Source organism: Elephantulus edwardii, unplaced genomic scaffold (genome assembly GCF_000299155.1).
Source record: "Elephantulus edwardii isolate Elephantulus edwardi_28Jun2011 unplaced genomic scaffold, EleEdw1.0 scaffold00266, whole genome shotgun sequence".
Taxonomy (NCBI): domain Eukaryota; kingdom Metazoa; phylum Chordata; class Mammalia; order Macroscelidea; family Macroscelididae; genus Elephantulus; species Elephantulus edwardii.
The window spans coordinates 1,132,466-1,195,772 of NW_006400016.1; the positions used below are offsets into that span (position 1 = coordinate 1,132,466).

At 44.9% G+C, this 63,307-nt stretch overlaps 4 protein-coding genes across 6 annotated transcripts in view; all 4 read right to left on the reverse strand.

Annotated features, from left to right (window-relative positions):
- LOC102863200 (cytochrome c oxidase subunit 6B1-like) overlaps positions 1 to 958 on the reverse strand; it is a 9,524-nt gene extending 8,566 nt beyond the window's left edge. Inside the window, exon 1 of the mRNA XM_006899671.1 lies at positions 853 to 958. Coding sequence (XP_006899733.1) covers positions 853 to 958 — 106 coding nt within the window. The remainder of the gene's footprint in view (positions 1 to 852) is intronic.
- Positions 959 to 5,996: 5,038 nt separating this feature from the next.
- ETV2 (ets variant 2) lies at positions 5,997 to 9,141 on the reverse strand. Its single transcript, XM_006899720.1, is given in 6 exon segments — positions 5,997 to 6,254; positions 6,478 to 6,590; positions 7,886 to 8,356; positions 8,614 to 8,697; positions 8,875 to 8,976; positions 9,075 to 9,141. Coding segments are annotated over 6 exon segments (1,095 nt in total).
- Positions 9,142 to 13,840: 4,699 nt separating this feature from the next.
- Positions 13,841 to 22,353, reverse strand: RBM42 (RNA binding motif protein 42). 3 transcript variants are annotated; one of them, XM_006899672.1, is made up of 10 exons: positions 22,124 to 22,298; positions 21,770 to 21,914; positions 19,184 to 19,268; positions 19,022 to 19,096; positions 17,233 to 17,298; positions 16,980 to 17,155; positions 16,311 to 16,643; positions 15,899 to 16,016; positions 14,173 to 14,367; positions 13,841 to 14,085 (listed from the first exon to the last, which is right to left on the reverse strand). In XM_006899672.1, the coding sequence occupies exons 1-10, from the start codon at positions 22,249 to 22,251 to the stop codon at positions 13,973 to 13,975; spliced, it is 1,434 nt and encodes a 477-aa protein (XP_006899734.1). In that variant the 5' UTR covers positions 22,252 to 22,298; the 3' UTR covers positions 13,841 to 13,972. The 3 variants fall into 3 exon arrangements, with proteins under 3 accessions (XP_006899734.1, XP_006899735.1, XP_006899736.1); XM_006899673.1 differs by lacking the exon at positions 17,233 to 17,298 and having other exon boundaries at positions 16,980 to 17,134; XM_006899674.1 differs by lacking the exon at positions 17,233 to 17,298 and having other exon boundaries at positions 13,842 to 14,085; positions 16,980 to 17,131; positions 22,124 to 22,353.
- Positions 22,354 to 27,781: 5,428 nt separating this feature from the next.
- HAUS5 (HAUS augmin-like complex, subunit 5) lies at positions 27,782 to 37,894 on the reverse strand. The gene is made up of 19 exons (XM_006899675.1): positions 37,797 to 37,894; positions 36,439 to 36,501; positions 36,316 to 36,348; positions 36,153 to 36,177; positions 35,467 to 35,572; positions 34,999 to 35,158; positions 31,875 to 31,944; positions 31,695 to 31,777; positions 31,009 to 31,066; positions 30,725 to 30,849; positions 30,485 to 30,548; positions 30,267 to 30,397; positions 29,922 to 30,084; positions 29,611 to 29,691; positions 29,332 to 29,477; positions 29,011 to 29,122; positions 28,786 to 28,918; positions 28,035 to 28,167; positions 27,782 to 27,899 (listed from the first exon to the last, which is right to left on the reverse strand). The coding sequence occupies exons 1-19, from the start codon at positions 37,892 to 37,894 to the stop codon at positions 27,782 to 27,784; spliced, it is 1,902 nt and encodes a 633-aa protein (XP_006899737.1).
- Between the last annotated feature and the right edge of the window lie 25,413 nt (positions 37,895 to 63,307).

A 63,307-nucleotide genomic window follows, 5' to 3' on the forward strand; every position in this document is an offset into this window, starting at 1 on the left:
AAGAAAAAAGAATTAACCACACATCACAGCTGGAATGGATGTTAACAACTTGAATATAAAATATCCAAACACTTTTGACAAAATTAAAAATATATATATATATCCAAACACAAAGAATATATTCAGTATTAATTAAGATCACTAAGAAGCAAACTTAAAGGGAGCTCTGGTACCCTAGTGGCAAGAAGCTGAACTGCAATCTCGAAGGCGCACAGTTTGAATCTATCAGACACTCTTCTGGAGAAGGAGGGGCAATCTCCTCCTATGCCAGTCGGATAGGATTAGAGGATTCGACAGTACACAACAGGGGGTGGGGGTGGGGGGGTGAGAAGCGAACGTAACAACTTCGTGACAAAACCAAAAATCTGATTGTTGTTAAGAGGTTATGCTTCTAGTGGGAAGAGAAGGAAGGTGTGTTCAAGACAAGGCATGCAGTGGGCAGGGGAATAGTGTATTAGCAATATTCCATTTTTCAATTCAAATTATGGTTGGAGGAGGTTTATTTTAGAATTATTCATTTGGTTTTACTTCATGCTCTATGTATGTTCTGTACATGTTACATCACAAACATACATTGATTATGTATGTGTGCACATAAACCTTTACAAACTAAGCCCACTGCCATAACATTGATTCTGTAGAAACTCTAGTCTAGCCTGTTTCCAGCCAACCCAGGATACAGCTGGTGGTGAAGGACATTAGTTGTCCAGAGGGAAAAGACAAGTTATTACTGGTGTTAGGATGCATGGGTATACAGGACCCCGGGAGAAAGAGGGACAAGGGAAGGACTGAGTGACTTGAGGCCCGAGACCAGGGGAAGATCTGCAGTCTCCTGCTACGATGCCTGCTTACCCAGGTAGTTTTGCCAGCAGTTCTTGGTTTGGTTCTGGTTGGGAAAGCGGCTATCAAAAGGGGCAGTTCGGTAGTTCTTGATTTTGGTCTTAATGTCTTCCGCCATGGTGGTGATTTCTGGAGGAAAGAAGATGGGTATTAGTAGGAACCTTGAGGTGCATACACATGGGAATGTCAGCCCATCCAGGTTTAAACACAGAACAGTTCAAATCCACCAGATGCTCTGCCGGGAAAAGGAGGAACAATCTCCTCCTGTACCAGTCAGATCTGATTTGACGGTACACTCACACAAAAAAAAATAAATAAAAAAATAAAAAAAAAAACAAAGACTGGTGGTGCAGAAGTTAAAGAACTCACTTGCTAACCAATATATGTCTGTAATTTGAACCCACCAGCCATGTAATGGGGGGGAAAAGAATCTACTGACTCAATGACATTGGCACGTTGCATGGGGAAGTCACAAAAGAGTTGGGGACAATGCTTAGCAAAATCAGGTCTAGTCTCAAAAATAATAACACTACTTACCCATATCTGGTGCTGTTCTCCATGTTACTCATAACAGCCACTCTATAAATTTGGAACTGTTACCATACCCATTTCAGAGGCACAGAATGTTTAAGTAACCTCCCAAGGTCATACAGTACATAAGAACTGGGATGATACAGGTGACTGCTGGAGGATGCTAGAATGCCCAAACCAGAAACCAAATCTGTTGTTGCCAGGGAGTCCACTTGGATTCAGAAAGTCCATGGGACAGAGGACAACTGCCCAGGATTTCCAAGGCTGCACTTTTTACAGAGCATCATTCTCTCTTGGAGTTTTGCCTACTTTTTGGTTAGCAGCCAAATGCTTAATTAACCACTATGGCACCAGGATTCCTTCCCTATTATTGCCCAAACCCAACCTACTGCCATCAAGTCAATTCTGTTTCATGACAATCCTCCACTGGGTTTCCAAGGTTGTAAATCCTAACTGGAGGATACTGCCTCTTCTTGCACAGGGAGTTCAAACTGTGGATCCTTCAATTAGCAGCCAACACTTTAAGAGGGCTCCTTTTCCCTCAATCTCACTAATTTTTTTGGTGTCATGAGCCCTTCAGGTATCTGATAATTTCTGTAAGCCTCTTCCTGAAAATATACTTATGTGTATTTTAAAATGCACTGAATCATAAAGAAAGCCAGATTACGTTATGCCAGATTGCGGGCTTATTAACCATGTAATCCTGGATAAAAATGATACTTAGACATCTTCAACAACTGTTGAATCGAAACTGACTCATAACTGACCCCCCAGCAGGTTTTCAGAGGCAGTAAATTGCACAGGATATTGTCCATCTTTCTCCCACAGAGCAACTGGTGGATCCAAACCTTATACTTTTGGGTTGGCAGCACAATTCCTTACTACTAAGCCACCGGGGCTCAACAACTGTAACATAGCATAGAATCTAAGACTTCAATATTGCATCCGCGGCAAAACTACAGGTGCTGCAAATATTAGGAGGTCGCTGCTTCTATTCTAATAGAAGTATTACACTTAATTCTGAGGTTCATAAAAATGCATCCCTTGATTTTTATACACTCTATGGACACAGGATTAAAAACTTAAGATATAATGTCTCCAAACTGCCTATCAAGGTAGAGAACCCAAGGAGGCACGGTTTATACAGTGGCGTACAGATCCACTGTTCAATTTATGCGGCCAAAGCAGGGGTAGGAGTCTGAATAGCACAACAGTCTTTTGGGGAGGAGATGGAACGGACCCAGACAAGAATTAAAAAGCATCTTCACTCCGCGGGAATTGGCATTTGGAGGTGCAGACGGACCGGGGGTGACGCAGAGGCCCTTCCAACGCTCAATGGAAAGAAGTGTCAGTCACTAGAGAGTGAGGCCCCGGAGGTCATGCCCGAGGCCTGGCGGTTAAAAAGCACTGCAACCCAATCACCAAGGTCCAAATCTTGGTGGTTTTGTGAACTCAGTTAAATCGCATAACATCTTCGAGCCTGAGTTTCCCCACTTTCAAAATGGCTTTCCATCACAAGGTTTTCAGGGGAACTGAATGAACATCGTCTGTCACTAAAGAAACACTTCATAATCGTTAACAATAGGAACATAATATCGGACAGGTTCACAGGCCCGACAGCACCTGGCGAAAGCCTCCCTCCGTTCTCAGGGAAGCTGAGGTCTGGTCCCCCAACCCCTGGGACTGGGTGCTGGATTCCTGTGCCCGCCGTACTCACCTAAAGACTTCCCTCAAAGCAGCAGCAGCTCAATGTGACCCTCAGAAGAGATGTCTGTGCGGGGCCGGAAGCGGAAATATGAACAGCGGAAGTGAGAAGAGGCAAAGCAAAGAGGAGTCATAGGGCAGCTAGAGCGCCAATGAGGAGGTCGCCCTCAGGAACTTGTTGTCATCCTGGTCCCGCCTATTCCCAAAACTCTGACCTCCTATTGGGCTAACTGTCTTGTTCACCATCACTCCAAACCCAATCGTAAGCATGCGCGGCATTTTGACAGTTTCCAAACACCTCCTTACGTGTTAATCTTCCTGTCTTTATTTGAAGAAAAGTGGCTCTGGGGAGAATAATCCCTGGGAAGAATATCTCATACGTTTATAAATATGTTTATTTATGCAGCAACTATTTATTGAGTGCTTACTATTTGCTAGTCTCTTCACTAAGTGTTAGGAATAACAAATGAACAGATTTGGGTTGCTGAGAAAAAGAAAATCTGTATCCACCAGTGGGGAGTTAGTTGATGGAAGGATGTAGGGGTAAATAAAAGAAACGGGAAAAATCCGGCGGGGATCTGGAAAGAAAGGGCGACGGTGGGCATAGTTCAATGTTGGTTAATTTCATAAATACGATGAATGAGAATGATTGTATGAAACACAATGTGAATGAAGGATAGTGTGAAACAATGAATTTATAAGAACTTTGTGAGCAAACAAATATAAAATAATAAAAATTTTAAAGAGACCACTAACAACAACAACAACAACAAAAAAGATAACCAGTAGGATGTGGATAAAAGTCCAAAGGAGGAAGAGGAATGGACAGGCTGACTGAGGGTGGGGAGGGAGGGAAATCGCCGGGTCACAGAGTTTTGTGGACAGAGGAAGGAGGTGAAGGGATTAGGATAGTGAGCATAGATCAATGGTGATTAATTTTATAAAACATTGTGTGTGGGTGTGAATGATTGTATGAAAGACTGTGAACCAAGAAATGTATGAAGCACAATGTACATGAATAAAACATAGTGTGTACATATTTTGTATGCAAACCAATATAAAACAAACAAAACATTAAGACTTGGATCTGCGAAGAGCCTAACAAAATGGTTTTATTTTGGTCTTAAAATATCCAGAATCCCCTTGTAATATCTGGTTTAAGTCACTATTGTTGTGCCCACGAAATGCCCCTCAAAGAAATCCAGAAACACGTCTGAAATTTCAAGAGCGTTTATTGTTTAATTATTCCACGCGTGGAGGCTCTTTCACCTTCCTCAGAAAGGTGGTGAAGGGAAAAAAGCCTGGAGTTTTCCCTCCCACTTGCTTTTATAGCTTTTTCTTGGGTGCCCCTGCTAAGGCAAAGAGATTGGCGGGCCAAGGGGTCAGTCATTTGGTCGGCTTTTGATGGGCTGGTTACTTTGCTCGCCTTTACTCTTTTTGTGTCATGTAGACACTAGTTAATTCCTTACTTTTTCAAGGACAGACTGGGTTTTACCTGGGGCACTCGTGTTTGCCCTAAACCAGGAATTATGGCCCGCTTCTGCCTCCAGCGCTAATGGGGGTTTATAAAAAAAATGGGGTTTATGCTGCCCCTTCAACTATCACCTCTGGCCAGAATTATTGCCATAACAAAAGATGATAAAGTTTCATCTCACATACTTTGGACAAGTTGTCAGGAGGGACCAAGCCTTGGGAAAAGGTGAAGGGTTAGCCAACCTTCAACAAGATAGTTTGACACAAGACTATGGCAATGGGTCCAAGTATATCGGAAATGATGAGTGAGGGAAGCCGAATATCAAATTTAATAATAGTAGACTAAATGCTGTATCGGGAAATGAGGGAAGCTTAATACAAGCTGAAGGTCACCTTGTGGCACTGGGGCATTCCCTAGGAATCAACATTATTCTTAGTTTGTGTCAAATGAATCCCTCCCTCTTGAGATTAGCATAAAGAGGAACTTGGCCTTATCTGTAAAAGACTTCATTCACCATTATCCTTTGTTTTTGTTTTGTACTTCCTTGTGATTTTACTTTGTTTACCTTCCTTATGATTGCAAATAAATACTCAGAGAAGCATGACTTGGGGCCTTCAGTCATGGGAACTGTTGGCCCCCTGTTTTTCACACTCTCTGTTCTATATCATTCCTGGTAGTCTGTCTCATAATTAATAATTATAAAATTATTTCATTCTTTGGGACCCTCGGTCTGCAACAGATCAGGATGGCACATGACATGGCAGGGTACAGACCTGCTGTTCATAGGGTGGCTATGGGTTGTGGTCGACTCCAGGACACCTAACAGTTAAAAACTCCCAGAAGTATTGCTGTAGCCTACTCTCAGAGGCTCTGATGACCCACTGGGTGAGTTGTGCTACCAACTCAAAGGCAAGTGGTTCAAATGCACTAGCTGCTGTACTGGAGAAAGATGGGCAATCTCCTTTCAATTTACAGCTTCTGAAAACTCTCCAGAGGTTCAGCTGTAAGTTCCAGCTCAAAGGGCACCTAACAACACCCAAACTCCTAGCTTCCTGCTGTCCCTCCACTATTTCCTATGACAGATAACATTCCTCCACAATCCAGAAACACTCCCTGGTTTCCAGTTTCAGAGTAAAGCCAGCAACTTTTCAATAGCTCCTCTCTAAGTTCTCTTCAAGGGCTACAGTTGATAAAGTCACAATTTAGTGTTAGGGTCTGATTTCTTTTTTTTTTTTTCCCCTCTTTTGATCAGAATTCTTTTTCTAAAATTTTTATTAAATTTTAATGAACATTTACAGAGATTTTGGATTTACATTTATTCATTGTTGCCTGATTTCTTTATATGACTGGAATTGACACCTTTGCATGCCACATAAAAGAAACTGTTCTGTCTCAGGATTACTCAGCACAGCAGAGGAAGGAGCCAGTGTAAAGGTGCACGCATAGGCTACCTGGCATCAGAAGGATGCAGAACAGCACACGAGACAAGGTTGGACAGATGATTTTTACTAGGTCCATGTTCCCTGTCTGCCCGAGTGCGATCGGGCTAGGCTAGCCCTGGCACGCGCCCTCCAAAGCGGTAAGTGTACTTTCGCCCGCCGCTCTTCAGCACGATGTCACGGCGGTAGTAGTAGCGCAGGCCCCTGCTCAGTTTCTCGTAATTCATCCCGGGTTTCTTCTTGCGCTCACCCCACAGCCGTGCCACCTAGGGGCCAGACAGGGCTTACTCAGGGCAAGGAAGGAGTGGGGCTTTCCCCGGTGGGCCTGGAGGAGGGCGGGGTAGAGTCCTGACCAAGGTTGGGGTGTGTGTGAATCGAGTGGAGATGGCACCGGTTGAGGCCAGGGTCGAGGCAGAGCTGGGAGGGGCTGGGTGGAATTAGAGGGGGCAGGGGCGGGATTTGGCTAGGCCGGGTTGGGAGCGGCCAAACCTCTTTGGGGTCGCACAGCTGGAACTCGCGGCTGTTCCCTGTCCAGCGGATGCAGCTGCTGCGAGCCCCGTCTCGGAGCAGCTCCAGGAGAAACTGCCACAGTTGAATAGGACCTGCCATGAGGAAGACATTTGCCTTTGAGTTGTGGTGCTGGAGGAGAGTCTTTAACATACCATGGACAGCCAAGAAAACAAGCAAGTCAGTCTTGGAGAAGGTGAAACCAAATTTCTCCTTGGAGGCTAGGATTTTGAAACTCCGTCTCACGTACTTTAGGCACGTGGCCAGGAGGGATCGGTCCTCGGAGAAACACATCATGTTCGGAAGAGTGGAGGAATGGCGCCGGAGAGGAAGACCCCGATGAGATGGATTGATACAGTAACTGGGACAATGGGGGTTGGCTCAGGACAGGGCAGGCTTCAAAGGGTCCCTATGAGTTGCAGGGGACTCGAAGGAGCGCATAAGAAGAACAAGAGGAAGAAGGTCAACTTACAGGATTCCCGGCTTCCAGGACTGAGAACGTCCTCTCGCGTCCTCTCAACTTGAGTGCTTCCTCGAGTGGAAGCGATAACGATCTTGCAAACAACAGCTCTGAACCTTGCCTATCTCGCTCCACCCCCAGGATCAACGGGCTCGAGCCCACCGTGGGTCACTGCGTCAATCCATCTTGTTGAGGGTCTTCCTCTCTTTCGCTGACCCTCCCTCCACTTTCCCCAGAATGAGGTCTTTTTCCAAGAACGAGCCGAGCCTCTCCCGACAACATGTTCAAAGTATGTGAGATCAAGTTTCCCCTTCTTGGAAATAGCATTCGCTCCTTCCTGCCAGCGCCCTATCTCAGAGATTTAGTTTAGCCTTGTAGGGAGTTGGCGCTGATAGCCCAAAGGCGGGGCCTCTCGGTAAATTCTAATTCGTTAGTGGCTCCGTGGGAGAGATGGGCAATCTCCTGCTTTCGTTGTTGTTATGTGCCGTCGAATCGTCTGCGACTCCTAGCGACCCTATGTACAATAGCCCTAAACTCTGCCCTATCCTGTGCCAATTTCAGTCTCCGACACACCTACCCCTATTACCCCAGTCACTGAATCAGTCCACCTCATAGAGTGCGCTGTCCCTCCTGCTTTCACATCCTCAGAAAATCCGCTAGAGGGTCAGCTATGAGTTGGTTCCGAGTCAACGGCAATGAGTTTGTTTTTTAATTGTTTTCTTAATAGCTGGAAAACTCAGAGAAACCGCCTGGAACCCACCAGCTCCAAAGGCTTCTTCCCACCCACTGGGCAACCTCCCTGGAGTTTTAAGGACTCCAAACCCCACCCCCCGCCCCAGGCCCCTCCCTCTTAAAAATCTCTAAGCCCCACCCCACGGCCCCACCCCAAAGGCCCCAGCTCCTTCCTGGTTCGTGTCTCGGTTGACTCACCTCTGTGGTTAGTTTTGGAGTAACGAGTCGAAGTTGTTCGGCCTGACGGCGAGCTCAGTCCGGAGAAAGTGGTACGATCTGAACTCGGGTACCCCTCTGAAGAGTTGGCACACTGTGGCTGCAGTCCCTGGGCCCAGGAAGTGGTACAATCCGATCCCGCAGGCTCGTCTCCGGAAATGGTACAGTCCGCACGCGCGCCTCCGCCGAGGCTCTGCGGCCGGCAGGCGGGGCCGTCGGGGCCGGGAGAGCGGCAATCCCAGCTCGCGGCGCAGTCCCAGCTGCTGGAGCTCCTCGCCGCTGGGTCCGACGACCACAAAGGGGCCGCTACCGCTGAGGTGGCACAATTCAGACCCGCGACCCCTTCAGAACCAGCAAAGGGGGCGGCAACCAGGGCTGGGGACGCAGGACTCCAAGGGTCCGAGTCGAGGTACACCCAGTCTGTCCAGTCTCCGGACCTCCGAGGAGCGGGCTCTGTCAGAAGGAACGGACCCCAAGTAAGAGATCATTGGCCCCTTATATGTTGTAGGGGCCCAAGTTTTAAGCCCCTGCGCCTCCATGTAGCCAGTTTGAGGTATTTGAGGGTGGAAGGAGCTGCTACCCGGATCCAGGTCCTACCACCTTGAAGACATAGGGGTCCCCAATTCCAGCCCCAGTCCTGTTTCCTTTCAAAGATTTGAGAATCTAGGCTTCTAACCCAGATGCTTCAGGGCCCCCGAGTTTCTTCGTACCTCCGCCTTTCCACACGCATTCACTTGTTCCCCACGGGGCGTCTGAATGCGGCAAGGTGGAGCTCCAGTCCAGCTGTGGGTGCCCTGTGCAGGATAAGTTGTAGCTGAGGTTAGGGAAGGGTGTCAGTAATAACTGGGGACGCTCCCTGTATGAACCCAGTCTTTATTCGCCAGGAGACTCAGAACCCTGGGACCCCTCCAGCCTTCATCTCAGCACTCTGCGCTGTCCCCGCCCAGGCCCAGCCTTCTTTCCCCCTGCACCCAGGTGTCCCACGCTGCAACCACCTTTCCAGCCTGTCTCCACTGTCAACGTGTCGCCTTGTAGTGCCATTTCCGGGACACAGAAGTCAAATTCTGTACCTGCTGCAGGCAATCGAGTGGTTAGGGCCAGTTCAGGGGAAAATAGCGGTCCCACCTGGGCATCCTCATCCTCCCCAAGGTGTCAGTCCCCCAAAGCATACCCAGCCCCAAGAGCCTGTTTTCGGGGGGTACTTCCTGCGGTGATGCCTCGTCCCAGTTCAAATCCATGGATGTCGGTTCTGAATAGTCTGGGCTGTAAAAACTGTAAAGGGCAGCGGGTGAGCTGGTGCGTTTAGGATCGCTGGAATTTGAACTCCTGATTCCTAGGTTCCAGTCCTCTTTTCCCTCTTCCCACCCTAAGACCCAGGAGTCAGGGTCTGCAGGCACCTTCTCACCCAAATGTCCAGTTCCCAACTCTGCGCTCACCTCTTGCAGGTCCCTTTGCCCCAAGCCGGGGGTCTCAGTCCCATTTCATACCCTGTACCCCTCCTCCCCCGAGACCTGGGCAAGGGGAAATTTTCCAAGACGTCAGAGCTGGGGGCTGCAGTGGGGTCGAGTTGCAGGGGCGGGGCAGAGCAGAGCAGCATGACCCCAGCCCTGGGATGAAGCCCTGAACCCTGAAACAGGGGTTACCTACAACTGGGGCATCCTGGGCCTGGAATAGGGCTTAGGGAATGGTGGGTAGGGGGAAAGTTGTGGGGGGCGGTATGAGTTGATAGGGGGCAGCCGGGGCTAAGGTCTTGGTGTATACATGTTCTCTGTTTGGGGGCCTTGATTCGGCCACATGGAGGGGAGAGGGTCTGGGGTTGTTTGGCTGGGCTGAGCCGGCTTATCTGCAACAGGAAGCGAGATTTCCGGTGCCCCCTTCCACCGAGGGTCGACGTCACAGTCTGGGGGGGGGGCGGGGGGATTAGGGAAGATGGGATGAAGGGAGGAAGACCTGGGAAAACCCAGCAATCTAAAAGTTCTTCCCTTCCAAGGGCATTGGGGCTGCTTTCTAAGAATATCAATCATGATAACGTCGTAAAAATGAACAATAACAGTAATAGTAATAGCTCACATTTTTTTCTCTTTGCTGTGTCCTCATTTAACCCTTTAGGAAATAGTTACTATTCTTGTGGTTATTTAATGTGTTTTGTAACTCAGGAAATTGTGCCGTGTATGGTTTTTCTCCCCAGCAGCCAGGTACAAAGAAGATAAGGAATACACAGGACCATGCCCTCACCAGCCCGAAGACTGCAGACAAGCCTGATCTCCAGTGGGGGGCCAGGATTACACACCATTGCTCCAGAGTGCTGTGCTCCTTTTAGGCCACATGGACAGAGCCACTGTCTTAGGGGGCGTTTTATGAAGTGAAAAATTAAGGGAGGCTTCCTGCTTTTTTTTTTTTTGGCTTCCTGCTTTTTGACTGCCCTTATATGTTATAGTAATTTGGAGCTCTGGTGGCCTAGTGGCAAAGAGCTGCAACTACAATCCCAGAGGCACAGGGTTCGAATCCACTAGATGCTCTGCCAGGGAAGGAGGGACAATCTCCTCCTGTACCAGTCAGATCTGATTTGATGGTACACTCACACAAAAATAATAAAAAATAAAAATTTTAAAAAAATGTTATAGTAATTTGTGACAACTGGAGAAATGTGGGTGTGAATTGAATAACAATTACTGATTTTCATAGATGTAACATTAGATGAATACTGATGCCTGTAACATGCTTAGAATGATTCAGCAAAATCTAAAAATGCATATACAACATATACATACACATAATACTTAGACTAGGAGAAATTATCTGAAATTAAAATTTAACTAGGCATCACTTTTTCAATCTGGCAGCCTGGCTTCAGAGTCTGTGCTATCCTCATCACTACATTAGGTAAATGATCTTTACTCTTTTCTTATTAAAAAGCAGCATCTAACTTGTTATATGGATATTTCCCAATATTCATCCAGCTTCAAACTTTAACCACTTGCCATTCAAAAGATATCATACTTGGAAAGGTGGAGGTCTGCAAGAGAGGAAGAGCCTCCACAGTGGCCTTAAGGGCATCAGCGATGATGAGGCTGGCTCAGGGCAGGGTTCAGATGTGTTGTTATAGGGTCGCTTTGAGTCATGGTAGTTGACTTGCAGCACTTAACAAATTTTCACATCATCACTCTGAGGCAACTTCTATGCTAAGTACCTTCTCCAGAGTCTTTCGTAAGGCAGAAGGGAAGCAAGGCAGTGAGTATGTAGAGAGGAGTAAACACTGCTCTTCTGCCCAATTTGTTGTTGGGTGCCATCCAGTCAGTTCGACTACAGTGACCCTGGTACACAGAAGGAAATGCTACCATCCTTGTAATCATTTGAGCCCACATAAGCAGCCATTATCAACCCATTTCTGAGTGTCTTTTAATTCGTGAACCGTCCACTCATATCAAGCATTATGTCTCTCTCCAGAGACTGTCCCTTCTGGTAACACGTCCCAAGTATGGGAGACAAAGTCTCACCGTCCTTGCTTCTAGGGAACATTTTAGCTGTACTTCTTGGGAGATTTTTCTCACTCTTTTGTCAATCGATGGTGTATTTTGTATTCTTTACCAACACCATAATCCAAAAGCTTTGGTTCTTTGGAATCCCTTATTCAGCTGTTGGAAACATTATGACGGTATTGTCCATTTCACTTCACTGAAGGGAAACTGAGCTTCAGGAGGGGGAGTCACTTGAAAGGGCCACAGTGTGGCCGGGAATGGACCCTGAGTTGCAATTTTATTTTCCTCAGAACTGCCAGGCATCACCCATCGAACCCTAGAGGCTTGAACTCTTTTCCCATCAAGCTCCAGGCTTTCTCCAGAAGTCTAATTCCTTGTTTCTTTCCCTCACTGCTCCATTCGGCAGTCACATTTTCCAGTCTGGTCTAAGGGTCAGAGACCTCTCTCTTGTCAACTCTAGACAGGTTTTGTCACCTAGGCTTTCCTGGTCCTTCCCAATCTGAGGGTTCCCTCCCCATCTTATTTCTCCATCTCTGCCCATTTGGTCTCAACCTCACCTCACCTCTGTTGTTTTTATTGCCTTTCCCCATTTTCAAGATGTCTGTGTACACACTTAAAACCCTTTCTGGATTCATTCTCTTCCTGTCTACATCCTTGCTCCCTCCCCCTTAGCAGGCTGTCAGATCAGGGAGGCTAGTGATAGGGGGTGATGTGAAGGTCCTGGGGATGGGTGGTCTAGCTCAGGTGGGAGGAGGCCAAAGGGCACTTCCTGCTGGGAAGGGAGGCCCTCACCCCTGTGACACTCAGGCCAGAATGGAAAATGTGATGTCAGAGTTGGGTAGTAAAGGGGGAAGGACAGGAAACAGGGAATCTGAAACCTCCCCTGGCATTATCCTTTCCAGCTTGCCTTTTCCTAGGAAGGGGTCCTAAGGCTGTCCCCCACCTATCATCCTTAGCCCCATCTCCCCAAACCCAGGTATCTTCCAGAAGCAAGGAAACCTTGGGGCTTTCTAAGTACAAATCTGCAATGTTACTTCTCTGCTTAAGGTTTATCTCAGCTTCTGGGGACTTGCTATTGCCTTCAGGGTAGTCTCAGCTGTTAGTCTGGCATCTGAAGTCTGGACAAGCAGGCAGTGAAGGAGTAGTAAGGTCTAAAACACAGGGCCATACAGTGAGAAGGCATGGCTGGGATGCAGTTAGGTAACACACAAGAATGTTCAGGTGTCAGCAGTTTCTCCATTTGTCAAGTTGCAGAGGGGGAAAAAAAGAGAGAAGAGAGATTCAGAGACACAGAAACTTTTTCTGTCGAGTTGTAGATGACTCATAGTGGCCCTATGAATGAAAGACCTGAACTTTCATCATTTCTCCAAGTTCATAGAGCTTCTGAAGGCAAGCTATTTTGGAAGTGGATGCCACTCCTGCTTCCAAGCTTGTTTTAATCGGGGAGCTCCACCAAACATTGTCCGTTATCGCATTTGACACATCACTGTCAGTGTTTAGCATCACAGAAACCACGAGGACCTCTGTACAGCAAATGGACAGACCAGTGCTATACCGCTTAGAAGAATGTTTTACCCAAAACAATTAAAACCAGGCCTGAGGTCACAGTTTAAAATCACCCACCCATGGTTTGGTAGCATAACTTTATATCCACTAGGCCAATAGCTCTCTCTAGACACAGAAACTTAGCACAAAAAGTTGAGGGACAACTACAAACACTGAGAGAGACCCACACAGATGGATAGCAAGCAAAATGCAATGGGCACAGGCAGTGAAGAACTGAGAGATCCAGGGGTGAGAACTGCTGATGCTGGGGAAGGGATGGAGACGGGAGACAGAATCACAGGAAAATGAGACAAGGTTGGCCAAGAAAACCTGTAGGAAGCATTCTCAGACCTCTGTATTTGGTGAGGCACGTACACAGAGTTCCTACAATACCCTGGACTCCCTCATTTAACCCTGACCACTCTGGGCTTGCTCTGTCTGGCAACACTTCCATCTCTTGCCACCAGATGGTGAATTTCCACACGGCAGGGCTAAGAACCAGCTTAGTTACTGTTGTGTCCCCAGCACAGTCCAGGACTTTGGTGGGTTTGCTGAATGGCTGCAAGCCTAGAAGGCTGTGAACTGTAATAGGGCAGGGCCCAGAGACTCCATATCTTGATGAACACAGGCTGGAATTGGGACATAGTTCTCGGGGCTTTGACTTGGCTCAGCTGTAGCCTTGTCATGATCATTCACTTCTGCCTTTGTGGACTGTGCTGCACTTAGCATCACGTGTGAAGGTTCAATATGGAAAGCACACAGAGTAGGGACTCAAAAAATGCCTGGATGTTGTGTGTTTGTGATGTTGCGTGGGTAAAACCAACAAGACTCTCCAACTTCTCCACTTCCATGGAGTACAGGTACACCAGGCATTCTTTACCAAAGTGCTTCCAGGAAGTGGCCCAGCCAGAGATGGAAATGAAGGTAAATTTATTGAAACTGGTTTTGAGTAAGGTGGGTCAGTAGAGTTGAGGGGTTTTCTAAAGAGAACGGTAGGGAAGAGTCAGCACCCTGTGAGGTGGGTGCAGCTGCCCAGCCACAGACACTATCTGAGGCCCAACTTCTTCTTTTCCTTCTGCTTCTTCCGCACTACGTCCAGGTTCCGATCCTTCCACATACTCTTGCGCAGCTTGATGGGCCGAGAGCCCACATACTTCCCTGTGGGTGTAGGGGCTCAAGATCAGGCCTGGAGGACTCAGGGAGAAGGCCCAGCACATCCACTGCCTCAGGGGAGACCTCACTCACCATTCATCTCCCGCATGGCACGCACGTAATCGCTGGGGTCCTTGAAGCTGACGAAGCCATAGCCCTTAGTCTTGCCTGTCCGCTTATCACGAATGACCTTAGCCTTAAGGAAGGATGGGAAGCGGCTGAAGGCACGTGCCAAGATGTCATCATTCACCTCATTGCCCAGGTCACCACAGAAAATCCGGAAGTCATCTGGGGTTGGGAGACAGAAGAGGTCAGAGAGCATGTAGATGCCCTGTCCTGCCTTTCATGGCCCGGCCCACTGTGTGCTTTGTTCCAATGGTCCCATCCTTTCTGGAGGCAGCCCCCTAAAACTGCCCCCGCCATGCTCCTAGCAGTCTGTCCAAGGCTCTTTGTATTACTGGAGGCAGCCCCCTAAAACTGCCCCCGCCATGCTCCTAGCAGTCTGTCCAAGGCTCTTTGTATTACGAACTTACAGTTATATGGTAACAGAGACAAAACTCTGTTAAGCACCTGGAGGTTTTGCTCCTCCCCAAAAAGGCTTTGATATTGAGGCATAGAGGCTAAGTCACCTCATGAGTCACATGACCAGAAAGTAGCAAATGTGAGACATGAATCTAGGTACTTGGCTCCAGTCTTCACTTTAAGTCCTGACCACACTGTCCTCACCCCAGGGTCATCCACCCATTCCCACAAAGAATCCCCCACTTCCATCCCAGCCCTAGCTTTCCTCTAGGTTCCTGGGGTTTCTTTGTCTCCTAGAAACCTGCTGCTGAGAGCTCCTAAGGCTCTTAGCACCTACTGTCAGTGATCACAGGCCTGTCTGTGGGCATGTCCTCTGGGTCAGGACTGTGCCTGGAGTAAGCATACTCTATTCTGATGGATCCCTATCTCCATGAGATAAAATCCATTTTTACTCTCTAGAGGTAGACTTATCCAAATGACAAAGTAGACTCTAAGGCAGGCACTGAAGGTGCTGGGACTGCCATGCTGGCCTGGAACAAGCAGAAAAGTCCCAGGCAAGAAGACAGAGGTAGAAAAAGGCTGGAGTGGGTCCATTTTCTACACAGTCCTGGTCATCCCATAGCTTCTGTAATAATTAATGAAGCTTCTTGGAACAAATTCAACCACCCAGGAAGGGGGAAAAAATCTTATTTAGAGGATGGGACCTTCATAAGACAACTGGCTGGGATGCTTGGGGGGAAAAAAAGAAAGAGGGAAAGTAGTCTGTGATAAAAGGTACTCTAGAGATAGAAGACTAAAGACAACATATGACTTCTGGCTGGACTCTGATTTGAAGAAAAATAGTTGGGGAAATCTGAATGTGAGTTACCGTATAGTATGTAATTTTCTTAGATCTTACAATGATGATATGATTTAAAAGAATGTCTCGAAGAGATGAATACTGAGATATTCACATGCAGTGGTGTTTAGAGTCCACTTCCAGTGACTAAGCGAAAGCAGGAGTGCAAACAACGAAGTGTTCCTTGCTAAGCTGCTCACTGGAAACGCTTTTCATGGAATATTTTAGTTTCACTGAATTTTATTACAAAAAAGAATGAGTTTTGATGTTTAGCAAGTCCGTCCCTTCGTGAATAAAACAGAGGTCAAGTTCTGGCCAGTCGCGGGTGAGTGTCCTACTGTTGAGGGCCACAGTCTCCCCCCCTCCATGAGCCGGGCCAGCCATAGTGCAGCATGATGGGACGCGGGGTCTGGCCTGCCTACAGTGGCACAGTGCCTAGCCCTGATGTCACCCACTTACCTGCATCCCATTCCAGCAGGCTTGGGTCCTCCCAGCTGCTCCCAGCTGCTGTGCGAATACAACGTTTCAGTTTTTCTGGCTTCCCTTTCTTCTTGTCCTCACCCAGAGGTTCTGGGACCTATGAAGGAGTGGATAGGTTTCTGAGGGAGAGGGCTTGGCATTGAAGACATTTGGACTCCTCTGCTCCTTCAAGCTCTCCTCTTTCCTTTGTACTCTTGTCCTCCTGCATGCACAGTTCTAGAACCTGAAGTACTTGTGGATGTGGGTCTATATATGTCTGCCTCCCACTGCTCTCCAACTTCTAGGGCTGTCAGATCATTTCTATCTCCATGGATTGAGGACTCCATGTGTTATCTGTGTGGAAGCTCATGCATTCCGGCCTCCCCTCTTAACATTCCCACTTCCCACTTACCTCAAGAGCCATAAGGCCAGGAGGTGGCTCAGGTCGAGGGGGCCGGGGTCTTGGACGTAGGGACAGGAGCTCAGGAATGCGTAGTGGGGGCAACAGGCCTCGCACGACCTCCAGTGGTAGGGGCAGGGGCTCAGGCTCAGGCAATGGCATAGCCAAAGCCAGTGGTAGGCTGGGCCCAATGACCACAGGGCCAGCTGGGGTGGCCCCTGCCCCTACAGCCACTGCGGCACCAGCCTCCTCCAGCCCGGTTGCTGCGGCCACCACTGCCTCTTCCTTCTCTTTCAGACCCAGGCCCAGGCCCAGACCAAGTTCTCGGGGGGCTGCTGGCTCTTCCTGTGGACAGAGAGGGGCCAGATAATAGGCTCAGACCTAACTTCTACTCCTACCACAGAGAATAACACATCAAGGGCCTGAAAAAAGGAAGTGGGAGATGAAGACAGAAAAGAGGACAGATTTTGACACAGAGAAACACAGACAGAGACAGACATACAGATACAGACACTAATCTAAGGTCAAACAAAACACCAGAGTCACAGAGATTTCCAAATACACACACATACTAAGACAGAAAAAGCAGTGAGAGGACAACAAATACTACAGATACACAGGCAGGGCAGAATTGAGGGTTCCCTGCTCGCACCTCTAGCCATCAGCAGGCTGTCGACTTACCAGAGGTGGCCTCAGTGCTGCCATGGAGGTGAGGGGGGGTCCTGGGGCCCGAGCCATTGGTGGTAGCATCATGGGTGGACCAGGGGGTCCTGGTAGAGGAGGACCCACAAGGGCCTGATGAGGTGGCCTAAGGGCCATAGGACGAGGGCCGCCTGCTGCAGAAGAGAGAGCAGAATCTGTCAGAGTGTTAGTAGCGGAGCTGAAGGGCTCAGGGGTGGGAATGTGACAGTAATGATGTCCATGGCCCCCTCACCTGCTCTCTGCAGCACATGGGGGACGAAGGCCGGTCGAAGGATAGGGGCCCTCTGAGGGGCCACGGCTGTGGGAGAGAGAGATGGGGGTGTGTGTCATGGGGGACCGGAGCACGTGGGCAAAGTGTGTGTCAGGGCTAGGGGTACTTTCAACATTCAAGAGATCCCGAGGGCCAGGAATCTTCTGGAAGACACGGAGATCTTTTCTATTGCTCAAGCTCACAAAATTCAATGCTGTTGAGTCAGTTCTGACTCAAAGTGATGCTCCACTGGGTTTCTAAGACCAATGGAGATGTGAAAGATTTTGGTGAGCAGCATAACATCCTACAAACTATGCCACAACTCCTTTGTTCATTTGTTTAGGCAGCAAAACTTCACCACTGAGGGTTTTCTCTGCTGAGCCCCTGCTGGGCAATGCTACGGACACACTAAGAGACAAAGGGCTCTCGGGGAGCCCCAGTCCAGTGTCAGAAAGACTCACCACCATTGAGACCCCAAAGAAGTTCTCTGACCTTGCCAGGGTGACCAGAGAGAGAGAGGCCTATGAGGAAAGACCAGTAGGATAAAGAGGATTTGGTCAGGCAAAGGACAGAGTCAAGACAGGCAGAGTATCAGTGAGCAAACTGCACCCAATTCTCCATTTAGAGTGAATATAAAAGGAAGGAGGTTAGAGAACATCGTAAAGCAAAGGTCAAAGGGCACCATGTTTGTATGTCCTTTTTGGCTGCGCCACGGATGTCCTCCTGAGGGCAGTTGGGGAGCCAAAGCCAGGCTAGATACTGGGCAAGAGTGGCTGGATGAGAACTGTATTTTGATCAAGACTAGAATATAGCACCAGAAATGTTAAAATGTCTCAGACACCATTCGATTAAAGACAAAAGTTAAGTAAAAACAACTTTGATCTAAGAGAAATTATACCATAATTTTATATCAAACTGCAAACACACATTCCTTCCAAACACACAGGGAAGGAATTCCACAAAACCTTACTACATGTATAAAGTTCACCTTAACAGCAAAAAGTAGAAAGGCCTGGGGAAAGTGTAGGCCAGGAGATTACGGAAGTAGGCGACAGTAAGAGACGAGAGAAGGAACCTCAATGAGAGCACTGCTGGCATATCCTAGCAATGTTCTGAGCTCCTACTGAGGAAGTGAGGGGTCTTTTTCTGTGTAAGGCCTTCAATGCTGGGTGGAGAGATTGGAAAACAGTGTGTATCACTTACTGTGTTACATACAGTAAGCAAGACCCCTGCCCCTCATAGAACTTACCTTTTAAAGTAAATGATCATGGTAAGTAAAGGAATCGAATTGTGTGTTAAAACGTGATTAACAAAGAATAATCTACTAGATTAATTCATGGCAAGCTAGTGAAATTATAAATGTGCTTAAAAAATACAGATTAGAGTGAAATTGAGGGTGGAGCAATTTGCATGACGAGGGGAAGCCTCACAAGAGTGGAAATTACTTGAAATAAGCAAGGAAGTGACAGAACAGATCAGGATTGTGCTTCACGAAGGGGACAGTATGAAGGTGAGGAATGAAATGAAGGGGGTGAATTTAGAACAGGGAAACCTGACTAACTACAGAGATGTCTTTGTTGTTTTTAGGGAAATGAGACCCTCTGGTGGGTTTCCAGAGGCTGTAAATCCCATGGGTGGAGAATGCCCATCTTTCTTCCAAGGAGCAGCTGGTGGATTTGAACCACTTGCCTTTGTGCAACTTCTTATATACTAGGCCACTGAGCTCCCTTGAGTTTAGGAGGGAAATGTGGGGCTCCTAAACCACACTTACCTGCTCGCCGCAGAAACATGGCTTCTCGAGCCTCTGGACTATCAAGGTGACTCCGATCAGCAGGGCCAAAGCCAACTGTTGAGAGAAGAGAGACAAGAATGCTAGACCGCCTCCCTTTTACCACTTGTCTAAAGCTTCAACCACTCCACACTCCTTACTTACCTGGGCCCACAAAGGGGGGCCCGCCCACCATGGGAGGAACCACTGTGGCTGCTGCGGCTGCCCGAGCCTCGAGAGTCTGCTGAACCTGGAAGGGTGGAGGACTGGGTAAAGATCCAGAGTCAGGTCCTTAGTCTGCCCTGTCTGCCCCATGCCAGGAGGCCAAAGTTATATACTCTATTCATTTTATGTGGGATTAGTTCTATGTCAACTTTCAGATCTTAGGTAACACGCTTCTTAGATCTTTAGAATCAAACAAGCAAAGCTGTCCTTACTCCTTCCCAGTAGCAACTTCTCTTAGCAACTTTATCTTCCCTCTGTCCCCCATTTAACTATCTAAAATTACGTCCATCTTGTTCTCTCCATCTCCCATGTCACTATTTTGATCCAAACTAACGTATCTTTTGCCGATGGCCCCTGTGATCTATTTTCCAGACAGCAGACTATTAACATCTAAGTTAGACTCCATTACCCCTAGCTCAAAATCCTGTAGTATCTCTTATCTCAGAGTGAAAACAGAGACCCTTACAGTTCCTCACCCCAGGCCCTACAGTGTCTGGTCTGTCATGTCTCTGCCTCATTTCCTCCCATGTTTCCCCTTGTCTATCACTACATGAGTAGTAACAGACTAGATGCATCAACTTTCCTGACAGTCCTTGACCATGCCAGATACGCATCTGCCTCAGGTCCCATCAATAGATGTATCATACTGGGACCTGAGCCTTTTCAAATTATTGAGGAGCAATGATGTTAGTTTGAGGACTACGCTGAGCCTGAATTAGGCCACGGTCTTTCCATCACTTGGTATGCTCCTAAGGGCTGGACAATGAATAAGGAGGACAGAAGAAGAGCTGATGCCTTTTTGAGTTGTGATGCTAGAGTACTGACTATCTCCTGGATTGGAAAAGCAGATATATCTTGGATGAGGTGCAGCCAGAGTGCTGTTTTGGAGGCAATGACAAACGAAGTTTCATCTCACATACTTTGAGTATGTTGCTAGAAGAGGCTTATCTTTGGAGGGGGATGCTTGGCAAGGTGAAGGAATGGCAAGAGAGGAAGACGCCCAACCAGATGGACTGACACAGTGACTCAAGTATGTTAGAGATTGTGGGGATGACACAGGATAGGACAGGGGTCAGATCTGTTGTTCACAGGATCGCTACGAATCATACTTAACTTGACACTTAACAACAGGTCCTTTAGGGGCGGCGGGGGCGGAAAAAAAACACAAACAACAACAGGTCCTTTGCATTAGGAGTGCTTTTCTTCCACACATCTACATGCTTCCCTCCCCTCCACTCTACTTCTCTTCTTTTCTGTATTTAAATATTACCTTTTCAGAAAAAACTTCTCTAACTACATTGATAAAAATTCTTCTTTTCTTACCCTACTGTGGTCTAGTTTCCCTCAAGCTCACTATTGTCGAGTCAAACGCAACTCATAGCTAGCTGACCCTCCAGTAGGTTTCTGAGGCAGTAAATAGGCCCAGGAAATTACTTATCTTACTCCATTGGAGACATTGGTAGATCTGAACCACAGAGGCATAGCCTTTGGGTAAAGAGAACAACCAGAGCTCCTGCAAACTCCAAAGCAGCAGCAGTTTTTCTTGTTCTGTGCTCTTTATGTAAAGCACAGAAACCTAATCCACTGCCATTGAGTTGACTGCATTTCATAGTGACCCCACAGGTAGGAGCAGAGCTTCCTCACAGTGTTTTTGATTTCTCTCACTCTCAGAGCAGATGGTGGATTCAAAGGGCTGATCTTTTTTTTAAATTTTTATTTTATTTTATTATTATTTCTAGTGTGTGTACCATCAAATTGGATCTCACTGGTATAGGAGGAGACTGCCCCTCCTACTCCAGAAGAGCTTCTGGTGGATTTGAACTGCATACCTCTGGGATTGCAGTGCAGCTTCTTGCCATTAGGCCACCAGAGCTCCCTCAAAGGTCTGATCTTTGGGATAACAGCCCAGTACTTAACTCATGTCACTAGAGCTCCTGCAACTCAAAATTCATTGCTGTCAAGTTGGAAGAAACTCCGAGCTGACCCCCAGTGAGTTTTTGAGGCTGTAAATCACATGGGAGGACTATTCATCCTTCTCCTGCCGAGGTGTTGCTGATGGATTCACATGGCCAGAGAGGCACCACCTTTAGGTTATCAGTGCAACTCCCAATGGAGGAACTTGGCCCTCAATAATTATTTAACACACTGTATGAATGTCAACTAACTTTATTTTTAATAGACTCCTTTTCTACTAGTCACTTTAGCTAGCTAAAATATAAAATATAATACAACTAAGGAACTATTTCATTTACATATAAGTATGGAATAAATGAGAGTATTTCCCCCGTTGTTGACCGTTTTACTGGACAACATGCTTTAGAACATACATTTCCAAGGAGCAGAAATACGGTCTTAGTCATTACTGTTATCCAACACATAAAACAGCAGAAGAAACTAGTTTATGACATTAGCAAGACAGTATTTGTCTTGCTAATTACTAAGTCGATATAGATACCTTCTGTATACAAACTGTACTGAGTGCTAGGCATTGTACTTCCTGACTTAAATTCTTTAGCTCGGCCATACCTGCTGGTAGGTGTTGGTTGCTATAATTGGGCGAATCACAGGCGCTGTGGGGACCTGCATTGCTTCTACCGTGGGAACAGTCGGTACCGCGGGTACAGCTGTTGGAATACCAGTTATTGGAGCCCCCAAAACTTCTTGTTCAAACCTGTAGGAACAGAGTATATAGCAGAAATCAGGGTTGGCAAATCACGACAACTCGCCTTCACGTCTGACGTCTGTCAACCTCTTCCCATTTCCAGCTCCACAATCCCGAAGGTTTTACTTCCCCATGAAAGAAATATATATCCTGTGGAGGCCAGGACTTGAGGGCTCTGATTAAAGGGTAGCCTTTATGTGTTGTGTTGCGGGCCTTACAGGGCCATCTCCGCTTCCATCTCTTTCAAGCGTTCCTCGCCGCTCTTGCCCGGGATGCCAGCCCCAGGACCCGGGACCACGGGCGCTCCTGCACCCGGGAGTCCGGGGGCTGGCCCTGTCCCAGCCATTGCTCCTGCCGTGGCTGTCCCTGCTACTACCGCTTCGCTGGAGCCGTCGCCGCCAGGCTAGTACACTCTCTGACAACGTCACGGCTGGTACCGGGGTATGACGTCAGGACGAGAATATCGGCGCTGGTAGATGACGTCAGACGTCACCAAGGGCCCGCCTTTCGAGTAGAAGCTAGAGCAATGAGAACCGGTACAAGCCGAGAGTCCGCCTCAAGAAGGGAATTAGACCAATGGGAGTGCCAAAAAGAATCACGCAAAACCTTAGGCCTATGAGAGTGCAGCAACAAGGCTCCCGGAACAAACACGAACTAATGAGAGCTTAGTAGTCAATTGGTCGGAATCTGGACCTCTGAGAACGCAGGAAAGTTGAGAGGCCCCGCCTATGGACCGCCGGAACTTTTAAGTCAACGGATACGAATCACTATGCGGAGTTGAGTGAGGATGGAGATCAGAGCTTACCTGTCTGGAGTCATAGTCAAGCTACTGGGAAGGGAACGTGATTAGCGAAGCTCTGACCCAAGTTTCCTGGTGGAGATGACTTCTTAAGTTTAAGAATGCATTTGCCAGGCTAAAATGGGAGACATATGGCTAGAGTGTAACCACAGGCATCAATAAGCTCAGAAGGATGCAGGTGCCGGTTTGATAGCTGTGTTCTTTACTGGGACCCAAAGGATCCTTTTTTTTTTTTTTTTTTTAAGTTTCCGAAATATTTTTTAGTATTTTCAACTGCACGCAAGAATGTTATGTGCCATCGGGTCGCCTACGACTCATTGCAACCCTGTCTATGTACTCTGAAGGCTCTGAAGCCTGCCCGGTCCTGAGCCAGTCTCTCTGATTCCGACACATCTACCCCCCTCCCATTGCCCTACTTACTGTAAAACGAACGTAGAGAATAATATAATGAAGCCCCATGTACACCTCAATTTCAACAACACAATGCCTTTTTTTGTTTATTCATATTCCCATGTTTTATTCAAAACCTAAGGCAAAGTTGGGGGGATAAAAAGCTAGATGGATAGAAAAGCAGAGTTGACTAATTTTAAAATATTTTGCTACATTTATTTGCTACTTTTCTTAGGCTAAAAATAAAAATAGAGGTTGAAGCTCAACTCAGAACTCTCTAAGGTAGGACATCCGAAACCAGAACTCAGAAATCTTATGTCAGGATATTTTTATGAAACCAGAACTCAGAAAATCCTACGTCAGGACATTTTCCAGAACCAGTTTCCGAAGACCAGAAACTTAATGCACTAATGAGCCACTGCAATGACCTCATATAAACCCCCTAAACCCAACACCCAGTGCTAGTGCCCTTGATGAGTAGCCCCGTATGCAATAAACTTTGAGAAGAATTCTATCTCTACCTAGGCTGGTTCTTGGATTCGATCGGAAACCTTTCACTTTTTACTTTAAAATATTTTGCTACATTGCAAAGCCATTTGACTGCTACATTATGAAAGTATTTGACTGTGTCCATTACAACAAATTGTGGCTAATTTAGAGAAGAATGGGAATCCCGGAACACTTGATTGTGCTCATGTGAAACCTACTTGAAACAGGCAGCAGTTCTCAGTATAGAGCAAGGAAACAGCATAGTTCAAAAACAGGAGTGCATCAGGGTTGCATCAAACCTTTTCAATCTATATACAGAACAGATCATTTGGGAAGCCGGGCTTTATGAAGAGAAATGTGGCATCAAGATTGGAGGACGACTCATCAATAACTGTGTTATGCAGATGACCCAGCCTTGCTTGCTGAAACAGGAGAACCTGAAGCACTTGCTGCAGAAGGTCAAGGACTATAGTCTTCAATAAGATTGAAGCTCAACATAAAGAAGACAAAGATTCTCACCACTGGACCAATTGGAGCACCATGACAGAAGGAGAAGAGATTGAAGTTGTTAACAATTACAACTTGCTCAGCTCCACAATCAACACACTTAGCACCAGCAGTCAGGAAATCAAAAGACAAATTACATTGGCAAAATCTGCTGTCAGGGACCTCATCAGAGTACTAAGAAGCAATGATGTCAGTCTAGAGACTAAGGTACGGTCTTCATGATTACTTGCTATGCATCAGAGAGCTGGACAATGACTAAGGATGACAGAAGAAGAATTAATGACTTTGAGTTGTGGTGCTAAAGAAGAGTCTTGAACATACCATGGACTGCCTAGAAAACAAACAGGTCTAACTTGGAGAGGCTAAAACCAAGTTTCTCTTTGGAGGCGAGGATTTTGAAGATCTCACATACTTTGGGAATATGGCCAGGAGGAACCAGTCTTTGGAGAAGGCCATTGTGCTTGGAAGGATGGAGGGACAATGCAGCAGAGGAAGACCTTGGATGAGATAAATTTGATACAGTAATTGGGGAAATAAGGGTAAGTGTGTCGGAATCAGTGATACTGACTTGGGAAAGGGCAGGCTTCAGAGTTCCTAGGGTCACTAGGAGTTGCAGGTGACTTGACAGCACATAACAACAACAGCATTTACTTTTTAACCCCTTAACTACCTGAAAGGAAGATGCATACATACACTCACTTTTATCAAGTAGATTCCTAGCAAACCTGTCTCCATATTGTTGTTATGTGCAGTGGAGTAGCCTATGAATCATAGGGACCCTATGTGCAATAGCTCTAAACCATGCCCTACCAATCTCACTGTCCCTGACATTCCTGTCCCCCTTATCCCAGTTACTGTGTCAATCAATCTCATCAGGGTCTTCCTATCCCACCCTGACCCTTTCCCTTCAAGCATAATGTCTGTCCTTCTCCAAGGACTGGTTTCTCCTGGCAACATGCCCTAAGTATGTGAGACGAGCTTAAAAATCCTTGCCTCAAAAAAAAAAAAAATAAAAAAAATAAAAAATCCTTGCCTCCAGTGAGTAATTTGCTTTCGTCCTCTTGGCAGTCCATATGTTCAATGCTCTTTTATAGCACCACAACTCAAAGGTATTGATTCTTCTGTCACCCTTGTCATTGCCCAGCTCTCTGATGTGTAGCAAGTAATTTTGAAGAGCATGGCCTGGCTCAGGCATACTTTAGTCTCTAAACTGACATAGTTGCTGTTTAGCACTCTGGAGAGGTCCCTACAGCACATTTCCCTAATGCAATTCGTCTTTTGATTTCCTGATTACTGGTGCTAAGAATGTTGAATGTGGAGCCAAGCAAACAGAAATTGTTCACAATTTCAATCTCTTCTCCTTTTATTATGGTTCTGCCAATTGGTCCAGTGGTGAGAATCTTTTTTTGATGTTGTTCTTCAGTATTGAAGACTACAGTCCTTGAACTTATGCAGCAAATACTTCATGTCTTTCTCTGTTTTGACAAACAAGGTTGTGTCATCTGTATAAGATAGGTTGTTGATTAGTCTTCCTCCAATTCTGATGCCACATTCTTCCTCATAAAGTCCAGCCTCCTTGAAAAGGTATTGAGAATGGATGTATCCCTGATGCACTCCTTTCCTGATTTTGGACTATGCAGTGTTTCCTTGCTCTGTTCTGATGAGTGCTTTCTGGTCCAAGTAGGGGCTACAAATGAGCAGAGTCAGGTGTTCTGGCATCACCATTCTCCCAATAGAAGGTTACTGTCCATTTGTCTCCCACTGAGCAGCTGGTGGATTTGAACTCCTAGTCACTTTAGGCTTTTGGTTACAAACACATTCCTCTTAATATTCAACATACATTTTTTAATAAAAATTTTAATTGTGATTTTAATGGATGTTTATAGACAAGTTGGATTTTCATTCATTCATTGTTGCACATTTCCCTCCCTCTCCCTTTCCATCTCAACACACATCTTCTAAGAATTTTAATGTAGCTACATTAGATGTATCTTGGTTGAAAGCAGAGAATACTAGAGGAATGTCTGTGTTATATTGAGTATGCAAAGGCTGCGTGGATCACAACAAACTGGTTAACTGAGAAAGCGAAGCCCAGAACATTTGACTGTGCTTATGTGAAACCTATACTTGGACCAGGAGGCAGTCATCTGAACAGAGCACGGAAACACATGGTTCAAAATCAGAAAAGGTGTACACCAGGGATGCATCCTATATCCATACCTTTTCATTCTATATGTGGAACAGATCATCCAGGAGGCTGGGCTGTATGAGGAATATGGCATCAGGATTGGAAGAAGACTCATCAACAAACTACGTTTCACAGATGACACAACCTAGCTTGCTGAAACTAAGGAGGCTAAGAGAAATTTGCTGCAGGTCAAGGACTGCAGCCTTCAATATGGATTGAAGCTCAACATCAAGAAAACAAAGATTCTCACCACTGGGCCAATTGACATCATCATAGATGGTGAAGAGATTGAGCCAGGAAAACAAAAAGTGTAAGACAGCTGGACAATGATTAGGGATAATAAAACTGATGCCTTTGAGCTGTAGCTGGAGACGAGTATTGAATATACCATGGACTGCTGGGAGAACAAACAGGTTCATCCAAGAGAGGGTGAGACCAGGTTGCTCCTTGGAGGCAAGGATTCTGAAGCTCCATCTTGGCATATTTCCAGGAGGGACCAGTTGTTGGAGAGGGCCATCATGCTTGGGAGGGTAGTGGGACAGTGCAAGAGAGATAGATGAGATGGATTGACTCAGTGATTGGGGTAATGGGGATGGGTGTGTTGGAGATGATGAGGTTGGCAAAGGATGGAGCAGGGTTCAGAGCTGGTCGCTGGGTCACAAGCAACTTGACGACACTTAAAAATACCACTAAGGTGATACTGAATTAGTTTCACTTCAAGGTCTGAAGGAAATTTCAGGGTAATGTTGTGTACTGTCGAGTCAGAAGTGGCCCATGGCTAAATCTCCAGTTGGTTTTCAAAGCCAGTAAACTGATGGGAGGAGATTGCCCATCTTTTGCCCATGGAGTCCCTGGTGGATTCACTGAGCGATCAGAGCTCCCTCCTCAGGGTCAGTCTTGGGGATTTCTCCAGTCCCAACCTGTGTAGCAGATCTGTTTTTCAGGAATTTGAAGTCCTGTTTCCCATTTCTCTCCCATTCTATCAAGGTCTGTGTATTGTGGTGCTGTAAAGTATGATCTAGATTTGGCCTCAGGGCAGCTGACACTGTGGCTCTTGTACAAGCCCTCTGTTTAAGTCTGCCCCTCCATCATCCTGCTGTGTTTTTCTATACAGCGATTCTTCTAACATACTTTGCATTTTGCTTATTTATCCTGACACTTAAAGTTTGTCTCTCTGCCCAGGAATGACAACTCCTTGAATGCAGGAACTTTAGTTAGTTTTGTTCAGTGCTGTATCCTCAACTATTTTTTTTGCTGAGTGGGAAAGTGATAAGTGTTTCAGGGTGGGATCCAGAGTACTCCATTCTCTTGGCTTTGTCAGGACTAAGGACATGAGGCGAAGGAATTGAGATGAGCAGCAGTATAGACTGGAAGGAGGGACAACAGTTGTGGGCACAGTGGGCTGATAAACCCACAAATGCTTTCTTCTGAGAGTTTTATTGGGGTAAGTGGGTTGTAAGGTGAACATATGTGATGTTCTTGATTCCTGCTCAAGTCTCATCTTCATCTGCATAGCTTCTGTAGGGCCTCCTGGGCTTGGACCCAGCGTAGCCGCCACTGGGGCAGGGACAAACCCTGGCAGTGCTCCCCAGAGACGGCAGCTTGGCCTGGCTGCTCCCACCTGGGAAGGAGATGGTGTCAGAGAGAAGGCCTGGGACTCCAGACCTTCCTTCCCTGGCCTCCCCTTTACCCGCTCCCTCTTCCAGTCCTGACTTCCACCCTGCTTAGTTCTGGTCTCACTGCCCTCTCATCTCACCAGTCTCCCACAGCTCCCTCAAGCTGAGGGATTCGGTCCAGTGCCTGTTTCAACAGATTGTCCAACCAATTCAGAACATTCCCCAGATTCTTCTTCTGCTCCTTTTCCTGGGATGTGTGGATCTGCAGCAACTCTGGAGGTGAGAAACATAGAGGCAACCTTGAAGCCTCTCGCTCCTTCATGCCTCACAGGATATGGCCATCAAGGCTCTACTTAAAGTCTTGACCTCAGAATTGCTTCCAAACCTTTTTCTTCTTCCAGGCTTTTGTCTCAAAATTCCACCACCCACCAGACTAGAGTTTAAGGCCTCACGCTGGACACATTAATCTTTCCCCTGTCAATCTCCACAAATTACTGCTCAGCTTCCACTTTCCTTCCTTCCCCTCTGTCCTCTTAGTTTCCTTCCTAAGCTTCCAGCCTCACTCTCTCATGCTCTTTGGGGCAGGTACTTTCAATCTGATAGGCAGTATGGGTTCATGACTGAGAGCACAGACCCACATTAGACTGCCTGGATTCAGTTCCCAGCTCCAACCTCAAGGCAGGCTAGGTGAGCCCCCTGGGGATCAGTTAGCTCCTCTGTAAAACGAGGAGAAAAACAGCTTCATGGAGCTGCTGGCTAGGGCAAGCAAGTGAACACGCTTAAAGCACTAAGCACATGATATGTGAGTGACTGATGTCGTTATTCCTTCTGGAGGCGGGGGTGGTTGGAAATGGTCAGGGATGCTGGGCCCTGGAAGTAGGGCAGGACTACCCTGGGTGGACGGTCCAGATGGCAGGGCTGTCTTCATATGCAGCAGATTCCAGCACCGGAGACCCCCTTGGTCTTGGATAAACAGGAGGTCTTGGCAGAGAGAGGCGGCTTTTGGAAGGAGCAGCTCTGGGGCCTGGGGCAGGAGGTGGAAGGACAGTTACCGTGGGCACAGCAGAGTAGGAGCTGGGGGAGGACAGGTCTGAGGGTTAGGGTTAGGGTACTCACCTTCCCAGGGGGCAGTCCCAGCGTGCGGCTCAGTGCTATGAGGCTAGAGCCCCTGGGGGATGCCGGGTGTAGGTGGTAGATGGACGGTAGGACTGTGGGCAGCAACTTCAACCTGGGGGGAAACTCTGGGTTGAGCAAGGCACAGAAAAGAGGGTCAGTTTCTGGGGGCTTAGAGGTGCAGTCAGAGGTTCAGGAACCAGGAAGTGATGTGGGGTGCTACAGTAGGGGGTTTTCTGGGAGAATTAGCAATCTGGGGTTAGCATTTTGGCAGGCCTGAGTCTCATCCAGGGGAAGGGAACATGGGGGCAGCCCTGGTCTTACTCTTCGGGGTTGTGTCGCAGCAGGTTGTCCAACCGTAGGCAGGGCAGATGCTGGGCCTCCTCTTCCAGACAGCGAAGCAGCTTCTGGCTCTGTGGTGCCACCACCTCAGACATGGGGACCATCTTTTGCTGCACAAAAGCCAGCACCTGGGGGCAGGGAGGGGAAGAGAAGAGGAGACTGAGCTCACTCAGCCCCTGTTCTCTGCCTGCTGTCCACAGGACAAGCCATAGCCCTCAATCCAGCCTGGGGACCCAAGCCTTGTTCCAACTCCTGTCTTACCTCACCAGGGCTTCGGCACAGGCGGGTCTTGCTGGCTGAGTTCCCCTTGATAAGCAGGCAGACCTGTTCCTGTGTCTCCTCCTGTGGAACCAGGGGGCCTCTGAGTCCTGTTGTTTTCCCTTCCTGCCTCTGGCTTCAGGCCCCGCCAGTCCTTTTCCACAGTCTGCTTTCTTTCTCTTGTAAGTCTCACCTGTGTACCTCATCCTAACCCTGCTCCTCATCAGGAGGCCTGGTTTTTGGTCACAAGGCTGCAAGCCTTTCTGTGGCCCTCCACCTGGCCTTCCCTATCTCGGAGAGGCTCCGTCCCTCACCATGAGCTGGCGCCAGTGCAGGATGCGCTGCTGCTTGGCCTGTAGCTCCCGCAGCAGAAGATGCCGCTGTCCAGCCGCCTCTGCCAGCTCCTGGCTCTGGGCATGCAAGGCTTTGAGCTCAGCCCACAGCCCACAGCCCTGGAGCCCCAGTATCAGTGCCTGCCTAGGGACAAGAGGAGTGGATGACAGGAAAGCTGCTGATTCTCACACTGGTGAGGGCAGGGAGAGGGAAGAGAAGGTGCATGGAGGTAAAGCCAGAGGGGAGGGAAAGCAGAGATAGAGCAATGGGAAGAAAAGAGTCCAATAGCATAAGACCACCAAGAGGCCTCTCCCGAGACCCCTTACCTCTCCTTGGATCCTGGGGTCCTTCTCTTCATTTCCTCCATCAGGTCCTGGAGACGCTGGGCCAGGGCTTTATGTTCCTTCAGGAGGGGGCCTCGCTGGGTGACAAGCATGCTCACAGCCCGCCAGCCCTCCTAGGAGGCAGCATGCTGTCAGAGTGAGCAGGGTCTACGGGGATGGGAGGACTGGTTTTGGGATGGGAGGGAGTAGCTCCTGGTCACCTGGATGAGAAGCACCATGGATGGCAATGCCTGGCTGGCATCTGACTGGTCCAGGGCCTGGGGCCTGGGGATGGGGGCAGAGCAGCTGATGAAGATCCCTGTCCCCTCGCCTTGGAACTTAGGAGGAGCCAGTTTTAGCTCAGCCCCCTCATTCATTCCCTACCACAGGTTCCATACCTGCTCTACTCTTTCCCCCAGCTCACCTTCAGAACTACCTGCCCCAACCATTCTGTTCCATACCTGGGCATCTCCATTTCTTGGAGCCCATCCCTGCAGCACAGAGACCGAATCTCTGCCTCCCGCTCTGCAGCCAGATGCTCCATAGCAGCCAGGATGTGGCCTGGGGGGTAGTTTGTCAATAATGTCTGGTGGAGAAGGTTGGGTGAGGTCAGTGGCAAGATGGGGGCAGGGCTCTGAGCTGGGGCCCCTTGAGGCTCAGTGTAGGGATCAAACATACAGTGCTGGAAGATGTGGTCTTTTTCTACCCCTGACTGTCCCACAACTCCTCACCTCCCCATTCTTACCTCCACTGAGCCAAGCCACTGCTGATAGGAAGTTCCAAAGTGGTCATCATGAGGGGTCCTGTGTGTGGGCAGGGGGACAGAGAATGTTAAAGGACAAATCAATTTGTCTTAGAGGAAGTACAACCAGGATGCTTCTCAGAGGCAAAGGTGGTAAAACTTCATCTTGCATACTTTGGTCATACTGGCAGGAAGGGGTGGTCCTTGGTCTTTAAAATGATCATCCCTTTGATAATTTTATCAGTCGCTTTGTAAACTAGAGGCTGTCGGGACCTCATTTTTATAGATGAGGAAACCAAATCCATCTATGCCTGCTAGACTTGAGCTGCCCAATGGCAACTGCCCAGTTACAACTTGCTGCTTTGGCCTTTTGTATGTACAGTTTATTTGGGACAGCCTTTACCCTAGTTAAGTGTCCTCATCAGAGAATACTTCCTTTCTGCCCCCTAGGTTGGGCCAGATGCCTCTTTTGAGTGCCCAGAGCCTCCCAAGCACTCCTCCCATTCTTATAGCCTTATTTTCCTGGGTGCCACTGTCTATAAGAGGTCACCCTCATCCCTACTTCCTACCTAGAAGCCCTGATGGGCCAGGCATGGGGCTGATACTGGCCAGAAGCTTGGTGTTTGAAGAATTAACAAACAAATGACACCCAAAGCCCAAATTATTTTTTGGGTGTCTAGGACACTCACAGGTTGCTGCCTCCCTTGGTCTGGGGACTTAGAAGGCTCTGTAAAAACTGGACTCGGAGTGTGCAGGCTGTTCGGACATCACACTAGGGGAAGATGATGGGGCATGAGTGAGACCATAGGAGTCCATCCTGCTGGACCCAGACTCCCCCCACCCTTCCTCTTGAAGGTCAGGATCCTTACCAGGACCACAGGCTCCACACTCAGGGTTGATGACTTCAGGGATCCAAAGATCACATCGACTCTGGCCTTCCTGGAGAGAAGAGTGCAGTGATGTGTAAGGTCCTTGGAGCTGGGATAACAATGTTTATGTCCCATTCCCTCTTCTCCCTCTGGTTACTGAGACTACCCGAATCCCAGCAGCTGCCATCTAAAATCAGGTTATGATCCTCTCCCACCTGGACTACTGTATTAAATTCTTCACTCATCTCCTTGTAGAAAACTCAGTTCTTCAGTCAGAATCAGTAATTCTTTTACAATCTAGAGTGGATTGTTAGTGGAAGAGTGAGGATAGGTAGGGGTGAAACCACAGGGTTGTTGCACAGTTTAGTGGGGGGAAGCAAGGAAACAGAATGGATCTTGGCAAAAAGACAGCAATGATGGGCAAGGTCCAAAGGTGATTGATTTCATGACACATAATGCATGAGAATGATTATATGAAACACCATGTGAATGAAGAATAGTGTGAAATACAATGTTGTTGTTGTTAAGTGCCATTGAGTTGTAGACGACTCATAGCGACCCTATGAATGAAAGACCTGAATATTTGTATAACTTTCATTGTTTCTCTAAGTTCACAGAGTTTCTGGAGGCAAGCTATTTTGGAAGTGGATGCCACTCCTGTTTCCAAGCCTGTTTTAATCGGGGAGCTCCACCAAACACTGCCCACCTTGGGTAACCATTATTGCATTTGCCACATCAGTGTTGCAGTGTTTAGTATCACAGCAACCATGAGTTACCTCTGTATAGCAAATGGACAGATCAGTGCTGTACCGCTTAGAGGAATGTTTGACCAAAAACAATTAAAACCAGGCCTGAGGGCCGTAGCATAACTTTCTATCCACTTGGCCAACAGAGCTCTATGACTCACATCAAATCTATCAACAACAGATCTAGCCCTTGCCCTATCCTACGCCATCCCCACAACTGGAGACATGCTCGAGCCCATTGTTAGAGTCACTCTATCACTCCATCCGGTTGAGGATCCTCTTTTCTTTTCTGACCTCCCACTTCTCTCAGCATGATGTCATTTCCCAAGGACTGAAACCTTAACTTACCTTAACAGAGGTAGCTCGTGGTTGCTGTGATGCTAAACACTGTGACACTAAATGTGTCAAATGTGATAATGGTTACCCATGGTGGACAGTGTTTGGTGGAGCTCCCTGATTAAAACAGGCTTAGAAACAGGAGTGGCATCCACTTCTGAAATAGCTTGCCTCCAGAAACTATGAATTTAGAGAAACAATGAAAATTACACAAGTGTTCAGGTCTTTTGTTCATAGGGTCACTATGAGTTGTCTATGACTCACGGCACTTAATAACAACAAACAACAGTTAAGCTTCCAGTCCTTGGGAAATGACATCATGCTGAGAGAAGTGGAAGGTCAGAGAAGAAAGGAGGATCCTTAACGTGACGGATTAATATGATGACTGTAACAATGGGCTCAAGCATGTGGGGATTGTGGGGATGGCGTAGGATAAGGCAAGGGTTAGATCTGTTGTTCACAGAATTGCTGTGAGTCATAGAGAGAGCTCTGTTGGCCTAGAGGATAGAAAGTTACGCTACCAAGTGAAATGTTAATACTGAACCAATAATTTTTTTTTAAAGTGGATTGTTATTGTTCTACTCAAAACCTCCTAAAATAAGTGATACTTTACCATCACACTGAGGTTAGTAATAGCTAACAGGCTCTCTTCTACAAGCTTTAACAAGATTTAATTCACTTAGTTATCATATTCAAGAAGACTTGAAGTACTGATTACAGAAAATCAAAGACTATAGGCTTCTATATTGGTTACATCTCAACATCAAGAAAACAAAAATCCTCATTACTGAACCAACAGGCAACATCATGACACACCGAGAAAAGACTGAAGTTGTTAATGATTTAATTTTACTTAGATCCACAATCAACACGGATGGTAGCAGTAGTCAAGAAATTAAAAAGTATGTTGCATTGGGAAATCTGCTCTCGAGACATCTCCAAAGTACTAATAAGCAACAGTGGCAGTCTAAAGACTAAGTGTGCCTGATGCAAGCCATGGTATTTTCAGTGGCTTCTTAAAGCTGGATAATGAATAAGGAGGATAGAAGAATTGGTGTCTTTTAATTGTGGTGCTGGAAAAGAGTACTGAATATACCATGGTTTGCAAAAGAACAAATCTGTCTTGGAGGAAGTGCAATCAGAGTGCTTCTTAGACACAAGGATGGTAAAACTTCACCTCATGTACTATGGGCATGTTGTCATGGGATGCTAGTCCTTGAAAAAAGACATCATGCTGGGAAAAGCAATGGGTTAGAGAAAGAGAGGAAGACTCTCAAGGAGATGGATTCACACAGTGGCTGGAACAATGTGCTCGAGCCTAGTGGTTCAGACCTGTTGTTCCTAGGATCACTATGTGTTGTAGTTGAGTTGAAAGCACCCAACAACAGCAGTTATCTTATCTGTCCTATGAGGTTAAATGCATTGCTCTAGCAAGGGCAAGAACTCTTGAGTCTTGAGCAAAACCTCAATGCCTACTGGACATTGTAGCCACCATACCAACCTCACTTGTTGATGCTCTCCTTCTTATCTATAAAATTGCACCGGCCTCCTGACTATTCTTCAGCTTTAAGCCTCTGGTCTTACTGTTTTCTCTTTATGGATATTCTTCCAATTAGTTGCCACCTCCTTAGAGAGGCCTTCCCAACCATCTTAGATAAAGTAGCATCCCTCACTCCCTTTTTGACACACTACCCTTTTCTTCCTAGCATTTATCTCTACAAGAAATTATGTGACTGGTTTGTTTTCTTAGTTTATATCTCCCTCAATCCTCATCCCCTGACCCACCAGAGTGTGACCTCCCAGAGGGCAGAGACATTTCCCTCATTTACTGTTATTTTGTAATGTTGGTATGTTAGACATAGAGTCTGCACTATTCTAATCACTGGGGATATAGAAGCATCAGGTCAAGTCTTGGCTTCATAGAGCTTAAACCTTAAGGGTGAAAGCGTACAATTATGAGATCCAAGAAGGGTATGCGGTAGGGCACTAGCATCTCTAAGGAAAAGGCATGGTGAGGCTCTTCCCATCCTGGTGAGGCCCACCTCTCAATATCCTGTAGGCGACTTAGCTGATTCTGCAGCTGCTGCAGGGAACCTTGGAGCCCACGCTGTTGTCTTTGCATGGCTCTGGCTTGGGCCCAGAAGAGGAGGGCATGGTGCTGAGTAGTCTGGATCCTCTGCAGTGTTTGCTCCACAGCTATATCTGTGGCAAGAACACAGAAATACAAACTCATTCCCATCAAGTTGATTCTGACTTAAGTCACTTTAAAGTGACCTTACTGGACAGAATAGAGCTGCCCCATAGGGTTTCTCTGGCTGTAATTTTTATGAAAGCTGATTGCCACATCTTTCTTCCTTGGAGCAGCTGGTTGGTTTAAACCACAGACCTTTCAGTTAGCAATTGAGCATTTAAACACTACACTACCATGGCTCCATGAGAGGGACAGGGTAGCCATAAATACCTCCCCAATTCCAGGTTCCCCTGTACATCAGCCCAACCCCCTGGGTCACCCTGAGCCTCAGTGTCTTGCTCCATCTGCTCCAGGTTCTGGTCTAACTCCTGGATCTCTGCTCGCAGGCGGGCCACAGTGGCTTTTAGTTCCAACTTCCGATGGGCCTGGTGGGATCAGATACTGGGTGAGATATGCAGTCTGGTCTAGGCTTAGTCCAGCCTAACTGTCCCTCTGGCAGCACTAGGCTCCTCATTTTGCCAGGGGAGAATGGCAAAGTCAGTTTCTGCCCCTGACTAATGCACTGTCCTAGGCCTCTCCTCACCCCAGGACTGTCTCGCCCACCCTTCTAGACTGCATCCTGTCTCTGCACCAATGACATTCATGTCTCTGATCCAGTTCTGACCTTTTCCTGAACTTCACGTCTGAAAATCCTGGAACCTCCTGGAAGTTTCCTCATGGGTATTGCCAGAGCAGTCACCCCATGGACTTCCTACTGCTCTCACAAAAACTATCTCTTTTCCTATCTCCTATATCCTCTCTGATGCCCTATTACTCATTCTCTACCTCTGGGCAAGATCTCTCCCCACTTCCCTAACTCATATTTGTCTGTCCTTGAACTGTGCAGGAATCATGGTTGTAGTGTGACTGAGTTCCCCTAGCATAACTCAGCACATGACTAGGCTTAGAATACATGAACAAGTCCTTTTGCGATGAAAAAAAAATCTTGTAGCATAGGATTCTCACCTCTGAACTGTCCTGGTGGCCATACCTAAGGAAATGAGGACAGAGTCAGGGGATGGTGAGAGCTTCACCAGGGAGGGAGGGCAGGAGGTGTGAGGCTGTGGGTGGAGATGGGATTAGAAGGGACTGGAGGAAATAAGAAGGGACAGTTTAGGAGGCTAGTTACCAGAGCAAGTTTCCCCGGACTTTCTTGACACTCCTAGATTGGGAATGTAGGAAGAAGTGGAGTTACTGTGGGGCTTAACTGTTTCCCTCTCCCACCCCAGTCTACCTCATCCAGAGGGCTCACCTCTGGCTATGCACATGCTGCAAGATGTAGGCCCAGATGTGAGCTCCTTGGCCCAGACACAGCCTGTGGGAATAGCATAGAAGAGTCTGCCTGGAATATCACACAAGGTGGAAGATCCCCCCTCTTAGGGTAGCAACAGGGAATTCTCAATTTCAGAGGAGAACGGGTGTGTACTTTTCACTTTTTTTTAATTTGCATACAAAGTTTATATACCTTGTGTTTCACACTATCCTTCATTCACATTGTGTTTCATACAATCATTCCCATTCATTGTGGGCTGGGTTGTTTTTTTCTTTTCTTTTTTTTAAATTTAGGTTGTTTATTTTTCATTTCAATGAACATCTACAGAGATTTTGGGATTCCATTCACTCATTGTTGCACCCTTCTCCCCGCACAAACCCCTCCCCCCTCCCCCCCTATTTGCTCCTCTCCTTGAAAAGCAAAAGAAAAACTCCCTCATTGGTACACAATCCCCCCGCAGCTCCCCACCCCCCCCCCCCCTCCCCAAATATAATCCACTCTGCAACCCTCATTGCATACTCCTACGATAAAAATAATGCCCTAAAATATAATACTTTTAGACTATTCTCTCCCCCATAGACTTCAATGCCGTAAACATAATTCATCCAGTTTTTCTCTGTACTTTTCACTTTTGCTTCTCTCCCTGGGAGTTTCCAGTCACTAAGCAGGTAGACTTCTCATTGGATATGTGTGTAGGGTATTCTCTGCTGGGGTCCTCCCCTTCTCGTGGGAGGTAGTTCTCTCCAGTTATTTTCCGAGTTGGTAGTGGGACAAGGGCTGCTACAAGTTTCCGCTCACAGAGAGGAATGGGGAATCATTCCTATAGGCAAAATTCCCCAGGAGGTGGCTTTTGCTAACTCCTAAAGTGGAGGGTCAGAGAAAGAGAGAAGACCCTCAATCAGATGGACTGACATAGTGACTGTTACAATGTGAACATCAGCGATCATGTGGATGACGCAGGATCTGGCATGTTTCAGATTTGTTGTTCACTGGGTAGCTCTGAGACGCTGCCGACTTCACAGTACCTAACAACAACAAATGTCTTCATTGGCCGAGGGAAGGAGAAACGAACTGCTGCAGGGTCATCTTTATTCTGGAGTTCCTATTTCCTCACAGGGAATGTCTTCCATCACTTACTCGCAGAGTATCTCAGTATAGATGGGCTACACGGAGTGCGGCGGTGTGGGGGTCACCACCTAAACAGCCTTACTCACATCCTCTTCCCCCGCGCATGCTACTTGCCAGAGTGGGGCGCCCTCAACAACTCGGGATCCTCATCCCTGGGGCGAGATCTTCACTCCCTTTTTCCAGGGCCTCATTTCCGGAGCGGGTCTCACCTGCGCAGCGTCGCCTCCGAGGCTCGGGCAGTTGCGGGCGCTCCCATCTCCTCTGCGGCCCAAGAACTCAGTTTCCGCGCTTTCAGCTCTAGCTCCATGTCAACCCCGTCGCCCCCAGCACAGGTTCAAGCGCGGCGCCCAAATCTGACGTCAGCAACGCGCCTCCAGTGAGGAAGCCGGTTGGCCAGCTGACCGGAGACCGGCGTTCGGCTGGTCCTCGGGCCTCTGTCCTATTGAGGATTTTGTCTCGCATTCCTCCAGCATGGGTCCTAATGAGTGAAGTTGTAAAGGAGATGGGGAGAAACGGGAATGAGATGAGGAAGACCTCAGTGCCTTCTCTGCGGAGAACATAAAGAGAATCGAGGAATGCTGGTCATACTGCTATTTGGTTTCAGAAAGGTGTCTTACGTTTGTTTGTGTAGTGGCCACAAGGCAGAAAGTACTGGCTCTAATATCTCCCTGGCATACACTCTTCCAGGAACATTTCCTTTCTTGCAAACCATTCCAGGAATTGCCTGCTGACCTCGTGCTGGGCTCTGCGGGGTACGCATCGGTCACCTCAGGAGCCCTGATCTTCGATCTTCGGCTTGCATATACGCAGAGTTCAGTGGGAGAGATAAATGCACCACCGTATTTGGATGGTGTTGCCCAAATGGAGTCTCCCATGGAGCGAGCGACGCAAAGCCAGTCCAATTACACGACGTGTATAAGGAAGGAAATGGAAGGAGCTTTGGCATACTCCTCTGCCAACTGGGATGAGTAGATACAGGATTTATAGATGGCTCATGCAAAATCTAACAGTCTATACTTTCTATTTCTTGAAATAGTCCATAAAAAGAACAGAGAAGGTCTTCTTAGCTACTATTGAAATTTTGTGCTTAGCCCCTCATATGCATATTACAATTATTATGCCCACCTCTGGTGACCTTGGGACTGGGCCTGGGGATCACAGGAGCTTCATGTTGCTTCTAGACACTGAATCATCATCAATGGTACAGAATAAGTAGCAGGGACTGGTTGATTTGGAACACAGGAAGTGCATCTCAGAAAGTATTGGATACTAAGCCTGGAGTTCTGGAGAGTCCATTAGAACCAAAGTCAAGATGGCTGTGAGAATGAGTGGGTGTGAAACCAGAGCTGAGGAAAACTCAGTTTCAGAAAGGGCTCTGAGATGCCTCCTTAGCCTTTCACTCAACAAAGTTAGGGGTCTAAGGGTTGACGAAGGGTTAACAACGGATCTGAACCTGGCCTTATCCTGCACAGCCCTTGCCATCTCCACCTTGCTTGAGCCCGTTTGTTATAGTCACTGTGTCAATTCATTTTTGGATGAGAGTCTTCCTCTCTTTCTCTGACTCTCTACTTTTTCCAGCATGATAGCTTTTTTGCAAGGGAACATGTTATTTGTTCCCCCCTGACAACATGCTTAAAGTATGTAAGTTCCACCATCCTTGCCTCTAAGGAGCACTCTGGTTGCACTTCCTCCAAGACAGACTTGTTTGTTCTTTTGGCAGCTCAAGGAATATTCAACATATTTTTCCTACAACAAAATTAAAAGGCGTCAATCCTTCTGTCATCTTTATTCATTGTCCAACTTTCATGTGCATAAGAAGAATTTAAAATACTATGACTTGGATTAGGTGCAGCCTAGTGTTTAAACTAATGTCTTTGCTCTTTTTGTACTTTAAAGAGATCCTTGACAACAGATTTCCCCAGTGCAACACATCTTTTTTTTTTTTACTCCTTCTACCACAGGTGTTGATGGTGGATCCAAGTAAAATGAAAGCAAAACATCACCATTATGTCCTCTGTGTCTAGTAGAGAGTAGATTATCTAAATAATTGTCAGATACAACAGGAATGGCGGCGTGATGTTGGCTGTGAATGAGACTCTGGGAGCTAAGAAAGAGGCTGGAGCAAGGATAGGGACAGGTGAGGGTGGTGGTGCTGAACCAGAATGGGGTTATAGGGCAGAGAGGTGGGGTCAGGTGGGTATATGGAGTTGATGAGCTGGGGAATGGAATGGGGACCATCCTGGGTCCATGGCTCTGTCCTGAATATTGAATAGGGTAGAGCTTGAACTGGGAACATTTAAGGGAAATGTTGAGGATGGTGTAGGGTATATGGTGTGACACCAGAATATGAGAGTCAGGAAATAGGACTTTTAGTCCGTTTTTGTTCATGAACATGTCCCCAGTGCCTATACTAGTGTGTGGCACAAATATAGACCCCAAATGATATAATATGCACAAACACATAAATGATGGGCCTGTTTAATGTGAAGTCTGTTTTCCCATTGGTCTGTGAGTTTCAAGACGGCAGAGATAAGGTTTGTTTTGGTCACCACGGTGTCCCTAGCATCATCCAGCACAAAACCAGCCATGGAGGGTGTTAGGAGACCCTAGAATAGGGAAGACGTATGTCTAAAAAGCATTCCTGTGAATATTTTGTCAGACAGAAAGTGACGTATCAGTGCTTTATTTCCCCTTTAGGGCAACTGGAAGTTCGAGATAATCTTTGAGACTTATAAACACCTTCAGGAAGTCTTTTAGGGAAGAGGAGAAAACTCCAATAATCCATTTTGGATAGTGAGAGATGTGTGACATTACTGCTGTATTGTCAGGGATTTCCGAAGACCTAGTGCATAAAGAGTTGCACTGCCCACCCAAAGGCAGACAGTTAAAACTCACCAGCTTGTCTGAGGCAGAGAGATGGACAAATCATGTGAGATTTACAGCCTTGAAAATCCACTACAGGGTCAGCTATGAGTGGGTTCTAACTCGATAGTATTGAATAGTAGTAAATAGAGGGTATTTGTCTCCTTTCCTTCTTGTGGTTTCCACTCCTTGGGAATTCTTTTGCTACTTTTTTTTAATACTACCATCACTTCAACCTCCTAAAACGATACTTTGACAGAGAACTGCCAGAAGTTCAAGCTGAGTTTAGAAGAGGCTATGGCACCAGAGATACCATTGCTGATGTCAGATGGACCTGAACTGAAAATAGAGAATAACAAGAATGTCTGTGTTTTGTGCACTGTGCGAAGGCATTTGACTGTGTGGATCATAACAAACTATACACACAGAAAACATGGGAAAGCCCTTATAATTCTACTATGTGGTCATGATGTTCTGTGCCTTTAGACATTTTTTGATTTATTTTATGGACTGCTGTTGGAGAGACTGGAATCTCCTAATTGGATATCTCCATTATTCATTTAAAGGCGTGTATTTGTAACTGGTTGCTGCCATTCCCCACATTCCTGTGTGTCTTTGCTCATATTTCCCAGATGTGTGCCTTCCGAAGCATGAGAGTACACATTAGTGTGAATTCCATGTGTGTCCCCAGTGTTGTACCCCGTGGTACAACCTAGAACTAATTAAAGTTAAAAACAAGAAAAAAAAATGTGCCGCTAGAATGCTCCTTGGAGGCAATGATGACAAAATTTATCTCACATACTTTGGGCATGTTGTTAGGAGGGTCTACTCCTTGGAAAGGGATATCATGCTTGGAAAGGTCAGTGAAAGAGAGGAAGGCCTTCAGTGAGACAGATTGACATAGTGACTGCAGCAATGGGCTTAGGTGTGTTGGAGTTGATGAGGATGGCACAGGATAGACCAGGGTTCAGATCTGTTGCTCAATCTCCAGGATCTCAGAGGGGTCTTAGGTTGTCGAAGCTGCCCAGTCAGGGACTACATTTCCCAGAGGCCCTTGCAACCAGATGAAGTCCTGAGACCTGTTCAGTCTAAGGGACGGGGAGCAGAGAGATGTAAGTCACGTTAGGACCAAAGCTTTAAGAAGCAGATGGAGATTTTCCACTTTGTCTTATGCTGTCATTCAAAGTACTCTCCATCCTTAGAGGCTAGTACAATCACCACTATTTGGGTTATCAGAAATACTCACCTTGGCAGATTACAAGAGTGAAAAATAACTTCCATTTTGTGAGTTGTTAAAATGGTGGGATTTATTTGTTACAGCAGTTAGCATGACTCTAACTAATATGCCTCAACCTCACTGTCTGCTAATCCAGTAATTGTGATTGTGGTGAAGGAACAGATTTTTAAAAGAACTCCAGTCTGTCAGAGACTGATATTTTTAGTCTATGTCATTTAACAAGACCAGCCTATTTATTATACACTTAAATATAATGTGAATGTTACTATTTGAAAAACTTCACAATCTTTGTGCATTATATTGTTGTTGACTATTAGCAAACTGTTGGTGAGCCAGCCTAGTACTGACACTACCATTCATTGTTGTTGTTGTTATGTGCCGTCGAGTCACTTGCGACTCATAGTGACCCTATGTACAACAGCCCTAAACTCTGTCCTGTGCCAATCGCACTGTCTCTGACACTCCCATCCCACTTATCCCAGTCACTGAATCAATCCACCTCATAGAGGGCCTTCCTCTCCTGTGCTGTCCCTCCACCCTCCCAAGCATGATGTCCCTCTCCTCACAACATGTCCAAAGTATGTTAGACGGAGCCTCAGAATCCTTGCCTCCAAGGAGCCACCCGGTTTAACCTTTTCCAGGAAAAATCCGTGTTTTCCTAGTAGTCCATGGTATTCTCAATACTCTTCTCCAGCACCACAGCTCAAAAGGCATCAATTCTCCTTCTATCCTCCTTGGTCATTGTCCAACTCTCTGATGCATAACAAGTGATTGCGAAGACCATGGCCTGTATCAGACGCACCTTAGTCTCCAGAGAGATAACATTGCTCTTCAGTACTTTGGAGAGGTCCCTAGCAGCAGACTTTCCCATGGCAATGCGCCTTTTAATTTCCTGGCTGCTGGTGCCAAGACTGTTGACTATGGAGCCAAGCAAACTAAAGCTGTGTACAATCTCAATCTCTTCAGCATCCATCCTGATGCTGCCAATTGGTCCAGTGGTGAGAATCTTTGTCTTCTTGATTAGTTGTTTTATTTTTCTCATTTAGCATTATTTCACCATAATTATAAATCTATGTCAATATTCTATACTGAGGTAACCTGGGGTTGCTGTAATGTTGAACCTTGTGCTGTGAATGGTAATCCATGGTGGACAGTGTTTGGCTGATCTCCCAGTTTAAGACAAGTTTGGAAGCAGGAGTGGTATCCACTTCCTAAACAACATACCTCTGGAAACTCTATGAACTTTAATAAATGTTGATAGTTATAGAAAGGCTCAGGCCTTTTATTCATAGAGTCTCTATGAGTCATGCTCAACTTGAAGGCAATCAACAACAACAACAACAACAACAACAACAACAACATATCTATCCAGGGATATCTGGTGGTTTTGTGGTAAGGACTGTGCTGTTAATCTGAAGGTACATGGTTTGACTCCACCAGCTGCTCCTTGGTGCAGATGAGTAATCTCCTCCTGTGTGATTTACTGCCTTTGAAAACCCACTGGGGGGTCAGCAATGGGTTGATTGGGACTCGATATTACATAATGACAACAACATATCTGTCTATGTCTAAGGAGCACTGGTATAATGGTAAGGAGTTACACTGCCAACAAAAAGGTGGGTGGTTCAAATCCACCAGCTGTTCCTTGGAAGAAAGATGGGCAATCTTCTCCTGTGTGATTTACTGCCTCTGAAAACATGTTGGAGGGCCAGCAGTGAGTCAGTTCTGACTCAATGGCACACAACAACATATCTATATCTTATGTGTTTTCTTCCCCACTAGAATGTTAGAACCATCAGAGAAAGAACCTTATTTATACTCTTTGGTATTCTTCATACTTAGTGTGTAGTAGGTGCTCAGTATTTGTGGAATGATGAATGAATAAGTCATACCTGTGAAGAAGAATTCTGTAACCAGAATTCTAACCATATTTCGTATTCCTCGTAAATCCCTTCTAACAGATTGAACCCGTCTGGATGATTGCTGTCTGGTAACACGTCTGCTTGCCATCTTCGTTAATAATTTCAGAAATGGTAGGATTTTATCTGAAGTGGTTACTATGTATGCCTACTGCAAAATCATGAACAGAGTCAAGGCCCTTACACATAGAAATATGACTGTGGAGTGAATGAAGGAATGTGAGTGGGAGGATGCTCTGGAAAAGTGTCCTACCCACTTCTGCATGATCCTCACCTGCAACCAAAAAATTCTTATGACTTCTATTCTTAGCCTGACTGCTTGTCATAATTGATCTGCACCTTAGCAGGGATTAACCATTCTCCATTTGATTTCACAGGAGGACATTCTGGACCAGTCTCAGGCTTTAATGTAGAAGATAGTGCACGTCCTTTCACCCTGGTCTTCACTCTGACAGGTTCCAAAGTCTTGAATTCTGGTCTGAATTCTGCACCACTACTTCCTTTCTTGATCAACCACCTCAAATTCCCAGACTCTCAACTCTTGACACTGTAGGTATCCAGGGGCATTAAGTCCCATTCAGGTTAGAAGAGTACTTGACACCAGGCTGAGTAACACTTTTGTATATATTTGGTGGTCTGTTGCTGGCCTGGGGAAAGGGTTATCGTGAAAACAAATCCATTAGAATGAAAATCAAGAGGACGAGCAGCATGAAGCTTCCCAAAGTGATGCCTATGATGGCGATGTAGAAGGTTTGGTAGGATGTGATCTCTGCCAAGACCCGGTCATTCCACCTGTTGCAGTGCCTTGTCTGAATTTGGGAGGAGAAGAGTGACAGGGAATGATGAATTTAGAAAGGTTATTGGGTAGAGATGAGTTGGGGCTCTCTAAGGGCTCAGTACCCCCCCCCCAAGTAACAGTAGGAGGTGACATTGCTGGTCAGGGGTGAGGTACTTCTAGCACAGGAAGGAGAATAGGAAGCAGTAGAGTCAGGATCAGAGTCAGGGAGGCTGAGGCTGAGGATGGCTATGACACAGATTCCCACCTGGATAGAGAAGATCAAGGCTACAATGCCAACGGGAAAACACAGAATGAAGGCCAGGATTGACAAGCACAAGTAGTCATTAGGAGGCTTGCTAGGCAGAAGTTCAAATGCCTGGGGATACGGAGAAGGCACTCACTCAGTCTGATGGCTTTGGGGCTCTACCCTCTAACACCCTGTCCCTTCTGTTCCTTTATGCTAATGCATTTCCCCGAGATACTTATAAAATCTCCATTGACTCTCTTCAGATAGAAACTCTTTAACACTCACCTTGTCCCTTGTAACCCCTTCTTCACTGTTGTTGTGTGCTGTTGATTTGGAACCTATCCATAACTAATCTTTCACTGGGTTTTCAGAGGGAGTAAATTGCACGGAGATTGCCTATCATCCTCCCGTGGAGCAGCTGGTGGGTTGGATTTGAACCATATGCGTTTGTGACTGTACTGCAGCACCTTCCCACTAAGCCATCAGGGTACCCTAACCTCCTGCCTCCTCTCTAGCCTTCTCTCGAAAGGCTTCCTCTAGGAATTGTTTGGTGCAAAATTAATGAAGACCATCAGAAGCTAACCCGAAGGTTCCATAGGTTCTACCATCCTTGATGAAAAGCCTGGTGAGTGACCAGAGAAAAATGCCAGTTGCCAACCCGCACGTACAGCTTCAGTGCATCAGGGTTGAGGCAACACACCAACTGCTGGATGGTTTTGTTTCTTTTTTTCTTATATCCTCCAAAGCAACCTTCTCTTTGTCCCTATATAATACCAACTAATATGACCCTTAAATTTTGCTACAATTGAATAATCATCAAAGAGACGGCTCTGGTGGCCTAGTCTATAGGAAGCTGTGATGCTTTTTTGGCACCAGCAGCCCCTTGGGAGAAAGGCGGGCAATTTCCCATATGATTTACAGCCTCGAAAACCCAGTGGAGGGGCAGATACGAGTCAGTTCTGACTTAAGGACAATGCGTTTGCGTTTTGCCTTTTTTTTTTTTAATTGTGAAAAACATGTATGGGGATACAAGGGGTGAGGTTTGGGAGCAGAAGGGTGAGGATGGGCAGGAATGAAATCACAGGGCTGCACAATTTGGTGGGCGGGGGGACTTTTTTTAAAAAAAAACCAAAACCCTCACTGAACCCTTAAACATTTTCATTTTTCTCTGTAAAATTTTTCTTCACTGTGCCCTTATAAAAATTTGAACCCTATAAAACTGCTAGTCTCAACAATAGCCCTTTTTGTAATATCCTCACTTTGTCTCTATAAACAGCCTTTACTGTTCACCCATAAACTGAAAGACCCCCTAATCCCTTATTTGGCTCCTTTGACTACTTTCTCTGTTCATTAATAACTTGCCTCTCATCTCACATCTTTTCTCTCACCTTTCTGGAACCAGCTTCTTGATCCATTACAACCTTTCTCCATCCACTTGTAACAGCCTCACTCTTCTAACCCGGTGTCTTCACTAATTCGTTCTCTGACCGCTTACATAACATCTTCCCTACCCCATCACTCCCTCTCTACCTTAGGCTTCCTCTCCTATTTCCTTCTTTCATAAATTTCCCTCTTGTTTATCTGAGTGGCTGAATGTGGCACTACTAGACTTCCCTAATTACCATGGAGACTAGGCCGACCCCGCCTCCCACCCTGTCCTTTGAATTCTATTGGCTAGTTGAAATGTGGTTATTATAATGACCAGGGAAGTCAGTACTCTTTTGAATACAGTTATAGATGTAACGCAATTCCCCCATACTGTTTTCTCCAGTGATTGGCCAATTCAGGAATCTCCGGCTCCAACCTTCAAAGCTGGCTTGTAAATTACTCTTCATTTCAATATACATTTTTCCTTAATAAAAGTTCTTCCTGAACTCCTTCTGGGGTAAAACAACTTGGGTCTGGAAGTCTTGGATTACATTAAATATTGTAGGCGTGGTGAAGGAGCCAGGCTCTTCAACAGTGAAGGTATTTTTGTGATGATTAACATAATTTTGTGTTTTTATTAAGGAGTCCTAGTGTACTAGGCTAAGTGTTAGTCTGTTAAACTAAAGTCTGCAGTTCAAAACCACCAGCCACTTGGTCGTAGAAAGACAATGCAGTCAGAGTGGGTAAAAATGACAGCCTTGGAAACCCTATGGGGTCACTGTGAATTAGAATGAACTCGACAGCAGTGAGATCCCTCATTAGTGAAATGTTCCAGTCTTTTGTCATTTTAAAAAACCCACTAAGCTCTTTTTTCCCTTTAAATTACAATTGAGTTTTGAAGATCCTTTGTATACTCTAGTTAAAAGTTCTTTATCAGGTAGGTGATTTGCAAATATTTTTCTTTGTGTACAGCTTTTAATTTTATTTTTTTAATAAGTATTTTTTTCTGCTGAAGATATAAAAAAATCTCACACGACTGGAATAGCACATGAACAGAGAACTGCCAGATGTGCAGGCTGGGTTTAGAAGAGACCGTGGTACTAGAGATATTATATCTAATGTTAGATGGATCTTGGCTGAAAGTGGAGAATACCAGAGGAATATCTATTTGTGTTTCATTGACTATGCAAAAGCGTTTGACTGTGTGGATCATAACAAACTGTGGCTAACTCTGAGAAGAATGAGAATCTCAGAACATTTGGGCTTATGCAAAATCTATACTTGGATCAGGAGGCAGTTGTCAGAACAGAGCAGGGAAACTGCATGGTTCAAAATCAGGAAGGGTGTGTGCCTTTTCAATCTATGTGCAGAACAGATCATCCAGGAGGCTGAGCTCTGTGAGGAGAAATGTGGCATCAGAATTGGAGGAAGACTCATCAACAACCTGCATTATGCAGATGACACAACCCTGCTTGCTGAAACTGAGAAGGACTGAAGCACTTGCTGCAGAAGCTCAAAGACTGCAGCCTTCAATATGGATTGAAGCTCAACATCAAGAAAACAAAGTTTTTCACCACTGGGCCGATTGGTAGCATTATGACAGATGGTGAAGAGATTGTTAACAACTTTAGTTTGCTTGGCTTCGCGATCAACACTCTTGGTACCAGCAGCCAGGAAATCAAAAGACAAATTGTATTGGGAAAGCCTGCAGTCAGGGATCTCACCAGAGTCTGAAGAGCAATGATGTCAGTCTGGAGACTTACTTGCTATGCATCAGAAAACTGGAAAATGACTAGGAATGATAGAAAGATAATTGATGCCTTTGAACTATGGTGCCGGAGAAGAGTCTTGAATATACCATGGACTGCCAGGAAAACAAACAGGTTCATCCTAGAGAGGGTGAAAGCAGGCTGCTCCTTGGAGGCAAAGATTCTGAAGCTTCGTCTGACATACTTTGGGCATGTTACAAGGAGGAACCAGTACTTAGAGAGGGACATCATGCTTGGAAAGGTGTAGGGACAGTGTAAGAGATGATTGATTCAGGGACTGGGGTAATGAGGGTAGGTGTGTCAGAGACAATAAGGTTGGCACAGGATAGAGCAGGTTTCAGGGCTATTGCCCATAGGGCCGCTATGAGTCGCAAGTGACTCAATGGCACATAAGAACAAGAAGTGTGTATTGTGGAGTGGACTTGGGGGGAGGGATTGTGTAACAATGAAATAATTTTTCTTTTACTTTTCAAAGAGAAGAGCGAACTCGGGGGGAGGCGTGGGCAGGGAGAAAAGTGCAACAATGAATGAATGGAAATCCAAAGTCTCTAAATTTTCATTAAAATTTAATAATAATTTAGAAAGAAAATAAAAATAACCATTGACAATTTAAAAAAGAACAAGACGTGTTTTTCACAGAGTAGAAGTTTTTCATTTTAGAATTCCATCAAAGGAAGATTTTTCTCCATTTCTTTTTAAGGTTTTATAATTTTACATTTAGATTTAGGATCCATTTTAAGTTACAGATTATCTGAGAGGCTGGACTCTATGAGGAGAAGTGTGGCGTCAGGATTGGTGGAAGATCTATTAACAATCTGCGTTATGCAGATGACACAACCCTGCTTGCCGAAACTGAGGAGGACCTGAAATGCTTGCTGCAGAGGGTCAAGGACTGCAGTCTTCAGTATGGATTGAAGCGCAATGTCAAGAAGACAAAGATTCTCACCACTGGACCAATTGGCAGTATCAGGATGGATGCTGAAGAGATTGAGATTGTTAACAACTTTAGTCTGCTCGGTTTCACGGTCAACATTCTTGGCACCAGTAGCCAGGAAATTAAAAAAAAACCAAAAACCCATATTGCAATGGGAAAGTCTGCTGTTAGGGATCTCTCCAGGGTACTGAAGAGCAATGGTGTCACTCTGGAGAGTAAAGTGCATCTGATACAGGCTATTGTCTTTGCAATCACTTGTTATGCGTCAGAGAGTTGGACAATGACTAGGGAGGATAGAAGAAGGATTGATGCCTTTGGGTTGTGGTGCTGGAGAAGAATATTAAATGTACCGTGAACTGCCAAGAACATGAACAGATTCATCCTGGAGAGGCTTAAGCCAGGCTGCTCCTTGAAGGCAAGGATTCTGAGGCTTAGTCTGACATACTTTGGACGTATTGTAAGGAGGGAGAGGTCTTTGGAGAAGGACATCATACTTGGGAGGGTGGAGGGATAGTGCAGGAGGGGAAGACCCTCTATGAGGTGGATTGATTCAGTGACTGGGGTAATCAGGATGGGTGTGTCAGAGGCAGTGTGATTGGCACAGAATAGAGCAGGATTTAGGGCTGTTGTGCATAGGATCGCTATGAGTCACAAACAACATAGAGAAAAGTATATATGCAAAACCAAGAGCCAACACCATTCTCAATGGAAAAACACAAAAAGCGTTTTCGTTAAGGCCAGAGACCAGACAAGGATGCCTACTGTGACCACTTCTATTCAATACTGTATTGGAAGTGCTTTCTAGGTCAATACAACAAGAGAAGGAAATAAAAGGTATCCAGATTGGCAAAGAGAGGGTTAAACTATTGCTGTACGCAGATGATATGATAATGTACACAGAAAACCCAAAGACTCAACAAAAAAACTGTTAGTTAGTTGGCCAATTTAGTAGAGTGGCAGCATATAAGATCAATATCCAAAAATCAATGGGATTCCTCTACAATAACAAAGAGAACTCAGAGAATGAAACCAAGAAAGTAATACCATTTACAATAGCCAACCACAAATTGAGATACTTGGGGGGTGAACCTAACTAGAGACGCAAAAGACCTGTACCAAAAAAAAACACCCTCCAGAATATTTTTGTGAGACACAAGACCTAAGGAAAAGGAAAAATGTGCCCTGTTCATGGATAGATGGACTCAATATTGTGAACATAATAATACTAAAAAAAACAACCTACATGTTCAATGCAATCCCAATACAGATACCAAATTCATTTTTCAAGGAGATTGAAAGGGAAATTGTCAAGTTTCTTTGGAGAGGCAAGTTTTCTTTGCCAAATTAGCAAAACACTTCTGAGAAACAACAATGAAGTGGGAGGCATAGCACTCTCTGACCTCAAAACCTACTACACAGCAGTAGTAACCAAAACTGCACAGGACTGGTATAATGACAGGCACATAGACTAATGGAACAGAACTGAGAACCCAGAAATAGAACCAGATATCTATGGTCAACTGATATTCTCCAAGGAAATAAAACCTACCAATGGGAAAATGACAACCTCTTCAACAAATGGTGCTGGCGAAACTGCAGAAAGCTGAAACAGGATCCACATCTCACGTCATACACAAAAATCAACTCAAAATGGGTCAGAGACCTGGGAATAAAGCCCAAAACCATAAAGTTGACAAGAGACAAGTTGGGATCGAGCTCAGAAGGCGTTGTTGTTGTTGTTGTTGTTGTTGTTATGTGCCATTGAATCTCTTGCGACTCATAGCGACCCTATGTACAAAAGCCCTAAACTCTGCTCTGTCCTGTGCCAATTGCACAGATAGATAGAGCAGGGTTTAGGGCTGTTGTACATAAGGTCGCTATGAGTCGCACGCGACTTGATGGCACATAACAACAACAACAACAATAAATAAATAGATAGATAAATAAATAAAGTTTAGGGGGCTCTGGTGGCGTAGTGGATTATGCTGCAAACCCGAAGGCACATGGTTCAAGGCCACCAGCTGCTCCATGAGAGAGAGTTGGGCAATCTCCTCCTGTGTGATTAACTGCCTCTGAAAACCTACCAGAAGGTCAGGTATGAGTCAGTACTGACTCGATGGTACACAACAACAACAACATAATGTAAAGTTTAGGACAAGATTAAATAATTTTTGCATATAGACATCCATTTATAATATGATTATATATACACATTTTCGCTGGGATTTTAATAGAAATTAAATCTATGTATAAATTTTGGGAAGTGCTGAACCTTCTAATCCATGAATAGAGTCTCCCCATTTATTTAATCCTTCTTTTATTTCTTTTATCAACACTCATACTTTAAAACACATAGATTGTTCATGTGATTTGCTTTATTTATATCCAAGTATTTTATGTTTGGAGAAGTTACAAAATGGACAGTTACAATAAAGATAAATAACCCAGTTGAAAAATGGGCACAGGATATGAACAGACACTTTATCAAAGAAGACATTCAGATGGCCAAGAAGCATATGAGAAATGTTCAAAATCACTAGCTCTAAGAGAGATACAAATCAAAACAACTATGAGATATCATCTCACCCAAGTAAGAATAGTAAAATTTAACAGAAAACATCAAATGCTGGCGAGGTTGCAGAGAAACTGGAACCCTTATTCAAAGTTGGTGGAAGTGTAAAATGGTGCAACCACTATGGAAGGCAGTATGGCACTTTCTCAAAAAGTTGCAAATAAGGGGAGCTCTGGTGGCCTAGTGGCAAGGAGCTGCAACTACAATCCCGCACGGTACGAATCCACCAGATACGCTGCTCGGGGAAGGAGGGACAATCTCCTCCTGTACCAGTCAGATCTGATTTGACGGTACACTCACACAAAAATAAAATAAAAAAAAAGTTGCAAATAGAAATACCATTTGACCCAGTAATTCCACTACTGGGAATATACACTAAAGAAACCATAACCACCACCCAAGGATATATATACACACACCCATGTTTATTGTGGCTTTGTTCACAATAGCAAAGAAACAACCCAAGAGCCCATCAACAAACAAATAGATAGAGAAGCTGTAGTATATTCACACAATGGAATACTATGCTGCATTGAAAAACAAGGAACTAATGAAATATTATACAAAATGGGTGACCCTGGAGGACATTATGCTAAGTGAAATATCTCAGTCACAAAAGGACAAATATTGCATAGGGCCACTGTTGTAAAATGGGACTGACATTGGTGTTGAAGGGAGACTGAGAAAGAGGGGATAAATAATGTATACTGCATTGAAGTAACACTTGATCTTGCTCATGCGAAACTTATACTTGATCCAAGAGGCAGTCGTCATAACAGAGCAAGGAAACACTGAATGGTTCAAAATTGGGAAGGGCATACACCAGGGATGTGTACTGTCTCCATACCTTTTCAACCTGTATGCAGAACAGATCATCTGGGAGGCTGGGCTCTATGAGGAGAAAGGTGGCATTAGGATCGGTGGAAGATCTATCAACAATCTGCATTATGCAGATGACACAACCCTGCTTGCTAAAACTGAGGAGGACCTGAAGCGCTTGCTGCTGAGGGTCAAGGACTGCAGCCTTCAATATGGATTAAGGCTCAATGTCAAGAAGATGAAGATTCTCACCACTGGATCAATTGGCAGTATCAGGATGGATGCTGAAGAGATTGAGATTGTTCATAGCTTTAGTCCGCTTGGCTCCGCAGTCAACACTCTTGGCACCAGCAGCCAGGAAATTAAAAGACATATTGCGATGGGAAAGTCTGCTGTTAGGGACCTCTCTAATGTACTGAAGAGCAATGGTGTGTCTCTGGAAACTAAGGTATATCTGGTACAAGCCATGGTCTTTGCAGTCACTTGTTATGTGTCAGAGAGCTGTACAATGACCAGGGAGGATAGAAGGAGAATTGATGCTTTTGAGCTTTGGTGCTGGAAAAGAGTATTGAGGGTACCATGGACTGCTAAGAGAACAAACAGAATCATCCTAGAGAGGGTTAAACTGGGCTGCTCCTTGGAGGCAAGGATTCTGAGGCTTCGTCTGACATACTTTGGTCAAGTTGTAAGGAGAGACTGGTCCTTGGAGAAGGACATCATGTTTGGGAGGGCGGAAGGACGGTGCAGGAGGGGAAGGCCCTCTATGAGGTGGATTGATTCAGTGACTGGGATACTTGGGATGGGAGTGTCAGAGACAGTGCGATTGGTACAGGACAGAGCGGAGTTTAGGGCTGTTGTACATAGGATCACTATGAGTCACAGCGTCTTGACGGCACATAACAACAACAACAACAACAACAACTGCATTGAAACAGATGAGGGATAGAACTGTTTAAAAGGGATATATGAAAGCAGTGGAGTGGACTTGGGGGGAGGGATTGTATAACAAGGAAAGAATTTTCTTTTACTTTTCAAAGAGAAGAGCCATTTGCAGGGGGGAGGGGTAGGCAGGGAGAATAGTGCAACAATGAATAAATAGAAACCCTCAGTCTCTGTAAACTTTCATTAAAATAAATAAATAAAAAAGAAATTAACAGACTAGTTATTGGGTTTTTAAAAATTATTATTTTTTGGTGTGTGTACCGTCAAATTGGATCTGACTGGCAAAATAGTTATTGTTATGTGTGAGTCAGAACCAATTAATATCTGACACTCCAGCAGGCTTTCAGAGGTAGTAGTAAATTGCAAGGCAGTTGAAGGCCCATTTTTCTTCCTCAGGGCATCTGGTGGATTCGAACTACATGTGTTGGCAGCACAATTCCTTATCACTAAGCCACCAGAGCTCTCTAGTTATTACTAAGCCAGCAGAGCTCCTTATAGTTATTAGAAAGATGCAACTCAAAATAAGGACATACCATCTCATCCCAGTGATAGTAAAATTCAAACAACAAAAGCTGACGAAGTGGAGCAATGAAATGGGAGATGGAACAATTGAAACTCTCAGATACTGCTGGTCAACTCAAACCCATTGCTGTCAAGTGGGAATTGACTCAGACCTGACCCTCTAGCAGGTTTTCAGAAGCCATAGCCTCTGAAAGAGAGAAACTATATTTCTCCCATGAGCTGCTAGTGGATTAGAACTGTCAGAGAAGTGCCATTTTGGGATTAAATTAATATTGCAACTTTAAAAGGATTATTCTGCCAAAGCCCCCTCATACACTGTTGGTTAAATGGTGCAACCATTATGAAAAGGAATTTGGTGCTGCCTTAGAGAGTTAGGACCATTTCACCTTGCAGTCCCCCTAGTAGGTTTATGTCCCAAAGAAATAAGAGATGCTGCACAAACAGATATATGCACACTTATGTCATGCCAACATTATTTAAAGAAAAATTAAAGAACTCATGAAACACTGCATAACATAGATGCATCTAGAGGACATTATGCTAGGTTGAAAAATCAGTTGCAAAATATCTATTATGGTATAAGACCACTATGATAAAAAGCCAAGGAAAGGTTTCCACATAGGGGATGGGAAAAGAGGGAAAGAAGAGTAAAAATTAATAAATAGATAAGTTGGGTGAAGGGAAAAGTAATAAATAATAAGGGGCTGATCAGATGTTGCAATTAACCAACAACATTGTTGCTAGTTGCCATCCATACAGTCAAGTACAACTCAGTGACCTTACGAACAACAGATCTGAAGCCTGTCCTGTCCTGTGCCATCCTCACAATCTCTGACATACTCAGCCCATTTCTGCAGTCACTGTGTCAGTCCACCTGCTTAAGGGTCTTTGTCTCCTTTGTCATCCCTCCACCTTCCAAGAATATTGTCCTCCAAGGAACATGTCTAAAGCACGTGGGATGAAGCTTCATTATCTGTGTCTCATTACACCTTCTCAAAAACATATGTGTTTGTTCATTTAACAGTCCATAGGATATTCAGCACTGTTCTCTAACAGCACATTTCAAAGGCATAATTTCTCCTAACTAATCAGTTGTGATTAATGTTATAAAAACCAAAATGTGCATAAATGATTGAATGAAAACCCAACATGATTTGTAAACTCAATCAAATAAAAAATAGGAGAGGATTTTTATTTAAAAAAATTTAGGTTTTCAGTTACTCATGTTTTGTTTTATTACAATGATTAAAATACCATTATTTACAATACCATATCAAAACCTCACTATATGATCCCTTTCCCTTCACTTTAAACATCCATTCACTAATCTCTGTTCAAAGAGAGAGTTTTTAAGTAAAGAGTGTAATCATATAAATGAATAGGCTTACCAATGATACAAACTTTCATAGCATAATAAACTATAAACTCTGAGTGAATTTAGAAATTGTGGCCTGATTTGGTAGATAGAAGGGTAAGATTGTTAAATCCATGTGTTTAATTATGGTAATTCAACTGAAGATGTCTCAAGACAGAATTTATGATCTTTTCAACTACTTGTTATGCATCTGAAAGTTGGACAACACATAAGGACAACAGGAAAAGAATTAACACCTTTGAATTGTGATATTGGAGAAGAAATACTGAATAGCCCCTGGGATGCCATAAGAACAAACAAATCTATCTTAGAGGAAGTGCAACAAGAGTGCTCCTTAGAGGCAAGAGGTGAAACTTTGGCTCACAAACTTTGGGTGTTTTGGCAAGAGGGATCTGTCCTTGGAAAAAAGACATTCTGGGAAAGGTTAGAGAAAGAGAAAGATGCTCAGCAAGATGACTGTAACCGTGGGCTGTAGCGCATCCGTGATGATGAGGATGGCTCAGGATAGGACAAGGTTTTGATCTGCTGTCCAGAGGGTCAATGTGAGTCATAGTCAACTCCGTGGCACCCAACAAGATGAATGAGATACAAGAATGATAATTTTACTTTTTTCTTTCCCAGAACTGTTTTTATGTGTCATTGTTGTATACTGTATAGCAGGAGCCATAGCTGACCCTCCAGTAGGTTTTCAGAGGCAATAAATACGTGGGAGGAGACTGTCCATCTTTCTCTTCCTCCTGTGGATTCGAACCGCCTACCTTTGCTTTGGCAGTTGTGGTAATAATTAGATAATGACCTAGATTTGGGATATAGTTTGGGAAAGTGTTGATGAGATAAAGACTGATTTCCATGTTCCTGGGCTTTACTATTGGGATATTCTAATTCTTTATTTGGATTGGGAAACACGTCTAGACACTGCCCAGCCACCCGCCTAAACACATACTCAAGAAGTCAGAATATTCTTTTCCATTTTACTGATTTAAACAGACACTTCTCTATGAGCAGCCAGTCCAGTGTCAAGGGGCTCATGGGATCCAGGTAAGATGATCTCAAAGGGAACAAAGACAGCGCAAGGGCTGATGCGGTGCTGGTAGAGGGTTGGGTGTTGAGTCAGTGAGTTTCCTGGCTAGGGAGCCCTCAGCCTTTGGGGTTCTTACATGGTGTTTTACTTGGTTGGTCAGTTTCTCCGTCTGCAGGCCCCTTGTGGTGGATCTTGGGGTGCTGGGTCTTGCCTTCACATAAAGAAGATACAGTAGTACAAGATGCCTAGACCGATGATTATAGAGAATGCATCTATCCAACCAGTTCGGCCTGAGTTAATATAAGCTTCTTCCCAGCTGCTCTTTTTGTTAGCTTCAGTGGTCTGTAGAGATGGGAGAATAGATGTGAGTTTCTAAGTCCAGTCCTATGACACTGTAGAGGAAGATTTGTGGGGAAACCCTTACCCAGATCCCAGAACAGAACATATGCAGGATAGGGTTGGAAAAGGGAGTGGCATAGACCGTGGACTGAACATGGTTTTACCTTGTAACTGAAGTATGCACCCACAATTCCCAGGGGAGGGAAAAGAATTACAGCAAAGATGGTCACATAGAAGTAACTTGGGGCATAAAATGCCAGTTCTTCCAATGTCTGGTCGGGTTCTGGCTTCTCCTTAGGCTTTTCAGGGTTTTCAGGCGAAGGGGCATTGACAGCATGTTGTTGCGTCATGATCTTTTCACTCAAGTAGAGACAGAGCTTGCGTGTCTACTCCTCCCCTTGTTTTAAGCAGAGCTGCAAGATCCAGGCTCTCTCTCTCAGGCCAGTTCTTCATAATGGAGAAAGCAGCACACTGAGCTCCGATTGGCTGTCTTCATGGAGGGTGTGGTTCCTCTGTGTTGCAATTCAAAGACTAGAGTGAGGCTGAGGGGACCTGTGGCACAGTGGGTCAAAGTGTTTGGCTGATGAGAGGGTTGGCTAGTTTGAAACTGCCAGCCATTCTTAGGGAGAAAGATGATGCAGTCTACTTTGGTAAAGCTTTTACAGCTTCAGAAATCCTATGGGGAGCAGGTCTATTCCAGACTTGGCTTAACCTGGCAGGGAGATTGGAAGCAACAAATGTTGGATCCTGCCTCTTCTTCCTTCCTTCAGATCCTTATCTATAGATGAGGTCTCCCTAAGAGTGAAGAAACAAAGGAGACAAATCCAATAAGAAAACTAAATTTACAAACAGGACAGGATGAAAATGAGCAATAACACTAATATTTACAGCGCAACAAATTAGAAAAGAAATTTTTTAGTGGATATTGACAGGAAGGAAGGACAGAAGAAGAGGAAGAAAAAACCCCCAAAACACAAAACACCACCCCTGTTCATAAAACTGTTGTTGTTAGGTTGCCATGGAGCTCAGAACCCACTCACACCTTATCCTCCAGTGCATTTCCAGGGGCTATAAATCCCATGAGAGTTGGTTGCCCATCTTTCTCCCACCAAGCAGCTGTGAATTTGATCTGGGGTCCTTGGGCTTGGCAGCACCACTCCTTACTACTAGGCTATCAAAGCTCCCCTTTCTTAAAACTATGCTGTTGACAGATGTTCTCTGGCTTCTTCATGCTGAACAGCGGCTCCATCCTCCTTTGCTTCCTTAACTGGCAGTTGTATTTCCTTTTTGTCTTTGGAGCTGGGTTCAGGATTCAGGTCTGGAGTAAAACTCAATCTTAAGGTTACTGAGAGGAAAGCGAGCAAACCTAGAGAGAGTAAACTTGTGAGTTACAAACAGAAGGGCTTTGGAGGTGTTACTTACAGATGTACTGGGGGAGAAGGTGGAGGAAAGTGGCTTAGATAAAATTCTTTGTAGACCCTAGGCAGTTCTCGCCAGTGACCTGAAAGTTCTCCCCAAGAGCCAAACAGCTCACCTTGATGGCTGAATGGCTCTCCCCAGTGGCCGAAGGGCTTTCCCCAGGACAGATGGCACACCTCAGGGCCAAACAGCTCACCCCAGGTGCCAAACATGCAGAAGCCTCTTCTTTAAGTCAATCACCTAGTGGATAGGCCTTTGTATTTAAAAGTCAGTTGTGCCCTGGCAAAGTTGGGAGGCTCATGTGTGAAGCAGTTGAATTCTGGAGCATAGATTGTTTTGATTTAAATGAAAGTTGGGTGAATACGCTTTGGATTTTTTTAGTGTTTGGAGAGAACATTGTTCTAAATGGTACAGCACTTGTCAGTTTGCGGCATCAAGATAAGTTGGGGTTGCCGTGATAGGACAGAGTTTAGTAAAGCTCCCAGGTTAAGACAGTCTTGGAAGTAGGATTTGCAACCACTTTTTAATTAATAGGCCTTTGAAAATCCTATGCGCACTAGAGAAATGACAATAGTTATAGAACAGGGGTCAGATCTTCTGTTCAAAGGGTCACTATGAGACATACTCTATTTGATGCCACTTAACAACAATAACAAGAAGTTCAAATTGAGGCTGAAGAAAATGAAAAGTCCTTGAGAACAAGTTCTTTTTCTTTTTCTTTTTTTAAGAACAAGTTCTTAGAGTTTAAAGAAATAGAATGATGGAAATAGGAAAGTATCATTGTGTAATAAAGAGTTCCAAGGTGACCCCAAGTACCTGTCCATCTTCGCCCTTGGGTATGCGTACCTCCCAGTTATTCAGTCATGTACTGGCATGGCTATGGCTGTGAAGTTTTAAGCATCTAGTAGGTAAAGTTGTTAGTCTGTCTTTGTCTAGAAGCGCTGCTGAGATCTGTCCATCCTGGGTGACCCTGCTGGTATTTGAAATACTGGTGGCATGGTTTCCAGCATCACAGCAACATGCCAACACCACATATGGCAAACTGACAGAGGAGTGGTGGTAATGTAAACAAAGTGTAAACATGGTAAACTAAGGGGATAAATAATGTACACGGCATTGAAACAGAAGAGGGCAAGAACTATTTAGGAGGAATATAAAGTTAGGAATTACTGTCATGACAAGAGTCCAGAATGAAAGCTGCACAGTGGAGTGGACTGGGGGTGGGGCGATTGTATAACAATGAAAGGATTTTTTTTTAAACTTTTTAAAGAGAAAAGTGAACTGGCGGGCGGGGAGGGGTGGGCAGGGAGGAAAGTGTGCAACAATGAATGAATGGAAATTCAAAGTCTCTGGAAACATTCATAAAGAAAATTAAAAAAAAAAAGAATAAACAAATTTGTCTTGGAGGAAAAAAAAAAGAATAAAGTGTAAACAAGTTCGCAAGAACAAAATGTGACTTGACTGAGTCTATCCTGACTGAATTTAGAAACCATCTCAAGAATAGATGTCATGAATTGAAAACTAATATTTGGAGACCTGATAGATAAGTTGTAGGATGACCCACATTATCCACAAAGAAAGCAAAAGGTCATTACAAAGACAGGAGAGAAAGAAAAGACCAGGATGAATGCAGAAGAGACCCTGAAAGTTGCACTAGAAAGTAAAGAAGCCAAAATAAAGGGAAGAAATACTGGAGAAAGAGAGCCAAACAGATTTCAGAGGACGCTTGAGAAGACAAAGCAAAGTATTATAATGAAATATGCCACGTACTAGAGTTAGAAAATCAAAAGGGAAGAACACACTCAGCATTTCTCAAGTGGAAAGAACTGAAGAACAAATTTAAGCCGTAAGTTGCAATACTGAAGGTTTCCATAGGAGAAATAGAATGATGCAGGAAGCATCAAAAGAAGATGGAAGGAACACACAGTCACTGTACCAAAAAGAATTGATTGTCGTGGAACCATTTCAGGAAAAGTGCCATTTGATCAAGAACCAATAGTACTGAAGAAAGAAGTCAAAGCTTTCCTGAAGTCATTGGCAAGAAAAAATAAGACTCCAAGAATTGATGGAATAACAGTTGAGATGTTTCAGCAAACAGATGCAGCCCTGGATGTGCTTGCAATTCTTCTTAGTTAAAACATAACAAAAGTGATGCCATTTTCGGGATTATATTGTCTATGACAAAAGCTGACACAATGTATAATCTTGTTTGCCAGAGCCTAATTCCTGTTTGCTGTGATCCCTACCCCTTTTAACTCCCTCCTTGTCCTGCTAAACACCAAGCCTGATGCTATTCACACCTTACACTTTCTCTCTTTTTTTATTATACTGATTTATTTACAAATATCAAATACATTGTTTTTCATGTCAGATCTTTCCCATTTTCTTCACCCCCCTACCCCTTCAAATTGAGTGATCCTATGATTAACCATCCTTACCCCTCTGCTTCCACCCTCCCCCTCCTTGGATCCTCATTCTCATTCTACAATAATGGTTTTATACAGTATTTGTCTTTATGGAACTGAGTTAGTTCACTCAGCATAATGCTCTCCAGTTCCTCCCCAGTTAGGTAGAAATTTACAAAATCATTGCTCCCGCATGCTGCGTAATATTTAATTGTGTGAATGTACCATAGTATCTCAATCCATTTTACTGTGTTTGGACATCTGACCTGTTTCCATGTTCTTGAGATGGTGAATAATGCTGCTATGAATATTGGTGCACAAATCTCCATTTGCGTCTCAGTTCTCATTTTCTGAGTGTATTCCTAGCAGTGGAATAGCTGGGTCATATAAAATTTCTGTGTTCAGCTATTTGAGAAAGTGCTAAGCTGCCTTGCAGAGTGGTTGTACCATTTTACAATCCCACCAACAATGTATATCTTATCTTGCTATATCCTCTCCAGCATTTATTACTTGCTGGCCTGTTAAACTTTGCCTCTGCTACTGGAGCGAGATGGTTTCTCATGTGGTTTTGATTTGCAACTCTCTTATTGCCAGTAATTTGGAGCATTTCTTCATATGTCTGTTGGCCATTCGAATATCTTCCTCTGTGAAAATTCTTTCCATATCTTTTGCCCCATTTTGTAATTGAGTTATCAGTCTTTTTCTTGTGGAGGCCCAGGATTATTCTGTAAACTTTCATTATGAGATTCTAGCCTGAGATGGTACTGCCAAATGTTTGTTCCCTGTTGGTGGGTTTTCTTTTCACCATGCTGGGAAAAGGTTTTGATGTTCACAGAGATTTAATCTAAAGATCACATTCACCAATTTTATCCTCTTCAGATTGTGCATTTCTGACTGTATTTGGCAGTCTCTTTATTCTGTAGACGGTACATTGCCATGGGAAAGTCTGCTGTTAGGGACCTCTCCAAAGTACTGAAGAGCAATGGTGTCTCTCTGGAGACTAAGGTGCATTTGATACAGGCCATGGTCTTCGCAATCACTTGTTATGCATCAGCGAGTTGGACAGTGACCAAGGAGGATAGAAGGAGAATTGATGCCTTTGAGCTGTGGTGCTGGAGAAGAGTATTGAGAATACCACGGACTGCTAGGAAAACAAACAGATTTGTCCTGGAAAGGGTTAAACTGGGTGGCTCCTTGGAGGCAAGAATTCTGAGGCTCCGTCTAACATACTTTGGACATGTTGTGAGGAGAGACCGGTCCTTGAAGAAGGACATCATGCTTGGGAGGATGAAGGGACGGCACAGGAGAGGAAGGCCCTCTATGAGGTGGATTGATTCAGTGACTGGGATAATCAGGATGGTAGTGTTGGAGACAGTGCAATTTTGTCAAATGCCTTTTCTGCATCAATTACTAAGATTGTATGGTTCTTGTTTACTTTGTTAATATGATAAATGACATTGATTGTTTTTCTTATGTTGAACCATTCTTGCATACCTGTAATGAATCCCACTTGTCATGGTGATTTTTCTTTTTTTTAATTTTATGTACTTTTGGAGTCTATTAGCTAGGATTTTGTAAAGGATTTTTGCATCTATATTCATAGGAGATAATGGTCTGTAGTTTTCTTTGTTGGTAATATCTTTGCCTGGTTTGGTATTAGGATTATGCTTGCTTCACAGAATGACTTGAGAGTGTTCCTTCTTTTTAAATTTTTTGAAATAGTTTAAGGAGAATTGATGATATATCCTCTCTGAATGTTTGGTGGAATTCAGCTGTGAAGCCATCTGGTCCAGGACTTTTCTTATGGGGAAGTTTGTTTATGACCTTTTGTGATAGGTCTCTTCAAGTGTTCTACATCTGACCGTGTCAACCTGGGTAGGGCATGAGTTTCAAGTACTTTATCCATTTCCTCTGAGTTTTCAAATTTATCAGAGTATAGCTTTTAATAATATTCTGATATTAGCAATTTCCTCTGGTTCTGTTGTGATGTCACCTCTGTCATTCCTTAAACGAGTTATTTGTGTCTTCTCCTTTTTTTCTTTTGTTAAATTTGCTAATGGTTTGCCACTTTTATTGACCCATTCGAAAACTAGCTCCTGGTCTTATTGATAGCTTCAATTATTTTTCTGTTCTCAATCTCATTGATTTCAGCTCTTGTTCTTCTTATAATTTCCTTTCTTCTAGAGTGTGTGGGGTTAGATTGTTGTTCTTTTGCTATTTGATGAAAGGATTGAGTTAGATCAATAATTTTGCTTCTTTCCTCATTTTTTATGTGTTTATCTATTGCTATAAGCTGCTCTCTGATGGCAGCCTTAGCATCCCAGAGGTTTTGGTACATAGCATTTTCATTTTCACTTGTTTTGAGGAAATTTTTAATTTCATTCTAAATCACAATTTAAAAAAATTATAAAAAAAAAGCTAAACTGTTCATCATCACTTCTTCTGCTTTAGACTGTAGTTCCACTATCAGTAAACTTGAAATACAAAGGAACTTCTTTACTATGATGCTGAACTATAAGAATAAAATCAAGAAAATGCCAGATACTGAATGTTTAAATGTAAATAAATCTTCTTGCAGCTATGATTTCTGAAACAAAGAGGTCTGCTCTCATCACTTTTGATTCACATTATACTGAAGATTCCTCCAGAGTCCAAATCAGTTAGGAAAAAGAAACTTTGTAAAGACCGGAACTATCAATGTTTGTAGGTGACAAAATTAGATATATGTACAAAATATAAACTACATCACAGTAAAATGATGAGATTTTTTTTCTATATATTCCTTGATTTATGCAGAAATAAATTGAATGTGCAACACAAAGATATGGGATTTGAATCCACTAGCTGCTTTGAGGGAGAAGGATGGGCACTCTTCTCCTGTGTGATTAACTGCCTCTGAAATGCAGCCGGGGGGTTGGCTATGGGTCAGTTCTGACTTGATGGTACACGATAATAAAAATAGTTCGGAAATAACCCTATTTCTATGAGTGTTTATCCTCCCCCCTTTAACGCTTAGGAACCTGGAACTCCAGGAGAGTTATTGCCTTGTCTGCTTTTTTTTTTCCATCTTAAAATATTTTACTTTTATGATAATAGCACAGGATTTTTTTTATTAATTTAGTTTGTTTATTTTTCATTTCAATGAACATCTACAGAGATTTTGGAATTCCATTCATTCATTGTTGCACCCTT

Bases quoted from the DNA above. Each gene is read 5' to 3' on its own strand.
- HAUS5 (XM_006899675.1), bottom strand. From the start codon at position 37,894: ATGGAGCTAGAGCTGAAAGCGCGGAAACTGAGTTCTTGGGCCGCAGAG. The intron at 36,502-37,796 runs GTGAGACCCGCT...CTATTCCCACAG, and splicing joins TCGGAGGCGACGCTGCGCAG to GCTGTGTCTGGGCCAAGGAG. The intron at 29,123-29,331 runs GTAAGACCAGGG...GTTTCCCCCCAG, and splicing joins CTGCGACACAACCCCGAAGA to GTTGAAGTTGCTGCCCACAG.
- RBM42 (XM_006899672.1), bottom strand. From the start codon at position 22,251: ATGGCTGGGACAGGGCCAGCCCCCGGACTCCCGGGTGCAGGAGCGCCC. The intron at 17,156-17,232 runs GTGAGGGGGCCA...ACACTCTGACAG, and splicing joins CCATGTGCTGCAGAGAGCAG to ATTCTGCTCTCTCTTCTGCA. The intron at 16,017-16,310 runs GTAAGTGGGAAG...ACTCCTTCATAG, and splicing joins CTGGCCTTATGGCTCTTGAG to GTCCCAGAACCTCTGGGTGA.